The 72,089-nt window shown below is 38.3% G+C and overlaps 1 protein-coding gene across 2 annotated transcripts; it reads right to left on the minus strand.

Annotated features, from left to right (window-relative positions):
• Positions 1 to 14,707: 14,707 nt before the first annotated feature.
• Positions 14,708 to 16,916, minus strand: LOC145063192 (seipin-2-like). Of its 2 annotated transcripts, XM_079010778.1 has the most exons (3): positions 15,778 to 16,916; positions 15,198 to 15,687; positions 14,708 to 14,951 (listed from the first exon to the last, which is right to left on the minus strand). In XM_079010778.1, exons 1-2 carry the CDS (start codon positions 16,867 to 16,869, stop codon positions 15,223 to 15,225), a joined length of 1,557 nt encoding a protein of 518 aa, XP_078866904.1. In that variant the 5' UTR covers positions 16,870 to 16,916; the 3' UTR covers positions 14,708 to 14,951; positions 15,198 to 15,222. The 2 variants fall into 2 exon arrangements, with proteins under 2 accessions (XP_078866904.1, XP_078866903.1); XM_079010777.1 differs by lacking the exon at positions 14,708 to 14,951 and having other exon boundaries at positions 15,058 to 15,687.
• Positions 16,917 to 72,089: the final 55,173 nt, after the last annotated feature.

Below are 72,089 nucleotides of genomic sequence, written 5' to 3' on the forward strand. Positions count from 1 at the left end.
GTGTATTCGTATTTTGGAGGAACTCACTAAGCTTTGGGCTTATAATTTTGGATTATGTTTTAGGTACCTCAAAAAGGATCACGGGAAGGCGAAGGCATGATCGTGGACCTCCTTGAGTTTTGTTTACGATTTTGGGAAAACTCTGATATTAAACCTGGTTTGAAAACTATTTGTAAACAATGATGATTTATGGGTTGTTTTAAAAGTTTAAACTTTTCATGAATTTTATGGATGTTACACATGGAACGCGCACAGCCTGCACCATTTTTATTCGTAAAAATGAGGGATGTAGTGGCGCTTGGGCCGCCGGCCCAGGAACCATACCTCGACCAAGTGAAGATATAACTATGTTTTAGTTGTCACCAAAACATTAGGGTTAATAAAATTTCATGAGCCCTGAATAAATTAACATTTACCAACATTATAAACCAACATACGCACATATGGGTGTACAAAAAAATAGAGAGAAAAAGTTGTGCGTGTTTACCAAATGGCAATATGAGGAGGTCACCCATGTCATTTGAGCAAAACAAACGACTAACATGAAACCACAAATCTAAGAAGATTATAACCGCTGTCTGTAAACATGTTGATTCAAAGAGCAACAAATCCTCCAGGCTCTTGAACAAGATATACTTGAAGGGTTCGAAGGATCATAACCTTCCCGTTACAATTCAACGTACACAAGTCTAGGGAGTATCGAGGTGACGACCTCGAATTACTTTAAGCATCCACATAAGAGAAGCAATTGGCCACTTGACGAAAAGCCAAAAGCAAGGCCCGAAAAACAATCTTTAGGGAGTCACCTCTCGAAACAAAAATAAAAACTCACAAAACAGGTGAAGGATATGAAAGAACAATCATTCCTTAAACACACAACACTAAAGACCTCATAGGAAAAATATAAAAATACTTCAAGAAATACATATAAAAACAAAAGAAACAACAAACATATGAAAACATATGACAAAGATCAACTCTGGCGGGGACAAGCCAATGTAGCACCCTCGACACTACTGTCCGAAGGAAATTCCTCCTCAAAACATAATTGGCGAAGGTCAGCAAGACCGAGCTCACCCAAACGAAGATAGGACGTAAAGTTCATCACGACACAAGACCTGATAGCAACTTGCATCGATTTAACAGACTATGCAACAACATTCAGTTTAGACAAGCCGGGACCACCGCTAGCAGACCACCCTCATGCCACTTGCTTCCCACTCTCTATACTAGCAGCCACCCATGCGACCTTCACGCGTCAGATCCGAAGCACAAACTCATCGCTCTCAACAACACGGTCCACCAAAAAAACCACCCCCTTTTGAAAGACACAAGCCAAATCAGCCTCTAAGATCTTCCTCATCGAAACCTTAGCCACCAGCTGATTGTCCCGCAGTGCCAAGTGTTTTGCCAATGTTTCTTTCTTCGAGCTCAAACTTTGGACCTGCTAGGACAGTTGATTGACCTCCCTATCCAGAGTTTCCACCTGATCCTCAATTATAGATTTCTCCATGGACAATATAAGGAGGTTTTCATCGAACTTGCGCCGCTCCTCCTCGAGGAGCCAAAATTCCTCCGCAAGTTCGGCTCGTTCTGATTTGACGGTAGCTAACTCCACTTAATTGGCCCCCACATAAAAAAGACGACTGACAGCCGCCACCAAGTAAGGAGCAACCTGGGCAGCATGATACTAAAGATCGTTCGCCATATGAGAATAAGAAAGATGATGAAGGGACTCCAAGTTAGCTAGAGGAAATGCGTGCCGACACCACTCACGAGCTTGCCATGTTCTAATAGAAGGGAGTTGTGCGTAAGATTCCACTCAGGAAGATATACACCGGGAGCGCTCAAAGGAGAAGGATTAGACCCCATGGGGACATCACCCGAAACAAGAGGTGGGTCGGAACAAGCGCCCACACCATTCCCCCCCTGGGTGACGCAGATCTACCACCTCCGTTTGTTGTGGGATGTCACCATTAGCAATTTCAAAGACAATAGGTTACTTAGAGAGCAAAGAATTGATGCTGTGCCTTCGACGTAAATGTTTGATGATGGTGTTCTCGCTAATGTACTTTACAAGAGCAACATCCACAACAACTAACCGGCGCTTGAAAGACACTTGGTTGTTGGCTGCGTTCGGTTCTCCGACCGGGGGCTCATTGAAAATCCTATTAGAACAGGCTGGACCGGAGAAACGTGCCTCGCCCGAGTGTTAATAGTTGGGGCACTGGTCATGAAAAACCGACTGACTCCAGTAGGAGCCGGGAGCGTCTCCTCCAGAGGGACTTCAAGATATTAAAGATCCCCTTTAAAACTCCCTCACATCACTTGTTCAAGAGACAAAAGCTTCTCATTACCTGCAACAATAACAAAGCTAACCCCCTATGCTGCAGCAAAAAAATTTGAAAAAAAATAAAAAGGGGAAGAAGGGGGGGGGGGGTAGGAAGATAATGCTTATCGTCACTTTCTACGAAAAACTGAGGCATCATCCCACGTGACCGCCAAGCAGCACTCATTCCGGCTGCCGCCAATACACAATATGGCCAATCCTCGCCATTGAAACTAATCCCTCTTAATGCGCGAGTCACCGACAGACTGGATCCCGACAATGGGGGCGCCCGATCAGAAGATATGGGCACATGAGGATAACCAGGTCCGACCAACTGTTCATTAAATTACAACCATCGATCCTACCATTTCTTCTGAGGCGACTTTTAATTAACTATAAAAGCGTGCGTCCTGCGACGCTGAGAAAAAGTGTGAACACCCGAATGGGTAGATGAATTGAAGAAAGATTGGAATGCTCAAAGTTGGGGAAGGACACCCAACACCCGACACCCGACACCCCAACTCAAACCCATTTGTCTTATTCTCAACGTTTGGGTTCAAGTCGCGAATAGAAAAACCATATTCTCACATAACTTCATCGAAAAAGTCAAAAACAGGAAGATGAAACCCAACCTCGAAATTTGCCACCAGAATACCAACCTTCCCCGCTAGCGGTTGATAAATCGTAATAACGGGAGTTGAACCCCATGCTCAGGCATAAACCCAAACCGGAACTGAAGAAACTCGAACTCCTCAAGCGTAGGGGTAGTTCAAGATCTGGTGGGGGATATCGTGAACCGGAGAAGAAAGGCATAGGAGAAAGGAAAAGCGACAAAGAAAAACGAGATGGATGGTTGTGGCAACCCGATATTTCGAGACAATGTAATGTAAAACCAATCAAATCTAGGACAAAATATAACATTCCTAAAATCTTATTTGGGTTAAATAAAGTAGTAGGAATCGTATCAAGGTTTTCGTACATATAAAGAACCCTAAAATCCGAGTTATAACGAAGAAGTTATGACCAACCGAAGATTCTCGGCAAAACCGGCAACAGTGATTAAACGAAAAACGCGAAGTTTCAATACAATAGTTTTTAGCCTTAAGTATCTAAATGAAAGTTATAGATAACCTCAAACCGTGAGCGTACATAAAAAGAACGTCCAAAACCGACGTCGGATAAAGAAGTTATGAATTTTTGAAGAAAATTCCTTAATCACGTCATTTTAATAAATAAATAATAAAAATAATTTCATAATTTGCCAACGGAATCTAAACGAAAGTTGTAGATCTTAGTCTCACCTATGCGTGGATATAAAGAACGTCGAAAACGGAGTTCGTGTGAAGGAGATATGAAATTTAGAAGTTTATTTAAAATAAATATAAATTTAAATATAAAATCTTGGTAATATCCGAAGGGGAGTCAGCAGATAGGACCAGAGTACGCCCCGCGTACTCGAATCAAGGGCCTCGGATCGTCTACGTCGCCCTATGCGAAGCTACCGACCCGCCCCATCCGACCCGCCCCGTCCGACCCGTCCCATCCGATCCGTCCCATCCGAAGCCGAGGCAGTCGAGGACTCGCTCATGCATGACGTATGCGTACGCGCTGCGTACAAACGTACGCCCCGCGTACCGAGGCTTCTCAGACCCCCTATAAATAGAAATGCGAGGGTTCCGGGAAAATCACCCCATGTCTCTCCTTTCTCTCACGATCTTGCCTCGATTTCCGTGCCCGTTCAAACCCGAAGCGCTGGTCTTTTTGCTCAAGTCCTGAGGGTCGATTTTACTCCCGAGATTCTCGAGAATCTCGAGAAAAATCTGTTTCCCAAGACGAAACTCTGCCCGGTTTTCCATCTCGCTATCTTCAAACTTTCAAGTGAGTTCATACCCCTTTAATCAACCTTTGAAATGATTTTAAATGTTTTAAATACTTATGGGGGGGAATACAAGTTAAATACTTATATTTATTGCTTCAATCACATGTGATTAATAACTAGGGAAACCAGTGATTTTATCACTGTTCAAACTGTCTATCAAACTGTTTTACTTCAAAATGTTTTACAAACCCTTTTACTTTTCAAACTTATTTACAACTGTGATTCAAACAAATGTTCCTTATACTTAAACTGTTTTATCAAACCTATGCCTTCAAATTGTTTTATAGATTGACATCAAGTCGATCTCTTCTTAAAATAATACTTATGTTTCAAATGTCTTATAAAAACTTATTTATGCTTTTATATTATAAATTGCATGCCCATATATGTATAGATGTATAAATAACGTTTAAAGGGCTTAGGAAGGCCATCCGCCCTATTTCATTTTTCTCGATTTGGATGTGGTCTGGTGGGATTTCGGGTAACCATCCGAAGGTCGTTTCAATATTAATTATATATCAAATATACATATATAGACATAAAAGTACTTCCATATTCATATGTACTAGACACCCCATTAGTAAGTTACCATCGGGGTAACACAGGATCATACTATTACAACTGTTAGATCAATGAGTCAGTTCATTCATGAGTCCATATACAACTATACTATGAGAACATATACAACTATACTAGGAAGAGAACATATACAACTACACTAGAACGAGAAACATTACCCTTACATTAATACGTTAACAATTTTGATCCACTGTATCGGAGCATGCCTTAAATGTCATGGCCCGAGTTGTAGCCAGAATTCTCTTGGAGGGAGAGCGTTGAGTTTGCGTATAGATCTATACTGGATTGACTATCCTACACCTTGCTGCTAGCTACAGCCGGACCTGCAGGTCTGCGGGTGCCAAACGTCATTCCATTATTACGACCATTCGTATGTCGTTGTTACCAGTCGATAGCATGGTGCAATTATCACATTTTACCTTAATATAAATCCGGTTTAAGGTAGTTAGTACAACAGTAGTTACTATAAAACTAAGCTACAGTACTACAATGATTTACCCATTACATATTTTTAGTGATAACCTCACTTGAACTTTAATGTACAAACTATATTTTGTTAAAAGATAGCTGCACTTGGGAAATTACACACTTTTACAACAAACGAACATACAAAACAGTTAAGCCTTGGTAGAAGGCTACTTTATTAGAAAATATAGGTTTTTCTGAGAGATTCAAACTTTTACAAACACTTACATACATTTCACGAACTTATACTTGAGACACGTTCAAACGTTTTTGATAACAAACACCGACACTAAAATACTTATGAACTCACCAGCTTAATGCTGATAAACTCTTTCAAAATAACTTGTATTCTCAGGTCATCAGTAGACAGGTACCGATGCCAGCTTTTGAGGAGGTGGAGCGCATTCAAGACTCATCATATTATTATTTTGATTTACCTTATATTTTTGGTGTCTAAAACTGTACATAACACGCTTGTATTAAAATTATACATTTAATGCAATGGATGATGTCTTTTGCTTATTTACATTTACAGTGTTGTGATACTTTACATGACGTCCTCCGCCCCAGAACGTTTCCGCCGTTCTTGGTTTTGGGGTGTGACACTGGTATATGGAGAAATGAAGCATGTAACCATTCCTAAAAACAGGGGACCCCTAAATAAGTCGCGAAGCGATGGAACTGAATAGTTCTGATAGTGGAAACTGTTTGGTTAGAAAGGCTCTATTACATCAGAAATACGTCACGATCTGTTCTCACCAAACACGTGCCCAAATCCACGCTTGAATAACTCAGCTAGCCTGAGAAAATGCTAGCATTTACTAGCCTAGGGGAGTTGTTGACATATCCTACCAAGAATACATCAAAGGGTAAATAGAGCGTCAACCAGAGAGCAGCGTGATAAAGGAATGCCACAAAGGCGACCCCCATAAATGGGGCCCACGTCTCATACAAGATAGAAGAGTACTTCTGACTCCCATAGAGAGAAGGATAGTGCTCTGAATCCCACCTCCCGACAATACAGCACCAATAGCAAACAACCATGTGCGGGACATGTCTAACCAATGAAAAACCTCCATGACCTGATGGACCTGAAAAAGGTAAAAGATATTGTCGGGGATCTGTTCCCCTAAGGACATGTATAAAGATGTCCCTTATCATCCAAGAGAAGGGATAGATGATCTTCTATCTCTCTCCTCCTCTTGAATAAACAAAACCTCTCATCTCTTAACGAAGAAAACTAACTTGACTGTCGGAGCTTCGTTCTGGGAGCCCTCTGTGGATGATGTCTAATGATTTTCTTCTCTTGCACTATGATCCTCAGGCTTTCTTCTTCAGACATCAAAGAAGACGGTGTACATTCGGAGACATATCACAACAATATATATATATATATATATATATATATATATATATATATATATATATATATATAAGAGTTAAAATATTATATGTGTGAGATTAATAAATATTTTAGTCAAATGAAGACTAGGCCTCATTCATGAAATCATGTAATAAGAGAGGCATAAGGAAATGACCTATAAAATGATCGTTGAATGAGTGTCCTTTTCACCCACCACTTCTTTAAGTAGTGGATTATCGTTTGCCGAAAGGGTTATGATATGACATTAATCGCATTAAAAGTAAAATATAAAGTAATAGAACATTCTGCAAAATCCCATTCTATTTACGTTAGAAAAAATATGAAATTGTATGTTAATCCATGAAAACACACATTGTTTCTTTGTTAGTCATTAGTGGAGTGTGTGGTTAACCAACACACTAATTTAGGATACAAAGTTTAAATGGTGGTACAAATCGAAATTTTTGATTGTTGATAATTGGCATGCCAATGTGAGATGTTAAATGACATCAAGGGTGTTACACTATTTTGCATGGTTATTCACATCTTGTTTTTGATTATTGGTATCCCAGTCACAAATCGAAGAGCTCAATCCGAGATTAAGCATGCCAATGAAAAATTCAATGAATCTCGAAAGATCTAGGAATTTTATAGAGATTGAAATTGGTAAAGTGGCTTACCTACCTAAAATAAATTCGCAATTTGATTAAGACATACCTCTTCTTGTTATGAATTGTATTTATGGATCCTAGCCTTATATATTTATTTGGGTTAAAAAATTAAGGATTGAATCAACTAACTACAACTTTATCTATTATTATAGATGTCTAGAACTGGTGATCTTCCTCCTCCTCCACCACCCACTCAAACTTGAATTTCACTATATCGTCAATTCTATCAACAGACAAGCTTATTGGTCCAAACTACATGGATTGGATGTGAAATTTGAAGATGACACTTTGCTATGAGAACAAAGTGTATGTTATTGAAACTCTTGTTCCTGGAATTGATGTTGCAACTGCTACTCCCGAGGAAATTGTTGAACATAAACAACATGCTGATGATGTCATCAATGTCGCTTGCATTATGATTGATACAATGACACTTAATTTGCAAAAGTCCTATGAGGACTATTGGACCTATGAAATGAAATTCGCTCTTGCTCAAATGTTCCACAAGAAACAAAACAAGAGAGTTATAAGGTTGTCAAATCCCTAATGACTTGCAAACTGAAAGAAGAGTAATTTATATGTTCTCATGTGCAAAAGATGTAGAGACACGTGGAAAGACTAGAAAAGCTCAATGTGAATTCAATAAGGTGCAAACCATTTATATGGTATGTACTCTATAGAAATCAATAACACTTAAATTTCAAAATTCTTGGATCCTTGATATAGGATGTAGTTTCCATATTTGAGTAGATATGCAGGGACTAAGGGAAAGTTAAATGGTCGAGCATGGGAAGCTGAACCTGAACATGGTGAATAGGCGTACTTCAGCTATTAGCATGATTGGGACTTATAGGCTTGTGTTTGGTGATAATGTTAGGCTTTATTTAGACAATTGTTGTTATTTTTCAGAAATGACAAGAAACATAATTTCTTTTCACGCTTTATTTAGACATGGTTATCGTTATGTGTTTGAAAATAATAATTCTGCAACTTTGGTTTATAAAAAAATGGTGTTTTTATTTTTAAAGCTTATCCTTGTAATGGCATATATGAAACTGTTGTTTTTGTGAATGAACTTGGCAATAATGTATTTAATATTGATTCTTCGAGTGGTTTAGACAAGGCATGATTATGGCATTTTCATCTTAAGCATATAAGCAAGAAACACATTGCCCAACTCCAAAAGGATGGAGTGTTGGAATCGTTGACCTGAAGTCGGATGATGAATATAAATCTTGTCTATTAGGAAAAATGACTAAATCACCTTTCACAAAAACTTGTGAAAGAGATGAAAGAGTGTCAGTCCTCATCCATCCTAATGAATGTGGTCCTTCTAGGTCTGCCAAAAAGGATGCTAATCGTTACTACATGACACTTACTGATGATTATAGTAGATATGGCTATATTTATTTAATCAAGCATAAATTAGAAACCTTTGAAAAAGTTTAAGGAGTTTAAGCACGAAGTAGAGAATTAATTGGGCAAGAAGATAAAGATGATCTGATCTAATAAAGGTGGAGAATATCTTAATATCGAGTTCAAAGGCTATCTTAAGGAATGTGGAATAGTTTCATAATTGACACCTCTAAGACACCACAACTTAATGGTGTAGCTAAAAGGCGAAATCGAACATTGCTTGACATGGTTCATTCCATGATAAGCCAAGATTTAAAGCCAATATCATTCTGGGGGTATGCCTTAGAGATAGCCGCCCATATCCTCAATCTTGTTCCAACCAAGAAGGTTTCCAAAACGCCTCATGAAATGTGGAGCGGGAAACCACCCTTACTCGCATATATCAAGTTCTGGGTTGTGAGGCTCTCCTTAGATGCAAGACCCAAGACAAACTGGAACCTAAAGCCGAGAGGTGTATTTTCATTGGTTACCCATATAAGTCATTTGGATACTTGTTCTACAGACCCATTGATCGTGGTCTTTGTAGCTCGAAGTTAAGTCTCTAGTTAGAGAGAGCTCATATCCAAAGAGGACATAAGGAGTACTACGGATCTTGAGGAAATTTAGGAGTTATCATATGAGGAAATCTTAGATCACAATAGCACTTAACCTGAGGATGAAATTCCAGTCGAGCCCATTGACAATTCGTTACTTTTTCGTCGACCAGGTAGAGTTAGTATGCCACCCTCGTTTTATGGTTTTTATATAATTATGGACGGGGACATGTTTACCAGTGATAACACACTGGTAAATCTAGATGAGCCAACTACAAGGAAGCGATGGCAGGCCCTGAGGCTGCTAAATGGAAAGAGGCAATAGATAGCGAGATCCAATGCATGTATGGTAATCAAGTACGGACCTTGGTTGCTCATATACCTGATCGAAAGAAAATGGGTTGTAAATGGATATTCAAGACGAATACTGAAATAGATGGTAATGAAAAAATGTTGTAAGCTAGACTAGTTCTGAAGGGTTTTACTCAAACCCAATGGGTTAAATATGATGTGATTTTTTCGCTAGTTGCCAAGATCAAGTCGATTAGGGTGATGCTTTCCATAACAACTTTCCATGATTGTAAAGTATGGAAAATGGATGTTAAAACCACTTTCCTTAAATGGAAGTTGACTTAGGATGTTTACATGGCTCATCCAGAAGTTTTTGAACATGCCAAATACCATGAAAATGTGTGCACGCTTGAGAAGTCTATCTAGGACTTAAACAAGCATCTCGCAGTTGGAATATTTTCTTCCATTAAAAGGTCAATGAGTTTGGATTTTCTAGAAGTGAGGATGAGTCCTCTATGTATGTAAAGGCTAGTGGGAGTGTAGTGAAATTTCTAGTTTTGTATGCTGATGACATACTCCTTATAGGATACAATATTCCAACTTTGCAAGAAGTGAAGTCTTGGCTTGGAAAATGTTTCGTTATAAAGGATCTAGGAGAGAAAACTTACATTCTTGGAATAAGGACTTATAGGGATAGAAAAAGACGTTTGTTAAGGCTTATCCAGAGTACTTACTTGGATAAAATATTGTAACGACTCAATATGGAGAATTCCAAGAAAGGGGATTTACCCATGCATCATACTGTCAAGTTGAGCAAGGGTCAATGTGCTTCAGCTATAGGTCAATCATGTATGCTATGAATTGTACTTGTCCTGAGGTGGCTTATGCTTTAAGCATGGTTAGTCGATATCAATGAAATCTTGGTGCAACTCACTAGACAACAGCGAAGAACATACTTAAGTATTACGGAAAACCAAGGATAAGATCTTTGTTTTCGGTGTCAAACATGAAATTAAGGTGAGTGGTTATAGTGATGCCATCTTTTAAATAGATTGGGATAATAGTTATTCGCAACTTGGTTGGGTATTTCTATCGAATGGTGGAACATTAACTTGGAAACGTTCCAAGCAACAAACGATGGTTGATTCCACTTGTGAGTCAGAGTACATTGCAACGAGCGAGGTGACAAAGAAAGTAGTTTGGTTAAAGAATTTAATTAGAGATCTTGGAGTTGTTCTGTCAATCTAAGATCCCATGGAGATTTTCTGCAATAAAGAGGGTGTGGTTGCTTTGACAAAAGAACCAAAGGATCATGGGAGATCAAGACACATCGTAAGGAAATACCATTATATTTACATCAAGTTGAAGAGGGAAAGCTTGTGGTGAATCATTTATCTTCATATGATAATCTTGTTGATCCTCCCAGAAAGGGGTTAAGTAAGATCAAACACTTCAAACATGCCAGAAGCATCAGATTAAGAGGTGACTATAATATACCAAAGTAAATTGTAATTATTTTTGGTGATTAAATAATAAAGATTTATTTATGAGTTTTGACTACAATCTTCAATGTTTATTCTTTTGTTTCTCTTTGCATGTTTACTTCCTGAATAATATCTTATTTGAAATGCCACAGTCGGTCATACTTCTGGGAGTAGGTATTGATTTAAGACTGTCACGGAATATTTGTAGATTCTTCATGGTGATTAGACATTACATAGGGATTGCTACAATATTCATGAGTACTTGAAAATAAGGATTTTAAGTATTGGTTAAATTCACGCTTAAAGATTACTTCATGGATTCAATCACGAGTAATTCTAATACGACAATATATTTTATTCTAAAAAACAAAGATATAAAAGTCATAGTTTGCAAGTCTATAGTGTATTGGTTTTGCATCAACACATCCATAACTGGATGTAATAAAATGAAATTCCATGTATAGCATGACGAGTAAAAGTTATCGTTATATAGTCAAAGTTTATTTGTCCCTTTTGCTTATTAAGGAAAAAGAGATATTGTTGGTCCCTCAATGATTTGATATTGCCATTATAGTGTTGGGCCAATCCTAGACAAAATTAATGTATTCAATTCGTAGCTTGGTCACATCATCATAAATCGGAAATCGAGAAACAAAATCTTGGACTACGAGATTGATTTGTATCCCTATATCGTATCCATGTGATATCTTAAAGAATGAAAGAATAGCTTATCACTTATCTTAGGGCTAGCATCTGATCTATTTAGAGTTTGGAAAAGGCTTTAGAAAGCACTCTTTACTGGTTATTCAAAGACTATAGTTGGCGACTTATCAATGTGGGAGACTGTTGGATTAAAGTGTTTAAGGTCCTAATCAAATTGGTATAATCTTAGTAAATAAAAGTAAAGTTCTTTTGGGCTTCCCTCATAATCAGAAAATAGTTAGGATTGATATTGAGAGAGAGAGAGAAAATGATTTGTTAATGTATTATATGATGAATACATTAAATATAAATAGTTAATAATTAATTAAGAGTTAATCAAAATTAAGTAGAAATTAATCTTGGATTAATTATAATTAATTAAGAGCACAATAGTTTAATTGCAATGGTTCAATACAATTCTAGAACCTCCCATAGTAACTGTTTGGAGAGGTTCAAGATGTATTCTGGAGGCCTCCAATAATAGATAAGGAAACAAATTTAAGTCATGTTAATATATTATTATTTTAATATTCAAATCAATGTTTCTAGTAGCTATATATAGGGACATACCCTAGCCAAAATCGAACCTACACACAACACATAGAGAATTCATTTTCTTTTCCCTCATCTCTCCGTATTTTCGATCCTATGGTTGATCTAGAGTTTGTGTGTGAACTATTAGAGACATTCACATTATTTGTGCTTGCTTTCCAAGGAAGAATTCAAGAGGTTTATTTACATTATTCGAATTTTGCAATAGGTATGCATTCTAACTATGTGATTTTTGATTTTCATAGGTTAGAAGTTTTCTTCATAAGTATGTTGTTATAACTTGAGAAAAATCCATAATAATCTAGGTTGCATGTATCCATAATTTGATTAGGTTTCTGCTGTCCAATAGCTTGTTTGTAACCTTAGAAAACCCATCAACTTGAATATCACTAGGAGTCGAGGATTGCTTGGATTTCACTAAAACCAAAGTGAGTGCATGATTTTATGGGAAAATTAGATATATATCACTTTGACTCCATATGTTTTACATATCCACACATGTTAAGCTTCTCGCATATCTATTAACGTCAAAAATGCTTTTAAAAGATACTTAAAAAAGAAGATGTTGATATATCTTTTTATGTATCATGTTTTTGTTGCTTTATGAGTAATTCCTTACAAACGTTGATGATACATCCACAGTTGGGATGTAACTATTAATTCCTTAAAGTTTTATTATTAGGAATGCTTATGATTGTTGATTAATGTTGCAGCTTAGATATGTGAGGCATTACCATAACTTATAATACAAATGTATGCCGTTTGAGTTATTTATGTTACCTGATGAGTGCATGACTTAAGATGAAAATTAGATACAAATCACTTTGATTCCTTATGTTTACATATCCATACATGATGAGCTTCTTACATATCTATTAACTTCAAAAATTCTTTTAAAAGATACTTAAGAAGAAGATGTTGACATATCTTTTTATGTTATATAGTGTTGTTGCTTTATGAGTCATTCCTCATCAACGTTGTTGATACAGTCACAATTAGGATGTAACTATCAATTCCTTAAAGTTTTGTTGTTAGGACTACTTATGATTGTTGATTAATGTTGTAGCTTAGAAATATGAGCGCCTATTATCACTTATATTACAAATGTATGTCGTTGGATTTATTTGTATTAACCGATGAGTGCATGACTTTATGAGAAAATTAGATACAACTTACTTTAAATTCCTTATGTTTTCCATATATGTACATAATCTTCTTACATATCTATTAATGTCGATAATTCTTTTAAAATATACTCAAAAAGACATATCTTGTTATATACCATGTTGTTGCTTTATGAGTCATTCCTCATCAACTTTGTTGATGCATTCGTGATTGAAATGTAACTATCAATTCCATAAAGTTTCGTTGTTAGGATTGTTTATGATTGTTGAATGATGTTATTGCTTAAAAATGCGGGCCCCCATAATCGCTTATAATACAAATGTATATAGTTGGAATTATTTGTGTTAACTGCTGAGTACATCATTTTATAGAAAATTAGATATAAATCACTATGATTCCTTATGTTCTACATATCCGTACATGATGAGCTTCTTGCATATGCACTAACGTCAAGAGTGCTTTTAAAAGATACTTAAAAAGAAGATGTTAACATATCTTTTTATGTATCATGTTGTTGCTGCTTTATGAGTCATTCATCATAAACGTTCTTGATACGTTCACAGTTGGGATGTAACTATCAATTTCTTAAAGGTTCATTGTTAGGACTGCTTATGATCCCATCATCACGTATAATACAAATGTATGTCTTTGGAGTTATTTGTGTTAACATGTTATTTTCATTGTTGTTATTCTTGTTGGTTTTTATTTTTGACTTTAAAAGCATGACTAACTAGGTTTTAAAGTGTAACATTTTTATTTTGATGTGTATTCTAAGCAATTGAGAAACAAATATATTAAAGTTCCAATGACATTTTGAAGATTGAATTTCGTAAATGCTATGGAAATTCCTATGATGAACATTTATCGACATATTTTGATATCAATATGTGGTATTAAGTAAAATATGCTTTCAAATGTCCATTAAATCATATGATGGAAAAAAAATAAACTTTTTAAAAATGTAAATATATTTTATTAAAATTTTATAGAGTTTCATGCATTTTATAGATAGAACTAAAAATATTTTGATAGAGTTATATGGAAAATAAAATTTTGATTTGACAGTCGATTAAACTTTAAAACGTATTATGGATATTATTTCTGTATTATGGATATTCTTATTAGAAATATTATAATTTATTTTGGTTCCAATTTTTATTCTACGTACCAAACACTAGTTGGGATAGTGTTCCAATAGTGAAAGCTTTCATGTAATGAAACATTACAATAATATGAGAATATCTTGTTTGCTTACCAGGTAGGAACAGAATAAACCATTTCTCAACCAAAATTAATTATTCTATTGTGCTGATATGAATTTCACAATGCAAAACATTAATCATTTCTCAATAAAATGTATTGGAAGTTTACAAATGTAAATTTGCATTTATACATTCTTCAACAACACCCATAATTTTTAGAAAGTTTTACACTTCTGAGGTTCGGCAGTCTTTAATTGGTTATAACCGGTCCTATATATATTGGACCTTCGAACTAGAACGATCTTTTTTTTTTCAAGTTGAGACGGGTCTTTGTTCATCTCTATATGAAACTCACTGAATCTAGAAAGACGAAAGAAAGTAGTAGATTAATATATTTTTTTGTTATTTTAGAAAAAAAAAAAAACAATACGGGATATCGTATCACACGACAAAGTAATATCTATAATGTTCCAAACCATATTTCTGATCTAATAAAATTATCCACCTAATCATATAAGATACATGTATTACATTATATTACATTATATTTATCATCCAAATTCTATAAGATATATAGAGTAATTTAAAAGAAATCTAGTTGCGTACCACAATAAAACCCTAGCAGTCAACTTCAACTCAGTGGAGTATTCCGAGAGGCATCAGCCACAAGCCGTCGCCCTGAAAAAACGACCGGACAGCATAGTAGCATGAACAGCAACTCAACCGTAAACATCATACTTGTCATCCCCATGTATATCACACTCTTCCAATACCACAAAACCCTCTTCCAGTAAGGATGACGAGCTTCTAGCTTTAAAGTTGCTGTATATATCTCCGGAATACCACCTCCTCTTGCAAATTCTGCTCGTTGTTCAAGGACAACTCTTGAACAAGATGTACGGACGTCGTTCTTTTCAGTATACCCTTGAAATGTTATGTCCAGAGTTTGGGATTCAGATGAATAGCCAGCAAGAAGAGGAGCTAACTTGAAGAAGGTCGACAAGAGCCGAATAGGTTCACTTCTAAATGGAAACATGGAAGGCTGCCGGATAGTTGCGATGGGTTTTCCGTCATCGGAGAGGAAATCTACCCTCACCTTAAGTCAGAAATGAACGTTATGAGATGTATATAATCCAACAACAAAAGATGAATAGATGATCATGTTATGATCATGTTAGTCACGTACCTGAAAAACCCCAAGATTTCTGTTGTACTCGGATTCTGGTAATGTTAAGGAGACAGTGGCCTGAACTTCACGATCGAAATGGAGAACTTGTGATTCTGTAGCTCCGATGTTGGTCTTTTCGATGAGCCCTGGAGAAGACGAATTTGAACAGGAAATTATGGGAACAAACGCCATGGGAGTATCTCGTGTGTAATCAAAGATCAACTCCTCTGTCATATGTTCAGGCTCTGACACTATCCATTTCATCATTATGGCACTAAGAAGGAAAGATGAAGTTACCACACAAACTAAAATGAAAAAACAGTAAGCCAACCGCAACAATACGTAACTGATCTGGTAGATTGAGTTCCATGAAAACTTATGTTTTGCAATCCATTGGTATACAACCGATAAGGGATCAGACGCAAATATGTACGAAATTTGTAATAGCCATATCGGGAGTGTGAGATAGGTAGAAAACAGTTGTGTTTGAAACCCAAGAACTTTAAGGATAAGTTCAGATAAGGTAAGAAGAAGAATCGGAAAAGAATTTGTAGGCGAATTTACTGGGATAGACTCATAGTTGATCGATCTTCCATTGCTACCGACACTAGTAATCGCAGAACTCGCCTCCGCCATTCCGTGTAACGGACTTCCATCACCGACAGAACTCTGAGGCCGAGTAGAGTTTGATTTCTCGTAATTGTTCGCACTCCATGAACGATTATGCTTCTTCCGTTGAGAAAGAGGACTACCATGTCGATCAAAATCAATCAACCCATCGGGGTTGTTTCTAAAGAACTGAGAGTCGCACATATCTTCTGAACTCCGCTGAGAAACAGGTCGACGACGGCGGAGGCCGGAAGAGGAAAGAGATGATGGAGAGTCCGGCGTGTGGTCAGATAGTACATGAACTGTAGATTCTTCATCGTTGCTGCAAATGCTATGATCAGGCTCGGAACTAGAATGGGATTGATTGGAAGCAAAGGTATTTGTGGCATTGACATAAGGGAATTCTTCTTCAACGGTGTCGTGGAAATCGGCTTCCAGATTTCCGATTATCATGCTATTGTTGTTGTTTTCGGACATCGATTCAGAGCATTGTTGTTCCATTGAAGAGGAAATGGCAACATCATCAACAGTTAGGATTTAGGATTACAAAATATATAGTTTTAAATGGATGCTTATAACGAACTAAATTTACTTTTTGGGTTTTTCAATTTTCTCGTGTTTCATGAGGACTTGGAGTAATCGTGAAATAAGTGTATCATATTCTCATTTATTTTTTGGCTTTTAGGAATATCTGAAAACATTTTTTTTATGAAATATCTCAATATTTTCAACAAAATCATCTTTGATTGCATCATTCTACAAAATAGATGATTTTTCACATCAAGATGTAAGTAAAAGGGAGAATAAGTTGTGTGAGTCCTTTTAGTTAATTCTCTATTAAAAACTATGGCCATATATATTAAGGTTATAACACTATTATATATATTCTGTTGGATATTATTGAAGAGTTGCATGGGTTCTGTTGCTAAGAAACCAAAAATATTAAAAGAAAACATGTTGATTATCCGTTAGCTGGTGTTTTGCCATTTTATGATGCTTGAATTCTATAATGAGATCTTAATCCATTTTGATGAGAATCCCCTCTATGTCTCCACTTGCTACCGATTCTACAATTGATGTCCTAATAAAATAGTTTAAGACTTTTAGATAATGTTAAATACCTTTTGCAAGACTTGGACTATCTAATACATTCAAACTATTCTTGAAAGATGAGTACCAATTAGAATTTAATGTTTGTTACGATATTGACATTAGGAACAAGTCATGTATGGAATGCACCAAAAATATGCAAAAATTTTTGGTAAAGAATATGCAATAATGTTGTAATTAGATGATATAACTATAGATAAATAATAGTAATCATCTGTGTTTAACATTTTAAAATTTAAAACGCACAAGTTCAACCTTAAGGTGACCTATCATTAAGGACTTTTAAAAATTGAAAAAATCAAGTTGCATAATTATGGTTTAATAAAACATATTCTGTAATAAGCAATAAGTTGAAATTTATATATAATATTCTGGTATTACATTTTTAAAAGTAAATATTACATGATAGTGACATTTAGATGTATAAAAGTATAACTTATATTGATATTTTTAAGGAACAATGAATTAAAAAGGTAATATACTTTTTGATTTGTATACATTTAGTCATTGAGTTTTTTTTTTTTGTTCATATTTGCTCCTTCAACTTTTTTAACTATACACATTCAGTCTTTATGACCGACTAGTCCAGATAAACCGAAAAAAATGACTTAATAGAGTAATATACTTCTTATTTTGTACATATTTGGTCTTTATTTTTATTTTTTTGGTTGCAAAATAAGTCATTATTGTTTTTGTACACATTCAATACTTATAAACGGTTTCTTTAGGTTTTTTCAGTGTTGTAAAAAGCGGCCTACACGGTGGCTAGGCACTAGATAGCCTCTTACTGTCTATAATTAATGTTAGTCGGTCAAGTTAGGCGGAGTTCCAGAATTTATGCATTTGCATGGCTTAATAGAGCCCAAAACCAAACCCTAGGTTCATACCACCCTTTAATGACCTCAAATCCTTGCATGGGTGAAAGATAGCAACAAATATTTCATTTTTATGACATATGACTCTCAGAAACAACATAAAATGACAACCTTAAGCTCTAGAATAGCTTATATCCCCAAGAACCAAAACCTTGGGACCAAAAGCTTGCAAACCAAGAATCCAACCTAGATCTACACTATAGAACCATAAAGGTGAGAGCTTTCTACCTCCAGAAGTTTGAAAAAGAGATGAAAGCTCTAGCTCATCAAGCTTGAGCCATACCAATCTACAATTATAGACATCTCATTCTTCAATATGCACCAAGAAGAAATAAAAGGCCTCAAACAAGCTCACAACTCGAAATGATAGCTTGGGAGAGTGGAGGCCTCAAGGGACTTAAGGTCTTTAAATAGGGTCTCAACCCTAAAAGTTAGGGTTTGGGTTCTGATTAATTTCGTCTTGTATATGTATTGTACGCCCTGCGTAGAGCATAAATTCCCCGTGTCCATTTAATGACATACACTATGCGTAATTCAATACTTATGCCCTGTGTAAAGACCATTTTTGCAAGATAATTTATATTTAAGCTATGAATGAAGAGTACTTGAGAAACTGGTGTTACAACTCTCCCCCGTTTTGAATTAGAATTCGTCCTCAAAGTCTGCTGCTACAAATAACTATGGATAATGCTCCCTCATCTCCTCCTCGGGCTCCCACATCCACTCTGAGCCTTTACGGTGCTGCCGTTGCACCTTCACCAAACCCACCACCTTGTTTCACAGAGTCTTCGTCCTCCTATCGAGGATCGCAACCGGTCTTTCTGTATAGTTCAGACGCTCGTCCACCTGAATATCCTCCAAAGTTACTGTAACACCGTATTTATCACCAAAATTGTTTTATTTTTACAATATTTATTTAACATAATACGTTAGTAAAAGTCTTATTTCAAATTTTATAAAAACATCACCAATGTTACATTTATTACCAAAAACATCAATCATCAACATTAAATCTCATAAACCAAAACAAACCAAGTTCTTAAAACAAGTGCTATTAAAACTTAACGAAATGTCCAAAGGGTATCATCACTAAAATAATACTAGAAGTAACTACCTAAGAGACCCCATCCTCACCAGGTCATCATATTATGCTACCTATACCAATGCAAGGCAAACAATAAGCAAAGAAACAAATGTCAGCAAATATTATGTGAGCTAATCATAAGTACAATGTTATGGAATGCATATATCCCAAATGGGTCAAACAAAACACCATATAAACACGCATTCATACACTCACATAACATGGCATCGAAAAGATCACATAACTAACATAATTAAGCTCAATTATTATTATTCATCTTTAGAGGTTGTTCATTTAGTTACACTTCATTAATCAACTATGTATCTAATATTTATTACTTCATTCCTCACTAGAATATTGTAAAATAATATCATTCATCATGTTCATCATTTACAGTAACTATAATACTTCCTATTTATTGGTCTATATTCTCATCTGTAACCCCAAGGTAAGTATCCCATTCACTAGTAACCTCACCGAAACAATCCAATGAACTAAATGATACACGAATCTCACCCGTAACATTGCCCCATGTTTGCTGCGTTTGCTACTTTGACGTTGCATATACTAGTACATGCATTGTCGTTAAGTATCGGTACAAGCGGTTCCAATTCCATCAAGTTACACCTCCTAAATCCCACGTGGTGTTTGCGCATACATTCCATCAATCGTCAACACCACTCCAGTCCCAGTATACCAAGGTGCACCAGGACCATGACCCGAGTGGTTGTCTAGTTCGACATCAAAGTTGGGTTAAGCTCTTATTCTATAGGTATCTTTCACCCACAAGGCCATCATATTATCCGGATAGGACACACACCTAAGTGTAGGTTGCTACCCTTCACCTTCTAGTGTATTCCCCTTTTAATTAATTAATTATTAATTCATCTTTTAAGGAATCACACATGACATCCATAAGTAATCATGTGTATTGATTTTCATCTATTTCTAGCATACTACTTCCCACGTTACTTCTCATGTAAACTTGTAAACAAGTAAATACAAGTTAAAACATTTTACGTAACATACAAATTATGTATATATCATCATTATTCCTTGACAACATCACTAACATGATTTGTTCTAATCATCATAGACAAGTATTTCCAAGAAAACATGGCATGCATCCATCACATAGAATCATCATAAAACACTCTTTCTATCATGACCCAAACTCACCACTCACATCAAAAGAATAAGAATCTAGCATTTAAGCATCATAGACTCTCATACATAAAATAGAATATAGTAATATCACATACAATAGGGGAACATGAAACCTAAATAGCCTAGGTTCATATCAATCCATCTAAGATATGAAATTCCTTAACAAAGTGCTTTAAAAATCCACATGATTAACTCACCTTTGCCCAAAAACATGTCCTCTCTACTCTTTTACTCTTGTATAAACAGAGGTACCAAGCCTTCCCTTAATCAAACAAAAATAAATATATTACTAGAATTTTACATCAACAAATAATAGCATTTTGCTACCCAAACATGCAAATTAGTCAGTAGGCCAAAATTTTAGATTTTGACCTGAAATAGCAGTCTGTTCAAGGCCATGTTAGCACCACTTAAACCTGTAAAAAAATTCAACTTTATTCCATATTTGGGTAGTTCATACTTTTAGATTTAAAAGGACTACTCGCACAGGTCCACCCAATTTTTCTATAATTTGCTATCAATTTTACAAAACTGCATATTCGTGCAGCTAATTTCCGCCCAATCAGTGAAAACAATGATTTTCATCTTGGTTAGAGACATTATCAGGTCTTGAGAAAAATTTTGGACAAACTAGACTAAAATTTAAAACTTTGAGAGTTTACGGATCACGAATACGACTCATGATGATGTTGCTATATTTTTTTCAAAACCGGGGCAGAATGAGAATTTTTATGGATTTCCCAGCAATGCATTTTAAGGGTTAATTGACAACTTAACCCAATAAGCCATAACCAAAATTAACTTTAAAGATATAAATTGAGTTCTTAACAGTAGCAACATGACAAGACGTTAAACAAGTTCAGCCTCAAACCATGACTCAAAGTACATTGTTTTTATGGGAAAAACAATGTATGTTGCAAAAAGAGAAAACACAATTTGGGTTTGTTTTGAATACCTTTTCGATGGTTCAAAACATGGTCTTTTATAGAAAAAATACTCATTATAATTGAGGTTGAAATCAACATGAGTTTTTGCAACAATAAAGAAGTTAATGATTCCAAAACTTTGAACAGTTCATGAACTTGATTAATAACACTTTTGAGGGTGTTCATGGCAATATTTTGGCAGCCACTAAAAAAACAAAACACACTCAATAAGGCTGAAAAATTAACAACATATAGACACAAACAATCAAATAGAAAATAAGTCTACATTTCATATTTTGAAGTTTCACATCCCGACCCTTGTTCAGTATTTTAAACATAAAACAAAATCCACAACTCCGAAAAGGGTGTTATTGGACTTTCTGGAAGATAGCCTCAATTTAATATATTTTCATCTCTCTGGAGCATCATCTAATTCAGATCATATCGAGCTCTACATTCCTCATAAAACAAATCAAATTTTTTTTTCCAGATTTCTAACTTTGACAAACGTCACCAAATACTTCAAGGATTAAGAAAGAGATTCGAAAAAAAGAGATGGATGGTAAGAAATTCATTTATACCTCTAGAAATGTGATGAATTTATAGGAGAATAAGAAAGGAAGAAGTCTTCATGGTAAGAAATTCATTTATACCTCCTCACTAGTCACGTGATCATCACAACGCACAAATGATGGAAACGAACCCTAGAGTCCTCTCTTCACAAAGTAGACACAAACACCTTCCCTCGCTGCATGAACACCCCAAACCAAAATAGGATGGTGGTTCTTATTTTCCATCATCTTGATCTTTTTCAATCTTAGATAATTGATACCTATTAGCATTTATCGTCCTTCTTTTAACAAATTGGAGAGACGCTTCAAGAGATGAGGAACTTGATGGGTTTTAGCCATAATAACATCCTATGTGCTCATACAAACCCTAATGCTTGGATCTAGGTTTCTCTATTGTACATGCAATTCATCCAAGACTATAAACCCTAGATCTAGCATATGATAATCAATATAACATATAAAATAGGGTTTAGATCATACCTTGATTGTTATGTAGCAATAACAATCTCAAATCCTTCTTGTATAGACTTTAGAAAGCTTAGAGTCACAAATGTCAATCCTCTAATGGTTCACAAACACCAAGAGCAAGAGGATGAAGAGGAGAAGAGAAGGAGGCTGCCCAAAACGTGTGGAAACCCTAACTAATTAGTTTTGGGGCTTAAGGGTTCCTTAAATAGTGAGGCTATTAGGGTTATCTAACAAGGAAACCCTAATTTGGATGCTTAAGCCCTAAGCAACCCATGGACTCCTTCCTTAAAGGCCCTAGGACGATTTCTAATGGGTTTCCCCCGTAGAATTCGTCCACTCCTTTAATATGGAGTCCATTAGCTCAATATTCAACTATCACACAATTGGCAGTTCTAGTCCCTTAAGTTTAATTAATGTCTTTTAGCCACAAACTTAATTCTTATTAATTCTTGACTAATATTAATTAAACAATATGATTTCTACTTTAATATATTATTCTCATAATATATTAATAAATCATAATTAATCCTTTCTCTCCATAATTCATCCTATCAAGTTACTTTGGTGAAGGCAACCCAAAAGGACCATGCACCATCGGGTCAAGTACATACCAGAATAGTTATGGACTTAGACACTAATCCAACAGTCTCCCACTTGGATAAGTCTAATAACTATTCTGCGTATGACTTCAGATCCTGATATGCAATCGTAGCTTTCTAAAGCCGCTGTCAACTCTGATCTTATCAGACACGCGTGTCCTTTAGATAAGGGATCATATATTCCTCCATTCTAGATATCTTATAGACTGAGACATGGATCTAAATCATTCTCTCTGTCTATGTGCTGTTTCCCGAATTCAGATTTATGACGACTGACAACAGACTACAATTGAACATATCGATTTAGTCTCGGCTTGGCCAAGCGCTTAGGTGCCATCACTAAATCATCGAGGGGCCCATATATATCGCTTTTATCCTACTTTGGATAAAAGGAACGGATAAAATTTGACTCAATGCTCGCTTGCACTTACTCACCAAATCACACACAACAATATGTTTTATAACACCAAGTTACTGGTGCGTTTACATATTATCAATGTGTAACCGACTTGCAAGATACAACTCACACATCTCGGTTTCAAGAATATATCGCCTCACTAATCACTCATGATAAAATCCATGAAGTGATCCAAGTGAGCATGGGTTTAATCCAATGCTCAAATCATATTCATAAGTAGGGATGAGCAAAAGGACCGAACCGGCCGGAACCGGCCGGAACCGGACCGGACCGGGGAACCGGCTTCGGCCAAAATCAAGAACCGAACCGGCCCGGCGGTTCTACCGGTTCCGGTTCTTCCGGTTCCCGGTTCCTACCGGTTCTTGTCGTGTCTTCAAATGTTGGAACCGCTCCTTGAAAAATAGCATCATACGGTTCCGGTTTTTGCCGGTTCTACCGGTTTTTGCCGGTTCTACCGGTTCCGGTTAAATCGGTTCCGGTTCCTACCGGTTCCCGGTTCCAAAAATCCACAAAAATAACGTCCCGGTCCCGGCCCGACCGGTTCCATCGGGTTCCGGTTCCGGTGCCGGTTCCGGTTCCGGTACCGGTTCCGGCCGGTTCCCCGGTCCATATGCTCATCCCTATTCATAAGCACTCATCAACGTTGCAGCAAACATTTGCTTATGTCTAATGCTCTTTAGACAATCCACACACCAATTCACGACAGTCTTCATTCATACCTACTTCCAACATATGAACGAATGTGGCCCGTTCGAATAATTTGACTGTTCTTAACCAATTAAATTATTCAGGAAGTCAAAACATGCAAAGTGAATCACAAGAATAATACTAATCCCATATGGCCTCAAACCTTTGAGTATAAATAAAACACATTTTATTTATCACCATATCGATTACTCATTATTTGTTGTTTCGGGTAATCAACTTCTTACTTGAATTATTACACTTGTCCCATGCTCTTAGCATGCACACAATGTTTACCTATGGTTCTTACTTTGTGAAATAGATCAAATGAATACATTTCCAATCCTATTCATTCCACAACTCCCAATCCTTTTCACAAGTGAAAGAATATCAAATTCTTGCCACTTATAGAATATGTTAGATTCTAACATTTTATGCGATGATCCTTTCGTAATGTCATTACACTAAAGTCACAATGACTATTACTAATGATATTAAATAGTCCTCTATCGGAGATTGTTACAATACAATTCCTTAGATGTGATGTCTCTCACTCAAAGTACATTCCTTTGAACATCCTTTTGCATAAAAGTTTCTAATCTAGACATTGATTCTTAATATCCAACTCCTAACATGGAAACATTTCCATATTTTCCATATGACAACTCATTCTTAATAGAATCTTATCTATTCATAATAAAGTCGATATGGTCCATCCAATATCATACTTCCAAGTACTCACAAGCGACCAATCCTCGGCGAACATTGGATTGTCCTTTGATAGTTGTTTAATTATCTTAGTCAAAACCGATTCTTGTCCTTTACCCTTTAAATGCGCTAGACATTTGGAAAGTTTTAGAATGGTCAAATATTATAGCATTTGCAATCAATCTTATACCCGAAGCGTATGGGACACGATGCATAATGTCTTACATGAAGATTTAATACTTTATCAATCTTCTGCCATAATATTTTATGTGCTACGTTCTCACATTTCGAACTATGAAGAGGAATGCCATAATCATAATCAAAATTTAAGAACACACTATGTATCTTTGACTAAAAATATTAACATTCCACAACCTAAGCCTTTAGATTTGAAATGAAGCATAATATTCTCTCCCTTAATTATAGCGAAACAACTATTCAATCCTTACGACTTTGTAAAGTATGACTCTTGTTTTCTATAATTAATATTGCTAACTTGCAACACTTGCCTTAATAATCATACAATCATAACATTTATGCTCCCACTATCATGATGATTATTATAAACATAACACTTATGCTCCTACTAGCTTTGACATGTATTCAGAAACAGCTTAACTTTCAGAAAAATAATGCCTATTGAATTTGTTTAAGTTCATATTTCTAATACCCAATGCTTTGATAATCTTTTATCAAGGCTTCTTGAACTTATACACTTTTCTTTTAGATAGCTCATATGTGTGTCTAAATAATTAAGACTAATTGCCAAATCTCACAATTCGAATCATGGAAAGGGATACCGTAACCATAATCGAATTCGAGAATACAATTTAACAATCACTATCTTCTTAAAATCTTTCTTAGTGAAAGCATTTCCTCACAGTCATTTTCATGAAGGAGGAAATCTTATGACACTTCGATTTTAATGGTGTATGTGTTCCTATCCATGTGAATTTGTTAAAACCAAAGTTTATGACAAATTCAAACTCTTATGGACCGAGCCTTCTCAATCTTGATTTCTTGCCTTATGGTAACACGGCTGCCCACCATGTCTTCCAAGTAGTTAAGCAGCTCACCCTTTCCCATCAATGTACTTTTCATTGATTAAGGTCCTTGCCTTTTATGCAATCAAATGAGAACTCATAGAACTCATATGCATAATTAACTCGATTGGAACGGCACAGAAACAAGATAACGTCAACACGATAGGTGGTAAACCTCTACTCGTGTGCTAGTGATGATCGATAAGGTTTATTCTTGATTTGTTCTTGAAACCTTTCAAGACCATTGAGACTCCCACTGACTCCTTAACATATAAGATTCTCTTATCAATAAAAATTTCTTGACAACCAATTATTTAAGAGTTAGTGTAGCTTTTATCAAGGCAAAAACATTTCATAAAATTGGTCCTAGTTGGTCTTTGTCTTATCCAAGACATCACAACTTTCCAATTTCAAATGTATGAAAATAAGAAAATCCTTTTCCAAATTATACACTTGATGAATGTTATAAACCTTCTTAAGACTTGTCACTCAATGTTACAATCTTAACTTTAAGACTTGTATTGGAACGAAGTATGATTAACTTCTTGATTTAACTATTTCTTCAATTCTCGATTCCTCTTCTTAGACATACAATTGCACAAAGATTCACTTAGAGGATCAATTCGGATATGGTTCTTAATCATTAAGTCATATCATAAAGCATAAAAGGTACTCTCCCTTCTTCTTAGAATAGATAAACTTTTATCTTTCTGCCAACTTGATTCTTCTTATTCGTTCTGCTATTGATTTAAACCTTTTTCAATCAATTCAGAATTACACTTAATCTTATAAGCACAATCATATTTACTAATCCTTTAGTAAATCATGACGAATATCTTTGTTACCCTTGTGGTGGACTTGATCAACACACAACTTTGTGTACTCAATCTCCTAGTCTTTCACTTGACACTTTGTCAATGACTTAGTCTAATTTCCAAATATGAAATTTCTCATTCATCGTGCAACCAAGTTGCATGATTCCAAGTTTCTGTCCAATTGAAACTTGGGCGATGAGAAACTCTCCCTATTTGGTAAATTCTCGACATTTCCACAAACAACATAATTAAGAATCACATCCATTTGTTGTAGAAATATGCAAACAACAATTTTTTTTCATAACGATTTTATTGCAAGGAAATAAATAAATAAATAAATGAGTCAAATCAAAATTTATTTTATTCATAAAGCAGCGGAAAACATTTTGTCCTTACAATGCAAAATCAACTGAAAAACTATGTAATAAATATTCCTAACAACTCTATCATAACTTTCTAAGCTCAAAATCTAATCTTCAAGTCCATGCGATCGAGATCCATTTCTTTGTGATTAGACTCATCTTGCTTTCTCATCAAGCTTCCTCTCTTTTCACTGATCCTGCAAAACATTCAAATGCAATCTTATCACATCATATATTAAGAATCAATGAATAGGAACTTAATGGAGTTAGATAGTGGATTTTACCTGAAGCACAACCATACTCTTTGAATCTCCCATCTTCTGGACTCTTCAGGCTCTTAGGGCAGACTTGTATCCAACGCCCTTTCTCTTGGCAGCAAACGTAGGTCGGTTCTCCTAGAACGTCCTCGGAAGCATGGTTGGTTGACTTTCCCACCAAATACGCTCCATTGCCTTGCCAAATCATTTCTAATTCAGCAGCAATGAGCATGTAAGTTAGGTCAATGAGGTTTTCGTCATGATCCATCATATAATACTTTCTCTTGAACTCATTATATGATTCAGGAAGTGACTACAGAACCTAGTTCACAGCCAACTTATCTGGGAATGACGCACCCAACATTATCAACCTATCGATGTGTGATTTCATTCCTAGAACGTGGGCACACACGGTTTTACCATCTTCATGTTTCATTTCCAATAGGGATTTAGTGACATTGAACCTTTCAATTCTTCGATCTTGTGGGTTAGGGGGAATAACGGGAGGAGGAGGAGGAAGTGAAGCATGATCTCTTGTTCCTCGATCGAATCGTGGAATATCATCTTCATGTGGAATGCTTGTTCCACGGGATTTGGGAAGACCATAATTGTCGAACTTTGACATCTACAAAACGGGAGAAAACAAATTCAAGTTAGTTGATTGATTGAGTCCTTAATAAATCACCCAAATGAGATATTAAGGCTAGGACTCAACACAATATTCCACAACTCGGGAGAGGGATGTCGTAACCTAATTGCAGAACATTTGAAGGTAAGTGAATGACGATTCACTAATTTTCCACCATCAAAACGAAAAAAAGAAATTTAAGTTTCAAATCTATGAAAAACTCCTAGATCCTTTGAGATTCATTGAACATTTCAATGGCATGTTTAAATCTCGATATGCCCCTCTAGTTTGTGACTGGGATGTCGAGGATCACAAAGCGGGTGTGAATAACCATGCAAACTTACATGGTGCCCTCACATGTTAAGGTCACCTATTCGATGTGCTGGTAAACCACACACGCTCCACCGAACTATGACAAACATTGAGTCACCCTTTGCTACCTTTTCTTAGAACCATTTAGTGTGCCGGTTAACCACACACGCTCCACTAATGTCTTCGCAAGGGTACAAAGTGTAATGTCATGGAATTGCATCAATTCACTTTTGCCTAAAGTAACTAAGATTGGGAATTTGATGAAAACATTTAGTTACTTTTGTACTTCATTATACTTATAATGGAAAGTTCTGTCCTATCCTACCCGTTCGGCTAACGACCATCCACTAGTCAAGAGTGCGGTGGGTAAGAGTGGATACCCATTCAATCGCCATTTTATAGGCAATTTCCTTAAACACCCCTTATAGACCAGCTTCGTGAATGAGGCCTACTAACGGTAAGACTGACTTTTACTCATACATATATATAATGTTAGACTTATAATGTTATATATAGTATAGGGTGTATTTTATACCTTTTAAAATACTAGGTGGTCAAATTTAACAATTATACTTTTAATTCAATTAAATTGTAAACCAAAACTTTATGGATTTATTCAACCTCTTTTAATTATACACCTTAATTAATTAATAAAACCATAAGGGTGTGATATGAACTTTTCAAAACAATACTAGGGTTTTAGAATTTAACATTCCTAAATTAAACCTTTTAATCAACTTTTAAATTCCAAAACTTGAGGGCAAGTTTTGAAACATTTCAAAACATTAGGGTTTAGAATTTAAATATTTCAAAATCAAACTTTTTAATCAAAAATTTAAATTCCAAAACTTGAGGGCAAGTTTTGAAACTTTTCAAAACATTAGGGTTTTAACTATTTAATTTCAAAACAAAACTATTAAGTTCAAATTTAAACTATAAAACCTAAAGGGGAAAAAATTAAAACTTTTTCACAAGATAATTCAAATCTAAATTACAAATAATCACACTTTATCTAATAAAACAAATGATTATCTAAAATTTGACAATTATCTTCTATTTAGGTAAGGATAATCACCAAATATTGATAAAATTCGGATTTTATAACAAAAACATATTTATGGTAATTATCCAAAGCCAAAACAGGAAGAAAATCGTGAAAACGAGCTGTCAGACGTTTCGACTCGTCGAGTCTGGACCTGGACTCGTCGAGTACACCTGACTCGGCGAGTGCACCAAGTGACTCGGCGAGTCAAACACTCAGAATCAAAATTTTTCAATTTTTAGTGTTGATTTCGATCAAATATGCATCAATACAATAGAAACCAATCTAGGCTCTGATACCACTGATGGGTTTTAGCCATAAGAACTTTCCTATGTGCCCATACAATCCCTAATGCTTGGATCTACGTTTCTCTATTGTACATGCAATTCATCCAAGACTATAAACCCTAGATCTAGCATATGATAACCAATATAACATATAAAATAGGGTTTAGATCATACCTTGATTGTTATGTAGCAATAACAATCTCAAATCCTTCTTGTATAGACTTTAGAAAGCTTAGAGTCACAAATGTCACTCCTCTAATGGTTCACAAACACCAAGAGCAAGAGGATGAAGAGGAGAAGAGAAGGAGGCTTCCCAAAACGTGTGGAAACCCTAACTAATTAGTTCTCCTCGTTTTTGGGGCTTAAGGGTTCCTTAAATAGTGAGGCTATTAGGGTTATCTAACAAGGAAACCCTAATTTGGATGCTTAAGCCCTAAGCAACCCATGAACTCCTTCCTTAAAGGCCCTAGGACGATTTCTAATGGGTTTCCCCCATAGAATTCGTCCACTCCTTTAATATGGAGTCCATTAGCTCAATATTCAACTATCACACAATTTGCAGTTCTAGTCCCTTAAGTTTAATTAATGTCTTTTAGCCACAAACTTAATTCTTATTAATTCTTGACTAATATTAATTAAACAATATGATTTCTCCTTTAATATATTATTCTCATAATATATTAATAAATCATAATTAATCCTTTTTCTCCATAATTCATCCTATCAAGTTGCTTTGGTGAAGGCAACCCAAAAGGACCATGCACCATCGGGTCAAGTACATACCAAAATAGTTATGGACTTAGACACTAATCCAACAGAACTGTGGTCGAATAACCCACAATCAAACAGCTTGTGAAGCTATGACATAATTACCAAATGAACCAACTTAAGAGATGCTTTGGCTTTTGAGCCATACCAGAAATATGGTCAAACTAGAGCTCTACTTTATATGGTGTTTATACACTCGACAACTCATCAGGGAAAAACGTCGCTATATTCCCTAGAAAACTCCACATCGAAGAGACTCATTATCTTCCTTGAATTCTCAATCATAGTGTAACACCGTAAATTTCAAAACAATTTTTCGCATTGTATAAAAACATAATTCATTTAATATTCATAAAAACATCAATGTTTGAAACTCAATCCATGACATATAAAAATCCCAAGATCTCATAACATAAAAATCCCGTGTGTGTACTGATCAAGCCGGCGCCTTCCCATGGTCATCACTAGTACCTGAAAAAAATAACACCAAACACTATAAGCACAAAGATTAGTGAGTTCCCCAAAATACCACACATAGAACATATTAGCCACTTGAGGCTATAACTCTGTGGGTCCGTGGACCCTACTCTGTGAACCCTCTAGTTCTAACTCTGTGAACCTTCCGGTTCCAACTCTATAAGCATGCACAACATAAATCACATAGAAATAATGCAGTACAACACATAACATGCATATAGCATACAAATACTCTGTCACATAACTCTGATTACCTACTCAAGGTAAAGTATAGTGAGAAGACTCACCTTGCGTATCTCGATAACTCGCAAATCCCTGAAATCACTAGCGCTCGATCTCCCGAGCTATAGTCCTCCTATAACACAATATATCTCTAATTAACACTTTCACAACTAAGGTTGACTAACCCTATCAAGTCAACACTGGTCAACTCTGTCAATGGTCAACGGTCAACTTTGACCGGACTCGGCGAGTGCACTAGAGCGACTCGGCGAGTCTATACGTGTTCACTGACTCCCTCGGATCCTCTCTTGACACGTCGAGTACTTCCCTAACTCGACGAGTTCCACCTGACATGAATCGCGGGGCCACCACGACTCAACTCGCCGAGTCTCAAGAACAACTCGGCGAGTTCCGGCTTGACTCAGCCCCCCTTTGACTCTCCCTGACTCACTGGGTCATCCCCCAACCCAGCGAGTCTACTCGCTGAACAATTTACGTGAAACCCAAACCATACTCGACGAATCTCAAGAACAACTCGGCGAGTTCATGCCACGCACAAACTCTATTCGGGAGTAGCGATTTCCGGGTTGACCTTCTCGAGCTTTTCTTCGAGGACATACTCTTTGTCCTTGTAGCGTGCAATGGTGCGAATGTATCTTATCCATTCGCTAAAGTTCGTACCATCGAAGGTCACCTTTTGGCAAAGACTTATTAACGTGAATGAGTTAGCAGCAGCGTTGTTTGCGTTTGACATCTGCAATTAGAAAGGACAAAGTTTGATTAGAATTGGATCCCTAATTAAACACTCAAAATGAAAAATTAGGGCTAGGACCCAACAACCTTATTTACATATTAGAAAGGGGATGCCGTAATCCAACATGCAAATAATTTGGAGGTAAGTGAATGACGATTCACTAATTCTTCACCTTGAAAACATAACCTTAAGTTTTTATTGAGAATTCCTAGATTTTCTTTGAGATTCATTGAACCTTTCAATGGCATGTTTAAATCTTGATATGCCCCTCTATTTTGTGACTGGGATACCGAGGATCGCAAAGCGGGTGTGAATAACCATGAAAATCTACACGGTGCCTTCATTGTTACAATCACCCATTCGATGTGCCGGTAAACCACACACGCTCCATCGAACTATGATAAACAATGAATCACCCTTTGCCACCTTTGCTTAGAACCAATTAGTGTGCCGGTAAACCACACACGCTCCACTAACTTCCCAGCAAGGGTGCAACGTGCAATTTCATGGGATTGCATCAATTCACTTTCCTAAAGCAGCTAAGATTGGGAATTTTTATAAAATAGTTTAGTTACTTTATAGATTCATTATACTTATTAATGAGAAGAGAGAGTTGCCCTATCCTACCCGTTCGGCTAACGACCCTCCACCAGTCAAGCAAGCGGTGGGTGTGAGTGTACACCCATTAAGTGCCATTTTATAGGCAACAACCTTATACCCACCTTATAGACTGGCTTCGTGAATGAGGCCTACTAATGGTAAGACTAGCATTTTAATTTTACTTATATATTAATTAAGCCTTTAATTGTATAATAGTATAGGGTTGAATTTTAAACTTATAAAATTCTAGGGGTTGAAATTTAAATTCTTCTAAATTAAACTATTAATCACAAAATTCAAATTTCAAAACTTCGGGATAAATTTTGAACTTTTTTAAAACAATAGGGATCAAATAACAAATAATTCAAATTAAATAATTAATTTCATAATTATCTATATTTGACCTAATCCAATTTTAGTCACTAGATAATTACCAAATAATCTTAAATAGTCCAATATTTATCATATAAATAATCAATATTTAAAAGATTTGAAATTATCTATTATTATGTCAAGGATAATCATTAAATTAGGTTAAAATTCGGATTTTACATAATAAAACAATTTAGGTATCAATCGAAGACAAAACAGCAACAAAATCCCCAATTATCCTCTGTCTGACGCTCGGAATCGCCGAGTCAAGTTTTGGACTCGCCGAGTAGGGCCCACTCGCCGAGTCCAAACATTGACTCGCCGAGTTGGGTCGGACAGAGGGTAATAAAAACGATTTTCAGCAAGCAAAACAGTTAAGCATCATATTCAATTGAAACCAATCATGGCTCTGATACCACTGATGGGTTTTAGACATAAGAACTTTCCTATGTGCACATACAACCCTATAGCTTGGATCTAGGTTTCTCTAATTGAACATGCAATATATCCAAGACTTTCATGGCTAGATCTAATGTAGAATAACCATCAAAACATATGAAAACAGATCTAGAATAATACCTTGAGTTACTTGCTTGAAAACCTTCTTCTTCTTGGAGCTTAGAGTCACAAATGTCACTCCTCTAATAGCTTACAGACACCAACTAGCAAGAAGATGATTTGAGAGAGGTAAGGAAGAGGGAAATCGGCTCTAGGGTTACTCCAATAACAAAGGTGCCGATTTCCTCAACCCCAAGGGGCTATTTATACTGTGAGCTCCTAGGGTTTCACCCTAAAACCCTAATTGGATGACTTAGCCTCAAAGCAATCCAATATCCTTTCTAGATAAGACCTTGGACGATTTCTAGGTGATCCACATCCCTAAAATCGTCCACCCTATATCCATAAGGATTCCTAGCTCAAAATACAGCTATCACACATTTGACAGTTTATACCCCTTTCTTCAATTAATCTCCTTAAGTCACCAAATTAATTCCTAATTAATTTATGACTTATATTAATCAAATAATATTATTATTCCTTTAACATATTATTCTTATAGTACATTAATAATAATATCTCTTCTCTCTCTATATAAATCACCCTGTCAAGTTGCTATGGTGAAGGCAACCCAAAAGGACCATGCACAACCGGGTCAAGTACTTACCAAATATAGTTACAGCCTTAGACACTAATCCAACAGTCTACCATTTGGATAAGTCTAGTAACTATAAATACAAACACAATCCGATTAGCAATTGTAGCTCTCAAAGACGTTGTCAACTCTGATCTTATCAGTAACCTGTCCTTTAGATAAGGGATCGTACAGTCCTCTGTTTTGATATCGTGCAGACGATTTCATGAAACATTGTCACACTTATTGTCCAGCAACTATTTTCTCGATCTCATATTTATTTGACATAGAACTTAATTGAACACATCAATTCAGTCCTGACCGGGCCCGACACATAAGTCAAATCAAATCATCGAGCGGCCGTGATATCGCTTTTAACCTCTTAGAATACAAGTAACAGATAAACTTCGACTTATATGCATTTACTTATCGACTAATAAACTATACAAAACAATGCGTTTTATGACATCAATTTACTGATGCGGTTTCGCATTATCAATGTACAACCAATTAGTAAATAATAAACCATATATCTAGGTTTTAAGACCATATGATATTATCGTCTTGCGATCACTCCACTGTGATTCCAGCAAGCGCGGGTTTATTTCAATGCTCAAAACTTGTTCATAAGCACTCATGAACGTTGCAGCAAACCTTTGCTATGTCTAATACCATTTAGACAATCTACACACCAGTTCATGAAAATCTTCATTCATACCTATTTCCAACACATGAACGATTGTGGACAGTTTGAATAATTCGATTATTCTTAATAAACTTAATTATTTTGGAAGTCAAAACATGCAAAGTGAAACAATAGCCAAACAATTAACATAAGACAGTAACTTGACTTATAAATAATACTCCTTTATTTAATCATCAAATGTTAATTACATTTATCTATTACATGTTTCTAAAACTATCTAATATAAACTAATATCATCCTTCAGCCCAATACTCCTAGCATGCTGCAAGTGCTTAACCCTACTCAGTCCCTGTGTAAGCGAATCTGCTGGGTTATCTTCTGATGATATTCTCTTAATCACGAGGTGTCCTTCTTCCACTCGATGTCTAATAAAGTGATATTTTCTGTCGATATGCCGAGATCTACCATGATCCCTCGGTTCCTTGGTCAAGGCAACCGCTCCTTCATTATCACAAAAAATTTCCATGGGCTCCTTTATAGCAAGAACAACTCCAAGATCACCAATGAAGTTCTTCAACCATATTGCCTCCTTTGACGCTTCGCTCGCAGCAATGTACTCTGATTCACACGTTGAATCAGCTACAGTTTCCTGTTTGGAACTTTTCCAAGTTACCGCTCCTCCATTAAGGGTAAAGACCCAGCCCGACTGCGAACGGTAGTTGTCCCCGTCGGTCTGGAAACTGGCGTCACTATACCCTCACACTTTTAAGTCATCACTCCCTCTGAAGACTAGAAACCATTCCTTGGTCCTCCGAAGGTACTTAAGGATGCTCTTGACTACAATCCAATGCGCTCTACCAGGATTCCCTTGATATCTACTGACCTTGCTCAAAGCCAAGGCCACATCAGGATGAGTACAAGTCATAGCATACATGATTGAGCCAACTGCGGAAGCGTAGGGTACTCGGCTCATCTCAGCTATCTCGGCTTCGGTACTCAGACTTTGAGTCTTACTCAACTTGGCATTACTTTGTATCGGTAGTTCTCCCTTCTTCGAGTTTTCCATACTAAAATGTTTTAGTACCTTATCTAAGTAAGTATTCTGACTAAGTGCTATTAGTCTCTTACTTCTTTCTCTCACTATACTTATTCGCAAAATATAGGAAGCCTCTCCAAGGTCCTTCATAGCGAAGCACTTCCCGAGCCAGGAATTTACCTCCTACAGAGTCGGGATGTCGTTTCCTATGAGTAGAATGTCATCGACATACAAAACGAGAAAGCTAACTATGTTCCCACTGGCTTTGACATATACACATGATTCATCTTTGCTTCGTACAAATCCAAACTCTTTGACTTTCTCATCAAAGCAAAGATTCCATCTGTAAGATGCTTGCTTAAGTCCATAAATAGACTTCTCAAGCTTGCACACTCAATTTGGATGCTTCGGATCGACAAAACCCTCTGGCTGAGCCATGTAAACATCCTCAGCCAACTTCCCATTAAGGAAAGCGGTCTTGACATCCATTTGCCATATCTCATAATCATGAAATGCAGCAATGGCTAGCATCACCCTAATAGATTTTATCTTAGCAACTGGTGAGAAGGTCTCATCATAGTCAACTCCGGGAGTTTGAGTAAAGCCCTTCGCCACCAGTCGTGCCTTATATCTGTGCATATTCCCATCCACGTCGGTCTTCTTCTTGAAGATCCATTTGCACCCAACCGTCTTACGTCCGGGCACATTGTCAACCAAAATCCAAACTTGGTTGTCATACATGGACTGAATCTCGCTGTCCATCGCCTCTTTCCATTTTGCAGACTTCGGGCTTGCCATGGCTTCCTTATAGAAATTAGGATCATCTAGATTTATTAGTGTACTATCACTAATATACGTGTCCCCTTCTGTAGTAATATGAAAACCATATAACTGGGGTTGAACTCTAACTCTTTCGGAACGTCTAAGAGGTAAGGACTCATCAGTTGGTTCAACTAGAGTTTCCTCCTCGGGTTGAGCGCCAGTGGTAGAGGTTCCTTCATCACTCGACTCTTGAACCTCTTCAAGATCGATCTGCCTCCCACTGTCTCCTTGGTTTATAAGTTCTCGTTCTTGGAAAACCCCTCTTCTTGCTACGAAGACAACATTGTCACTCGGTCTATAGAAGAGATATCTAAAGGATTTCTGTGGGTAGCCGATGAAAATACATCGCTCACTACGAGGCTCGAGCTTGTCATGAGTTTCTCGTCTTAAGAAAACTTCACAACCCCAAACCTTGATATGTTCCAACGAGGGAGCTTTCCCTGTCCACATCTCGTGAGGTGTTTTGACAACCTTCTTTGTAGGGACTCGGTTAAGGACATGGGCGGTAGTCTCTAAGGCATACCCCCAAAATGAGATAGGTAGTGAAGCACGACTCATCATAGAACGAACCATGTCTAACAAGTTTCGATTGCGCCCTTCCGCCACACCATTTAACTGCGGTGTCCTAGGTGGCGTCAATTGCGAAACTATTCCGCATTCCTTGAGATAGTCGTGGAATTCAAGACTTAGGTACTCTCCTCCTCGATCAGATCAAAGCATCTTGATTTTCCTGCCATATTGATTCTACACTTCATTCTTGAACTCTTTTAACTTTTCAAACGTTTCAGACTTGTGCTTGATTATGTAAATATACCCATATCTACTATAATCATCGGTGAAAGTCACGTAGAAGCGGTTTCCATCCTTTGTGGCGGATCTAAAGGGCCCATATACATCGGGATGTATGAGATCCTATAAACACTCACCCCTCTCACAAGTGCCAGATTCCAAGTGAACAAGATTCGCACGTGTCATCTCCCCTAAGGTCGAATGACTCCAACACTCCATACTTTTGGAGTTGGGCTATGCGTTTCTTGTTGACATGTCCAAGACAATAATGCCACAAAGATGCTTTATCCACACTATTGGAAGAATCCATACACAACACATCATTTCCTAGGTTATCAACAACCATAACAGTTTTATAAATTCCATTACAAGGCATTGCTTCAAAGTATAAAACACCATTTAGATAAGCATAAATAGAACCATTCATATTATTAAACGAATATCTAAATCCTTGTCTAAACAAACCATGAAATGAAATGATGTTTCTTGCCATATCTGGCGAGTAGCAATAATTTTTTAAATCTAAACCTAATCCATTACTAAGCACTAAAGAATATACTCCAATCTTGGTGGCAGGCGACGATCTTCTGTTTCCCATGATTAGATTTATTCTTCCTTGCTCCACATCTCTATCTCTTCTTAGTCCCTGCAAATCAGAACAAATGTGGTAACCACATCCTGTATCAAGAACCCAAGAAATAGTATGAGATGAGTCATTAGATTAATTGTGTATATACCTACAAAAGATGGCTTGATCTTTCAATACTTGATGGCTTGCAGATATTCCGGGCAACTTCTCTTCCAATGCCCTACTTTGTGGAAATGATGGCACTCTGCCTCCTTCGGGTTAGGGTTTGGCTTAGCAGGATCAACCTTGGTCCCAGTATAAGAGGAACCATCTTGGGACTTTCCCTTACGGTGGCTCTTTGACGGAGCCTTCCTCTTCTTGCCCCTTCCCTGCCCTATAGCCAAAACAGGAGCAGCGGTTGGTGCGGGAGTTGGTGCAACAGACTTGTCCTTTAGGTTGCTCTCAGCAGTCCTTAGGAGTCGTTGGAGTTTGCTTAGGGTGACCTCTTCCTTGTTCATGTGGTAGGTCATCCTAAATTGGTTGTAGCATGAAGGCAAGGAGTGAAGAACAATGTCGATGGCCAAATCCTCCCCAAAGTTAACATTTAACTTGCGAAGACGATCAACATATCTTTGCATCTTTTGCTAGTGCATGGTTAACGATTCTCCACTTCCCATCTTGGCGGTGATCATGTTGGTGATGATCTCGTAGCACTCTTGCCTTGCGCTTTGGTGGTACCTCTCCATCAAGTCTTGATGCATTTCATAGGGATACATGTCCTCAAAGGACTTTTGGAATTCTTGGTTCATAATGGCTATCATGATGCAATGGACTTTCGTTGCATCACGTTCGTGTGTCTCAAAGACAACCATCTCTTCAGGAGTAGCGATTTCCGGGTTGACCTTCTCGAGCTTTTCGTCGAGGACATACTCTTTGTCCTCGTAGCGTGCAATGGTGCGAATGTATCTTATCCATTCGCTAATGTTCGTACCATCGAAGGTCACCTTTTGGCAAAGACTCATTAACGTGAATGAGTTAGCAGCAACGTTGTTTGCGTTTGACATCTGCAATTAGAAAGGACAAAGTTTGATTAGAATTGGATCCCTAATTAAACACCCAAAATGAAAAATTAGGGCTAGGACCCAACAACCTTATTTACATATTAGAAAAGGGATGCCGTAATCCAACACGCAAATAATTTGGAGGTAAGTGAATGACGATTCACTAATTCTTCACCTTGAAAACATAACCTTAAGTTTTTATTGAGAATTCCTAGATTTTCTTTGAGATTCATTGAACCTTTCAATGGCATGTTTAAATCTTGATATGCCCCTCTATTTTGTGACTGGGATACCGAGGATCGCAAAGCGGGTGTGAATAACCATGAAAATCTACACGGTGCCTTCATTGTTACAATCACCCATTCGATGTGCCGGTAAACCACACACGCTCCATCGAACTATGATAAACAATGAATCACCCTTTGCCACCTTTGCTTAGAACCAATTAGTGTGCCGGTAAACCACACACGCTCCACTAACTTCCCAGCAAGGGTGCAACGTGCAATTTCATGGGATTGCATCAATTCACTTTCCTAAAGCAGCTAAGATTGGGAATTTTTATAAAATAGTTTAGTTACTTTATAGATTCATTATACTTATTAATGAGAAGAGAGAGTTGCCCTATCCTACCCGTTCGGCTAACGACCCTCCACCAGTCAAGCAAGCGGTGGGTGTGAGTGTACACCCATTAAGTGCCATTTTATAGGCAACAACCTTATACCCACCTTATAGATTGGCTTCGTGAATGAGGCCTACTAATGGTAAGACTAGCATTTTAATTTTACTTATATATTAATTAAGCCTTTAATTGTATAATAGTATAGGGTTGAATTTTAAACTTATAAAATTCTAGGGGTTGAAATTTAAATTCTTCTAAATTAAACTATTAATCACAAAATTCAAATTTCAAAACTTCGGGATAAATTTTGAACTTTTTCAAAACAATAGGGATCAAATAACAAATAATTCAAATTAAATAATTAATTTCATAATTATCTATATTTGAACTAATCCAATTTTAGTCACTAGATAATTACCAAATAATCTTAAATAGTCCAATATTTATCATATAAATAATCAATATTTAAAAGATTTGAAATTATCTATTATTATGTCAAGGATAATCATTAAATTAGGTTAAAATTCGGATTTTACATAATAAAACGATTTAGGTATCAATCGAATACAAAACAACAACAAAATCCCCAATTATCCTCTGTCTGACGCTCGGACTCGCCGAGTCAAGCTTTGGACTCGCCGAGTAGAGCGTACTCGGCGAGTCCAAACATTGACTCGCCGAGTTGGGTCGGACAGAGGGTAAGAAAAATGATTTTCAGCAAGCAAAACAGTTAAGCATCATATTCAATTGAAACCAATCATGGCTCTGATACCACTGATGGGTTTTAGACATAAGAACTTTCCTATGTGCACATACAACCCTATAGCTTGGATCTAGTTTTTTCTAATTGAACATGAAATATATCCAAGACTTTCATGGCTAGATCTAATGTAGAATAACCATCAAAACATATGAAAACAGATCTAGAATAATACCTTGAGTTACTTGCTTGAAAACCTTCTTTTTCTTGGAGCTTAGAGTCACAAATGTCACTCCTTTAATGGCTTACAAACACCAACTAGCAAGAAGATGATTTGAGAGAGGTAAGGAAGAGGGAAATCGGCTCTAGGGTTACTCCAATAACAAAGGTGCCGATTTCCTCAACCCCAAGGGGCTATTTATACTGTGAGCTCCTAGGGTTTCACCCTAAAACCCTAATTGGATAACTTATCCTCAAAGCAATCCAATATCCCTTCTAGATATGGCCTTGGACGATTTCTAGGTGATCGACATCCCTAAAATCATCCAGCCTATATCCATAAGGATTCCTAGCTCAAAATACAACTATCACACATTTGACAGTTTATACCCCTTTCTTCAATTAATCTCTTTAAGTCACCAAATTAATTCCTAATTAATTTATGACTTATATTAATCAAATAATATTATTATTCCTTTAACATATTATTCTTATAGTACATTAATAATAATAATATCTCTTCTCTCTCTATATAAATCACCCTGTCAAGTTGCTATGGTGAAGGCAACCCAAAAGGACCATGCACAACCGGGTCAAGTACTTACCAAATATAGTTACAGCCTTAGACACTAATCCAACAATATTTGCTTCTGGTATTACCATGAATTTACCTTCCTCCTAGGTTTAGGATATATATTTTTAGACCTATTTTGCCTTCTAAATTCCATGACCTGCTACCATCCTTAGGCCATATAAAGGTTCTCTTCATAATCCGTCGTCGACTATGATAAACCAACAACTTGCAAGGCGTGTCGAAATTGTGCAAACAAATCATCAGTCTAAGATGATCTTCCATTTCCTTAATATGTGCAACATTATCCAAACTATGAACACTTTGGGATAGCTAAGCTTATAGTTTACGAGCAATTCCCCAAACATCAAGTGATATTAATGATTACAAGATCCCGAGAAAGAAGAGTGAATGCTTTGAAATCGAAAAGAAATAAGAGTCCTAAATGCAGATAGAAAATAACGTATCCTTAACACCCCCCTCTTAAGAATCTACATAAACCTAATCGAGCCGGTCTACACTATGAGTTAGAACACCGGCCTCTGTATTTAGTTCGCTCATAGCATTGCTCTGATACCAACTTGTAACACCTTGATTTTTCACAAAGATGTTTTTATTTTTAAAGGAAGTCTTATTTCAAATTTTGTAAAAACATCAAAAATGTTACTTGTTAAATGTTACTCGAGAATTTGGAGAACTTAGATCATGCATGAAGCATTTGAAGCACTTGGACCTCAATCGAGCACTTGGGGTTCATGGAGCATGTGAAAAAGGAACGGATCTTCTAAGAGAGGAATGGATCATCAGACAAAGGAATTGGTCAAGTGCCAAAGGAATGGATCGTGTACAAGGGGGTTTAGCACACCTAGAAGGAGTTTGGAGCACTTGGAAGAGGTTTGGAGCACTTGGAAGGGATATGGAGCAACAAGGAGTCCTTGTTGCTCCACATAATGAAGAGATGGGTCAAGAGGGATGCTCTTGCACCACCTTGTTCTCCTCTTGCACCATCTGGTTTTCGTGTTGAGCCATACATGGCCTTGTTGAGTTATGCATGTGCCTGTTGCTCATGGTGATGTTGTTGCTCCAAGATTGATGTTGTGCACCATTCTTTATGCTCTTGCGCCATGTAGATCCCTGTTGAGTCAACTAGGGTTGCTGTTATGCCAAGAAGAAGCCATTGCGCCATCATGGACCATCTTGGTACATAATGCGCGATATTGATTCCTTTGTTGTGCCATGTTGATCCAAGTATGCCTAGAAGATGATAATGCTCAAGAATGTTCCAGAAGATGCTGCATGGTGGATTGTGATTGGTTGACACCCTTCATTGGCCTATGGGCCAATAGGCTTGGCTGATTAGGGTTTTAAGTCTGATCCCTCAAGTATAAATAAGGATGCATGCTAGGTCATTTGGTATCTTGAATTCTAGAGTGATAGGCGAATCTATGTGTAATTGTACTTGTAACCTTTGTGTTGAGAGCTCTGAAATAAAGAATACTCCCCTCCTGTCCGTGGACGTAGGTCTCCTTAAACGAACCACATAAATATTGTGTCTTGTGTGCTTTTGGTTTTGCTAGTTATCCGCTTTACTTCCTAACAAGCAGTATAAGAGTTGCAGTTTGTATTCCTGTGATTGAAGATGTCTACTCACAAGTTCAATTTGGAGAAGTTCAATGGCTCAAATGACTTCACTTTGTGGAAGGTGAAGATGAGGGATATTTTGGTTTAACAAGGATGTGCGACGGCACTGGAAGGAGAAGCAAAACTGCCAAAGGACATGGTGGCTAATAAGAAAGTGGATATTCTAACAAAGGTAGATTGTGCCATTCTATTGAGCTTGACATATGAAGTATTGAAGGAGGTTGTGGATCAAAAAACTGCTTCTGGTATTTGGGATAAACTTTGTGACATGTACCAAAACAACTCACTAACGAACAGGTTGTATCAGAAGCAAAGGTTGTACACTCTCAAAATGTCTGAAAGTGCCCAAGTGAAAGATCATATGGATAACATCAATCGCATCATCTTGGATCTACATGGTGTTGATGTGAATATTGAAAATGAATATCAGGTGCTCATTCTCTTATGTTCTCTTCCTAACTCAAATGATAATTTCGTTGATACCATACTTATGGTAGAACAACGATCACTGTGAATGATGTGAAGGACTCAATGATGTCCAAGGAACTGAAAAAAAAAAGTTTCAGGTGGAGAGGAGGTGTCCAGTTCTGGTTTTTTTGCAGGGAGGGGGAGGATAGAAGAGAGGAAAGGGGGAAACAAAGGGAGGTCTCGTTCAAAATCAAAGTCCAAAGGCTCATGTAACGCCCGTAGATCCGGGCTAGTTAATTTAGAGGCAATAGGGGTCGAAAACGACTTTTCGACAAAAGATTATTAATAATAAATAATCTCAACCAAGTTTTAGTATATGTTACAAGGTTTCTGTACATATAAAGAGCGTCGAAATCCGAGTTATAACGAAGAAGTTATGACCCGTCGAAGTTTTACGGCAAAACCGACATGGCACAGGGAGACATAAATAGCGAATTTACGATGGAGGAATTTTTAGCCTTAGTGATCTAAAATAAAGTTTTAGTCTATGTTAAATCGAGAACATCCATAAAATGAACGCCCAAATCCGACTTTGTATGAGGAAGTTATGATTTTTCTAATATTCGGCTTAGCAGTGCACGACCCGAAACTCGAATTTTAGTTCGAGCGGTTTTCGACTTACGCGACCTAAATGAGAGTTAAAGATCTCATTAATAGGAACTCAACGGTAAAAATACAGAAGAAAACAGAGTCCGTATGTAGAAGTTATGAATTTTACGCGGACGTTTAACAGTATAATCTCCTTGTACTATTAAATTTAAGATCGGTCGAGAATAAGCCGACAGAGTAAAAATGAAAGTTGTAGATATTATTTTTACCTACGCGTGGATATAAAGAACGTCAAAAACGGAGGTCGTATGTGAAAGTTACGGATTTTAGAAGTCGGAAGTGTTGGGCGAAAATGGATTATGTGACACAATCTTGGCCATTGCTTTCTCTCCAAGTCTTGCCAATAGATGGTGACATGTGGCACCAAGTTCAGCCATTTTCACCATATAAATAGAACCTCTTCCACCCTCATTTTCTTCACACCTTTCCCATTCTTTCTTCTTTTTACTCTCTCTCTAGAACCTCTCTCTAGCCCCGAAACCCCCCAAAAAGCCTAAGGAATCTCCCTAGCACGAGGCGGAAGCCCCGGAGTGCTCGAAGGCTCCGAGAAGAAGAGCTTTTCGGCTCAGGAACGCTGCTCCAAACAAAGCCTGATTTTCTATAAAACCCGATGTAAGTGAGCTACGCCTACGCTATTTTTAATATATCGTTTATTTAATTATAGTAACGTTATAAGGAACTTATAATAAGTACTTGGGCTATTATTATGGGATATATAAGTATTGTTTGATGCTTATATAATAGTAATAATAGCTAGACTATTAATTAGTCTCGGCGAATAATAGACTAAACTCTAGTGGTAATAATACTAGGTTTCATCGAAGGAAATTAGTTTTTAAGAAGCGAAGCGCTGTCTGAGTTCGGATTCACCACCTTTTCAATTGAGTGCATAGTTACTTTCAGCTTACACATAGATATGAAGTATTTTATATAAGTTACGTGCTATGTGTGCATATTATCTCAATACTTGCTATCTATGCTGGATGAACGTTTTATACATGTTTTCAATGATTTAAACTGTATATGTATTTTATATCTACAAAATGTGTTGGGTAAAACATGGGTAGATGTAATAGTTGTTGTGTGACAAAATAAAATAATGAGAGGCCTCATTATAGATGTTATTGATGATCCAGTCATCTAGCGGAGTATAGATGACGACCACGGACTATTCTAGACAGTCCAGTGGAACACTAGCTGGCTCGCAATCTGTAGGTGTTTATTTGAACTGTGTGCTCACCAAATGTACTCCATCCCCCACATGGTTGCCTTAAGGACATTTATTGCTGAGGAATCCCCTTAGCAGTAGTGTCCGTCCCGATGATAATCCTTAGGATAGGTCCCTTATGATAGATGCTTAGGGACGTAATGTGAGGATAACGGGAACGGGTAATCGGGTTATTGTTGGTTGAGGAAATTAATAAACTTATTTATTGTGGGTTGAAAACCCTATGTGCTCACCAGACTCCCAAGCCTGACCCACTTAGTTTCTTGTATTACAAGTAGTGGCGCATGAGCATAGATGTGATATCTTGGGATGAGAGATTAATGGATTTTAGGCCTGTAAATACGGAATGATGTAGTAAGGCCTATATTGTATTGTTTATGCTTATGATCTGTATCGAACATGACATCCCAAGTCTTTTTAATGAAATACATTTCTACGGAAATGCTTTTGATAAATCTCTATCATATTTTGTTTTGGGAAAAATTCCACAACACTTTTTATTTAAAATGTTACTCTAATTTTTAAACAAAGCATAAACAAAATCGGTCTTTTCTGGCCGTAATTTTTGGGGATGTCACAGTTGGTATCAGAGCATTAGTTTAAGCAAACTAGGAATTTGTAGGATTTCTAGACTTAAACTTAGAATGTTTAGTGATGATTGTGAGGTGTGAGCACTAGCTTATTTTAGGAATTATGCCTAAAATGCTTTTATGTGCTAAATGCTTTGAGCCTGACATGCTATTATTTCTTCGGATCTATGGTCTGTTGCCGACCAGATCTGAAAACCTTATGTGTTTAGGATTCTAAGCGTTTAACTACGATATTAGAACTAGCATATAAACATTTCGGAGTAATAAGGATGATTAAAACGTCAATCCTAAATAAAGATCTAGATTCACCTTATTCGGTGTATAGATCAAGATGGCAAGGACCCGTAGCGGAAACGTGAATGCAAATGGGAACCGAGATCAGCCCCCAGTGCTACAACAAATACTAGTCGTAGTAGAAGTTGCACCCGAGCCAATCACGATGGCCGGAGTGCAAGCATTGATCCAGATGATGTTGGATCGTCAAATGGAGGAAACAAGGCGTTTACTTCAACAAGCTCGAGAGGAAATTACGATGCCTATTGAACAGCCCGAGCTGAATGACAGGCAGTCTGAGGAAGGGAACGACAGCAGGACCGTTGGTCAAGCTGATCCCCCAGTGATTAGGAGGAACAATCATGATGAAGGAGTCGAGAGGAATGGATGTAAGTACAAAGATTTTCTAACTTGCAAGCCATCGACTTTCACTGGGAAGGAAGATCCGATCGGGGTCATGGATTGGATCTCAGAGATGGAATTGGCCTTCATGACATGTGGTTGCAAAGGCAAGCTACAAACCACGTTTTCAGTACGTCAATTCAGAGGAGGCGTTGTTCGCTAGTGGAATACCCTAGGGAAGACTTTGAGCCCCAATGATCCCCTGCAACTTGCATGGGCAGAGTTTCTGGTGCAATTTAAACGAAAGTACTGCCCAACTCAAAACTTACTCGAGCTAGAGAACCAGTTCATGACCTTGAAGAAAGGAAGCTTGTCAATTGATGAATACACCAACAAATTCACAGAGAAGATGGAGTTCGCCTTGCACCTTGTTCCGGATGATCTGACGAAAGTCGACAAGTACGCAAGGGGACTTCCATGGGAGTACGCGGTGCCAGTGCATCAGACACCTACTCTGGAGGCAGCTATCTGGGCTGCCAAGTCCGTGGAAGATATGATTAAGGGAAGCGCTGCCAACAAGATTGAGGTTGGCGAAAAGAGGAAGTTTGAGGGGTCCACGAGGCCCAATAAGAAGATCAAGTCTGGTTCAAAGGATTTTAGCGGAGGAGGAAACAAAGGGAAATGGTGCGAGAAGTGCAAGAAGAATCACTTTGGGAAATGTAGAGAAGAAGTGACTTGATACAAGTGTGGGAAGACCGGACATTACACCAACGAGTGCACCGCCAGCAAAGGTTGTGTTATGAATGCCGTGAAGAAGGGCATGTTGCTAAGGATTGCCCGAAAAAGAAAGAGGCAGCAAGACCAAACATTCCGCCAAAACCAAAGGCAAGAGCATTCCATATGATCCTAGACGAAGCAGCTGACGATGCAAGGAATCAGGAGTGAGGATGGATACATGGAGATCAAGTTATGAAGAAGCCATGTAGATAGTGTCATATGGTGTAGCCTATTAGAGGCATAATCTAGGGTGAACTTGAACACCCATGTAATCGTTTCAAGGAATAATATAAAACCTTCGTTTTGATATTTTATGTGTTAAGTTTCTATATGATTTTCTTGTATGGTGACTTGGAAAACTACGGGACAATACTTGGGACGAGCATGAGTAGGTGTGAAAGGTAGTAGAGGCCTATACTATCGGAAGCACAGGACTCACACTTGGATCAAGGAAAGTCATAAGGTTACCAAGAAACAAGTAATTGATTTTGTTTTATTCAAGTATGTTGTTACCATTGTTTCGGTAATGACTAAGAAGATAGTTGTTATCCCGACCCTAGTGGTCATATCACATTGAGTCCGACTACGATGAGTAGGTTACGTGGTTTAGAGAACCAAGTTTGATGTAGCGTCCGACTTAAACAAACCATTGAAATCAAAGCGATCAATAGAAGTATCACGCTCGTTGTTAAAGAAGTTGGTAGCTAGAAATTCTACATGTTAAAATGTGATTATATCACATTAGACGATGAAGGAAGGCATATTCCATTCCGGAATTTGACTCTAAGAGACCTAAGTCTAAGCATTGCTACATACGATGATAGGTCATTAGAATATGACACATCGGTCAATTGTAGTAATCAAATTAACTTATCCTAAGTTTGTTAAGAAGAAGAAGGAGTCTCTGATAAAGAATAAGGTTTTGACATGAAGGTCATGATTGAAATTCTAACGAGCAGGTGCAAGACCGAGCACCGCCTGTAGTCAAGGAGACCAAGAGTTAGATACTCGTTCGAAGCAACATAGAAGTTACAGTTATTACCTAGGATAAATAGATAACGTATGGAGTCATTATACCATCCTATTTCGTTGATGATTCCGGGACGTAATCATCCTAAGGGGGAGAAAATTGTAACGCCTGTAGATCCGGTTTAGTGATAAAGAACATGGTTTGGCATGCGGAATTAAAGCTTGCACAATTGAACATGGTGATTTGGGTGTTTAAGAGATATATTGAATGTATATGGTGTTACAAAAAAGATCTAGATCTAGACTACATAATTAACACACACTTACACACTCACTTCTACATCTCTCAAACACACCTCTATAAGTGGACAAACCCACCTTATATAGAGGTGTTTACATGTCTCTCTCTCTCACTCTCACTAACAAATGGGTCTAAAGGCTAAAGCACCACATGCAAGTGGGTTGTACAAAAGTCAAACATTTACAAAGTCATGAATGAAGAACTTTGCACCCCAACATTCTCCCCCTCAAAGTTAGGAATGAATGAACCACTTCAAATCTTCCAAAATCAAGCACTACGCGGTTCGAGCCTCAAAGGTGACACATGTCGAAACGAACTTCAATCTTCAATTCTTCCATGACTCTTCAATTTGGGCTCTAGGATGTGAGACCATACAATCCGACCAGCAACGAATGATTAAGAGTATTCCAAACTCCAAATAATCATCCAAAAGTTGCGCATAAAAACACACCCCAAAAATCTTCAATAAAACCAAACCCATTTCGAATACTTCATTTCCGAACTTCCAATTGCATCATCTCGTAGGCTTCAAAACTTCAAGATCACTTCGGTCTTCAAATCTGCGTAATATGAAAAATTCAAGTTCGAATTTCCATATAAAACTTCTCCCCCTTTTTATAATCAAAATTTGATTGTAAAACTTGAAAGGAAAAAGAACGTGCTCTATTCAGATTTTTCGTGTCAAAACTCCCCCTTAACATGTGGCATAAACTTTGTGCTTCAATCCGGAAAATCCAAAAAATAATGAATTTTTATCTTCGTTCACGGATCGCCTTTGACAAATTTTCTCAAAAATGGGTAGAAATTGTCCATTCCAAAATTTTGCAGTGACCCGTTGCGCCCAAAACAGCAAAATATGCAAAACTCTCCCCCTTTTCCAAAGTTGGGTAGAAAGCGTCAATTTGCACAAACTGCAGGGGCTTGAAATGCATTTTCTTTAATTTTCAGCAAAAAATAGTCCTTTTTCAAATTTGGGTGAAAACTGCCAAAAATTCGAAGTCTCAGGGACCATCTTCGTAAAGTCTGCCCTTTTTGTTCAAACATACGAAGCCCATGCCCAAAACATTCGAAGCTTCCAAAAAATTTCGGATTTAGGTGAAAAGTGTCAAACATTCGAAACTTGTGTTAATTTTCGAAGTGACAAAAATTCGAAGGTTCAGGGGCTGTTTTCGAAAATTTTTCTTTTTCTTAATTCATTCGAAGCACGAAGCATACGAAGACTCATTAATGAACAGTAAAAGTCTTCGTATAAATTTCCAAAATACCCCCTTCGAAAATTCAGAATATGTTGGGTTAAAGATTCGTTTGAAGATTGCGTCACTTGGGCTCGGCTGATAGTCTATTTATTTTGTACTCCGGTTTTGGGCCTGTCCATACCGTGAGCTTGCTAGTTTATTATATAAGTATATGCTTGCATGCATATTAGGTTAATGATTGAACGATCTAGAGAATAACGATAGCATTACAGATTTCTTTATCGTTCTTGTAAACCTCCAACCCTCTACAGTTGATGTTCTTTATCGAGCTCCTCTGAGGGTTATTTTATAATCATTCGACACGTTTGATTCATTCTTGACTTGTTCTTTACTTTCGTGTTCTTGCTGTTTAATCATTAATTACCTGTTTGAGATCTAATCGATCTTTAAGATTAAGTTTTAATCTCATCAATTGGTATCAGAGCAGGAGGCTGTGTAATCGATACACTTCTTTTCTGTGAAAAGGTTTCAATTAGGGTTTTTCCGCAATTACTGATATTTATTGAGCCGTCATCTCATTATTGACGTATCTTGATATTTATTGTTTTGCCCTAATTTGATTTATTACAAGTCTGATCTTTGAACAGGTTTTTCGATCATAATGGACGAGTCGCAATCAAACCCCATCAATACTTCCAACATCATCGGTTCAACCACGAAGATTCCAATCCTATATACCCATGATTATGAAGTCTGGGCGCATCACTTCGAAGACTACGTTATAGGATCTGAGGATAATGGATACCTCATATGGGAAGCAATCATTAATGGACCTTTTTCTCATTCTGCAACGTCAAGAATTGTTAAAACTCAAAAGGAGTATAACGATCTGTTGAAGGATGTCAAAGATATTGCACAAGATGAAAAGGATAAATTTCAGTGTAATATCAAGGCGTTAAGATTGATAAGATTCGCCCTTAAGTCCGACACCTTCAGGTTGGTCAGCTCATGCACGACGGCAAAGGAAGTTTGGGATGGACTTCACGAACTGTACTCTACAGACGAGGATCTTGAACATTCTATCCAAACCTTGCTCTTATCTGAGTTTGCAGAATTCAGGCAAGGAGCCGAAGAAACTGTGACCCAGACGTTCGATCGCTTCAATCATCTTCTCAGCAGGATGATCAAACATGACATCGAAAGGAAGCTTATCGAGCAGAAGGTTACGTTCTTAAATGGTCTAAGGTCAGAATGGAGAGCAGTGGTGTCAACAGTTAAAGCCCATGAGCAGTTTAAATCATACTCTTTGGCGAAACTGGTGGGTATTCTCAAGTCTCAGGAGAAGATTGTGCTGCAGGAAAAGAATGTGGTTTCAAGCCAAGGTTCACTGGCCCTCCTGTCAAAAAGTAAAGCTGTGATGGAGGATGAAGACTTCAACTTGGAGGAGTATGACCTCACGTCTGAGGATTATGCTATGATGGTGTCTAACCCCAATAGGTTCATTAAGAAGAGATTTCCCAGCAACAAAAACCGAAACTGGCAGGGGAGTTATAGTTCAGAAAAGGTTAATAATGAACCGAAGGTTGAAGAGCCCAAGAAGGAACCGAAAGCAGATGGTGATTCTGGAGTAAGCTGTTACTACTGTGGAGGGAAAAATCACTACGCTAAGGATTGTGTCCTCAAAAAGATGGCTGAAAAAGATGAGGAAAAGGATGAGGAAGCTTTGCTACAGAAAAAGCTTGATGAGATGAGGAAGAAGAAATCTACCGCCAACCCTTCCATGAATGCTCTTATTGTGCAGGGTTCGGTTGCTGATGACGAGTTTGGTGGAGTGGAAGTTTGGTCAACCGACTCTGAAGACGATGAAGTGAGGAAGCCTTCTCATGGAAAGGCTTGTGTGGCAAAGGAGGAGAGCAGTGGAGGAAGGTGCTTCATGGTGTCTGATGTATCTCAGATGAGGGGATACAACACTGATGGTGGAAGTGATGAACCGAAGGAGCAGGAGGATATGTGCTTTACGGCCAAACCGCTCAGCGTGCAGTTCAACGAGCTCGATGAACTGATCAAGAAGGTACAATCGGTTTCCGTTTCATTTAAAGTACCACAATCCTCATATGAGAAAGAACTAAAAAATTTTAATACAAGAATTTCTCATCTAGATAGTAGTTTAACTCAAACTCGAGTCACCAATTCTAACCTAACTGATCAATTAAGCAGGGTGTCGTCGAAGAGTGAGGAGCGGCGCATGTGGATCGAGTTGAAGGAGTCTGAATTAGTTAAAATAAAAGACGGAAATATTTATTTACAAAGAGACAATTTAAAGTTGTTAAAACAGTGGAATGTTTTTTGTTTAATTGCAAAACGTCTTTATTCTAATATTACTCAGCTTCACTTGGACTGTGAAATAGGCCAAAAGATCCATCGCATGATTTTGCCCTTCCTTGAGTTTAAGGAGGATGAAATCGATGCCGAAGCTTATAATTGTGAGAGTGTGATATCATCTGATGATGTCAATCCGACCTACATGTATGGACTGGACAAAATAGAATCTTTCATTAAATCCAAGGACCACAAGAACATGCTTAAAAACATTTTGGATGAAAATGATAGACTTAAACTGAGAACCGAAACCATACAAAAATTTGACTCTTTAAACGCCAACTTGAGCTCAGAAAACAAAATTGATGTTGAAAATGCATCTGAGCTTAATGAGGACGACAACATGAGTGAAATTTCTGTAGAGGACACAGTTGACTGCTCAGAATTTGTAAAAAACGAACCTGAAAACCACAAGAATCTAATTTCTGAAAATTCAGTGGAGTTCGCTCGATTGTCTCAACAAAAGTCCCCGATCTTAGTAGAGAAAGCGGTTGTATATCAAAAGGTCCAGACCACTCCAAATCAAGTGTACAAGGTCACTGGAGTAACCGAACATCAGACCGCTGAACTCACAGCTATTGTAAACGAAGACAATGCTGATGGCTGTGATGAGTTCTTCTGGTCAGTTCCAATCGATAATGCAGATGAAACGGTGGGCTTGTCAGAAAGGACTTCATGGATTAGTAAAGGTAGATACATACCAGAACCTCTGAACAAGCCGGATAATTTCGATGTGCCAAGTACTAGTGGTACGAAAGACATTCCTCAAGAGAATGGAAGTTCGGAAAAAGAAGACATTCCCACTAGTTCCTCAGTTCAAAGTGAAACTCCCACAGTTCAAAATGAACCAGCTAAGAAGAAACAGAAAACGAAAACCAATATCCATCATCAACCGAAGCAGATGAGGAATAAGAAACGTGAAAGGAACCAGAGATACAGGAAGAATCTCTCTGAAAGGACACAATTCTGGCAATCCCAGAATGCATATTTCTCACATCAAGACAAGAATCTGAAGTTTGAGAACAATCCTGTCAAAAGGCATGAGAGCCACAACAACCGAAAGCCAAGGTTCGGTTCAGAAGAAAATACCAACCGAAAGCAAAGGTTCGGTTCTGAGAATGACTCCAACCGAAAGCATAGGTTCGGTTCAGAGAACTGCTCCAACCGAAAGCAAAGGTTCGGTTCCGAAGTCAAAAGAGATCAAAACTCTAAGGTTAGTCCCACCAATGATCAAAAGCAAAAGGGTCACCTAGAGTCTCCAGCCAAGAAGTCATCTCAATCTAAGCCCACTCCTTCTCATTCTTCTAATTCTTCCAATTCATCTCCATCTTGCTCTAAAGCTCATTCTGTTCGTTCTCAAAAATCTCACTCGTCAGCTGAACAAAAAGGCAAACAGAAGGTTAATGCATCCAAACCAGAGTCTAAACCGAACACACCTAATCCTAATAAAATAAAAGTTTTCACCATCAAAAAGAAAGATGAAACAACACTTATAAAACGAACATATCTTGTTGACATCTCTCTTACTATTCCTGTTCCTATGAAAAGCTCACGAGGACCCAAGAAACTTTGGGTTCCTAAATCTGCTTAACTTTTGCAGGTTATAAGTGACGAGCAGTTCGACGAAGAATGGTACATCGATAGTGGCTGCTCACGTCACATGACAGGGAGGAAAGAAGAGCTCAGGGAATACAAATCTCTTTCAAATGGTGGCAACGTCAAGTTTGGAAACAATTCTTTCGGCACCATAAAGGGATACGGAATGATAACTAACGGTGATTTTACTATAAGGAAGGTGGCATATGTGGAAGGACTACAACACAACCTCATCAGTGTATCTCAGCTTGTTGGAGGTACAGGTCTCAAAGTCTCATTCGATGATGAAGGTTCTGAAATTATTTAGAAGAAGACAAAGAAAGTAATTCTCAAGTCGGAGCGTAAGGGTAAAATGTTTCCTCTAAATCTTAAACCCATCAAAGGAAACCCAGCTATATGCCTATTATCAAAAGCTCAATCTGACGAAAGCTGGTTGTGGCACCGAAGACTCTCTCATCTCAACTTTAAAGATATTAACAAACTTGTCACTAGAGGTCATGTTCGAGGCCTTCCACTGCTCAAGTTCGACAGAGATCATTTGTGTGCTGCATGCGAAATGGGGAAGCAGAGTCGTCAAAGTCATCCATCTATAATTAACACAAAAGTTGTTGAACCACTCGAATTACTTCATATTGATTTGTGTGGTCCATCGTCTATCGAAAGCATCGGTGGTAGCAAGTATATTCTTGTTATTGTTGATGACTTTTCACTATTTACATGGGTGTTCTTTCTAAAGCTCAAATCTGAAGCGACTCATAAGCTGAAAGTGTTCATCAAGCAGATTAAAGTACAGCTCAAGAAGGTCGTTCGCAACATCAGGAGCGACAATGGTCTGGAATTCAAGAACAGGGAATTTGAAGAATTTCTAGCAGAAAAGGGAATAAGTCACAACTTCTCAGCTCCCTACACACCTCAACAGAACGGAATTGTCGAAAGACGAAACCGATCTTTGTGTGAAGCTGCCCGAACTATGCTAAGTTTCGCTTCCTTACCTCTTTATTTTTGGGCTGATGCTATTTCTGCTGCTTGTTTTACACAGAACAGGTCCTATCTCAACAAGCGATTCACGCTCACACCTTATGAGATTCTCAACAACAGGAAGCCCAATGTGAAATTTTTCCACGTATTCGGCTCACTGTGTTTCATCTTTAACTCTAAAGAACACCGCAACAAGTTCGATGTCAAAGCCGACGAGGGAATCTTTCTGGGCTACTCTCTCACATCCAAAGCATACAGAGTCCTAAACAAGCGTTCGAGAAAAATCGAAGAAACCTATTACGTGACTTTTGATGATAGCTATGTCAAAAAGCTACAGGCCAAAGAAGATACCGCGGGGGAAATCTTTCCTCAAACTGGCCAGGTCACAGTCTTGATCGCTAATCTATTCGAGAAGTTTATGGAGCTATTTGACGAACCAGAGAAAGCTACACTCTCAGAAGCAGGCGCAGCAGACAACAAGGTAGACCATATGAAGCAAATTGTCGAAGAAGCTGCCAGGAGAATGAACGAAGGAGGATCGAATTCTGATGAACCTCCATCCAACGATGCTTCAGTTGAGGGGGAGCCAAGCTCAAATATCGAGGGGGAGCCAAGCTCACATGTTGAGGGGGAGCCAAGCTCTACAACTACAACCGAAAGCACTTCCCCAACCGAAAGTGCTTCACCAACCGAAGGTGCATCAACGCCTGAATACCAAGCACCACAAGAAACCTCTAGACCTCAAGTTTCTCCAAACATTCCAGAAAGCTCATCTATCGAGAGGGAGCAAGCTGATATGACGCTCGACTACGAAAGCCAATCCGAGCCAGAAGAAATGGTCAACGCTGAACTAGACCCCACCTTTGATCCAAACTACCCTCCTCTTGTCAAATGGACCAGAGATCATCCTATCTCTCAAGTGGTTGGTGACGTCTCTGAAAAGGTCCTGACCCGATCACAACTCAAGGCAAAACAGACATCCTTATTTTCCAAAGTTGAGTTTTGTATGTTTAACTCATTCGTATCAAAAGTTGAACCGAAGACAGTTAACACTGCTCTCGATCACTCCAATTGGGTTCAAGCAATGCAAGACGAACTGAACGAATTTGAAAGGAACAAAGTCTGGCGCCTCATTCCAACTCCTCCAGATGCCTCGGTTGTTGGTCTCAAATGGGTCTTTAGGAATAAAATGGACAAGGAAGGGAATGTTATAAGGAACAAGGCTCGTCTGGTGGTAAAGGGATATTGTCAGGAGGAAGGAATTGATTATGAAGAGACTTTCGCTCCTGTAGCTAGGCTGGAATCTGTAAGAATCTTTCTTGCTTACGCTGCCCACAAAAACTTTGAAGTTTTCCAAATGGACGTCAAGTGTGCATTTCTTAATGGAGAACTCGAAGAAATTGTGTATGTGGAGCAACCTCCTGGGTTCGTGAACGAAAAATATCCAAATCATTGCTACATTCTGGATAAAGCTGTGTATGGCCTCAAACAAGCTCCGAGAGCCTGGTATGAAACGCTAACTAAATTCTTAAAGATGTCTAAATTCAAACAAGGTTCGGTTGACCCAACCTTCTTTCGCAAAAAGGAAGGTAACCACCTTATGATAGGTCAAATTTATGTCGATGACATCATCTTTGGCTCAATGAATCCCAGCCTAACAGCTGAATTCAAAAAGCTGATGGAGACTAAATTTGAAATGAGCTCAATGGGTCCTATTAACTTTTTCCTTGGTTTAAATATTAGACAGGGACCCGAAGGCATCTTTATCAATCAGGAAGCTTACACGAAGACTCTCCTAGCAATGTTTGGTATGATGGGAGACTCCAAAGTCAAAGTCCCAATGGCATTCGGCACCAAGCTAACTCCATCCTTAGACAAACCAGCTGTTGATATCACGCTCTATCGTCAAATGATAGGTTCACTAATGTATCTTACTGCTAGCAGGCCTGACATCATGTTTTCTGTGTGTTATTGTGCTCGATTTCAGGCAAACCCACGCGAACCTCACATGCTTGCAGTGAAGAACATTCTACGCTATCTCAAGCGAACTGCCTCCTTAGGTCTATGGTATCCTTCCAACTCAAGCTTTTTCGTTCAAGCCTATTCAGATGCAGACCTTGGAGGATGTGGACTCGACAGAAAAAGCACCACTGGCGGCTGTCAATTCCTTGACGGGAAGTTGGTTAGCTGGCAATCCAAGAAACAAACGTGCGTGTCGTTGTCTACTGCCGAAGCGGAATACATAGCCGCTGCATCCTGCACCTCTCAAGTGATTTGGATCCAGAGTCAACTTCGAGACTATGGACTCAATATGAAGAAGATCCCACTATATTGTGACTCTGAAAGTGCAATTAGGATCTGTCATAACCCAGTGCAACACTCTAAAACCAAACACATAGCACTGAGGTATCACTTCATCAAAGATCACGTGGAAGATGGAAACGTCGAAGTTCACTTCGTAAGAACCACTGATCAACTGGCTGACGTCTTTACCAAAGCTCTTCCTGACGTGTCATTCAACAGAATATAGCAAGGGCTAGGTATGATGGAATCAGAGTCAGTACCTCAAACTACCTCTCAACCTCAAACGTAAGAAGCAAATTTGACCGAACGTTCAGGTTCGGTTAAATCATCTGACTTGCTCATCACCACAAAGGTAGTTTTCTTGGTTGTATATTTCTTGTACAAAGTTGTTTATTTTATTGTTAAAAGTATTTTCTGATTGCATGCCTAAATTCCTTGGTTTTCTAAAGTTTTCCAAAACCGAAACCTACCGAAGGTTCGGGTTCGGTTTTTCAAAATTTTCTTGAACCGAAACCAACCGAACGCTCGGGTTCGGTTTTTCAAAATTTTCTTGAACCGAAACCAACCGAACGCTCGGGTTCGGTTTTTCAACTTTTTCCCAACCGCAACCAACCGAACGTTCGGGTTCGGTTACCAAATTTTTCCAAAGTTTTTTTTTACTCTTTCTAAGTCTATTTTTTTTTCTTGCTTAATTTTTTTTATTGTTATTATTTTATTTTATTTTTTTTTCTTCTCTTTTTATTTTTTTTTATCTATTTCAAAAACTTCAAAAATATTTTCTTACTTGTTTATGTTCGTTCGTTTATGGGGATATAATTGTTGGATTACTTAAGTGTCCCTAGAAGCATGCTGCTGTATGTGTCCCAAGCCTCATAAGATTTTGAATAATAGCCTTCATGACCTGGTATAAACAAACCTTGTCTTCCCAATAAGGCTACTACATTTATTCTAATCGTGAGCTACCTCACTCTCTTCTCACATGAGTTAAGGGTTTTTCTGCTTGGTCCTTATTTTCGCAGCAGAGATACTTTAATTTCTTACACCATCTCCATTACATTTCTCCATTACATTCGTTTCATCAACGTAACCCTTGAGACTCTCAGAAATTACCACTGAGGTTTATGGTTACACAACATCTGTGTTTATGATCTTAGTTTCGTGCCACTACGAGCTGAGTGAAACCCAAAATTCAACACCTAAAGAATTGACGGTGAACAATTAATTTGCTCAAGTTTTCACCAACGAATTGACGGATGTATCCTACTGAAATCTCAAATTTTATTTTTTTTGTGATTCCTATGAAATTGTTAAACACCATAACATTTCTTCCCTTGGGATCCAGTTTTTAATTTTTTTTGAGATTTTATATTTTCCAAGCCAAGTTAAAATTAATTCCTACCTACTTGTTCAACAGACTACACCGGTCTCACAAGTACTTTGTTCACTTTCTTTCTTATTTCAAGATTAGAATTGCTGAATCAAAGCGAAAGCCACCCTTACTTAGCCTAATTAAAAGAAGCCTTTCAACATTTATTAATAAATGTTTGATCGTCATTCAACGGGAATCCACATAAACACTTTAAGGTCTCTCTTGATCTTGAAGGAAGAGATTCGTGCCCGGGATCACTTGTTTCGTGTCATTATTGACATCACATTTATTCCTAAAAAGAGTTGCTTTATTTCTTTTTTTTTTACACTCTTAGCACGAAAATCTTTGATTTTCCAAAATTCCGTTACTAATTATTATAGGCTGTATTATTGCTTTGGTGGTTAATTATGAAGCTGTGGTCAAAAATCATCCACGTGGGTATTTAATTCAAAAGATGCCATTTAAAAGATAAGACGAAAGGTTGCTGACTCAGGCGGGAGTTAAAAGGATTGAATTTCAAACGACGGTAAAAAGGGGCGCGTGTGAATTTGAAACGCACACTCTTTTACTAACATAATGGACGCGTGTGCGAATTTTAAGCAACTCCTCTCTGGCACTTAAAGGCGCATGAGGATTTGAAACGGTTTGTTCTGAAACGGCGCTTGTTGGGTGGCATGATCCTAGGAATCTGACACTCTCTCTCCTACGTGATCATCGCATAGAAGATTTGCAACGATTTTTCTCTCTCCTTTCACCCACTATAAAAGGCAGTCTATACTCTCATTTACCTTTTTACTGCTTCCGGATTTTCTAGAGAGCAAAAACTCCCAAAAGCTTTACTGTTCATCTTCTTCTTTCAACCATCAACAATGGCGGAATCATCCTCAGTCCATGCTACCTCACACATCCTTCCCATTCGTCCTCAACAATGCTTGGTGATCGACCTCAACCCTCTGGCGTACGACTCTTATATGTCGCCGATCATCGAGTGTCTGAAGTACTCCCAAATCGCTCCGGCTCTCTCCAGGATTGAGTCTGTGCCCATGGCGATTCTCTCGCAGGTGTATGCGACTGCCTATTACGACAAAGCAGTCGAGCGGGTGTTCTTTGAGGTTGCTGATCACAAGACATCCATTTCTCGACAACGTTTCTGCACACTGCTAGGGTTGGCTACTGACCCATCGAGAATTAATCCGGAGACGATTCCGGTTGGGCATCTGTACAACATGTTCTATAATATGGGGTACACGGAGGTGCTCACCTCCGTTGCGAAGTTCAAGAAATCCTGCTTGCCGCCACAGTGGAACGACATGTTCACAGTCCTCTTCAAGGGCTTATCTGAACGGAGCTCAGGATCCGACAGTTCTAGTCGACTGTTCTTGTCGATTATGTATGCTATCTACAACGGAATCAACCTAGACTTTGGGTTGGTCCTCTGGCAACAGCTCATCCAGAGCCTTTCTTCTTCATCACGACATTCTGAGGTGTCGTTTGCCCGGTTCTGGATTCTTATCACCAAATGGGCGATGGATAAGCATGATGTCCCAACTGCTGCTGGTGCATCGATGTCTTCGATCGGTACATTTCATACCACGAAGATCATCGTCTCTGATGCATCTAAATTTTCCTTCATTGGCTCTATTCCGGAGACAATGTATGGCGATGTTCCCTCTGACAGCAGAATCATTCGGACGATTAAGGAGTTCAGGGCAACTGGACCTAGGGAACTTACACCGGAAATGCTAAAGTCCATCCACAATGCTGACAAACCGGTTAACAGGGGCAAAAAGGCGGAAAAAGGGAAGCAAGTGACCAAGGCTCCTAAAGGTCCTTCTCCCAGGAAGAGGAAACAAACGAAACCTGCCCAGTCACCGCAGCCGAAGAGAAGGAAGACTCAACCGAAGCGAAAACTTCTTATCCCTTCTTCTTCAAGTGACTCAGAAAACGAGCGTTCGGGTTTGGACGGCTCTCAAGGAGGCGAAACCCCTCAAAGAGGCAACACCCCACCCCGATCACCTACCCCAGACATGGAAATTCATGTCTCGCCAGTTCCTTCACCTCCTCAAACCATCCCTACTTCCATTCCCACCATAACCCCCACTATCACTATTCCTCAAACCTCTTTCCCTATACCACCACCCATTTTCACAGATACAACAAAAACCACTGCAAAGGTTACAACCAACGTATCTGATACGGGGGTTCATACCACTGCAACCGAAACACCACCCGTAACCGAACCACCTCAAACCGAAACCTAGCATACAACCGAACCTACCCACACTCAACCACCACCCGAAACTACCCCCACAACCACTCAACCTGAACCTACCCAAACCACCACACCCCCAGCTTCACCACCCCCACCATCTCCAGATCATGCCTCTAATGGAGATAACCCGTTCCTTGGCGGTGAAAACATGACCTTCGATTCGGTCTACTTTAGTCCGTTTCAGGTTCAAAGTGACGAAGAGGATGATGCTCCAGTGACAAAGAAACATCTAAAGGAGCTAAACGAGAAGGTTGATCTGCTTCTTGCGTCATCCACAAACACTCAATCCTCTCTCTCTGAAGCCGCTCTTCAGAAGATTGTCGATGGCTTCTCCAGGGCTCAGCATGATTCTGTAGCTTCAGCCACTGCCGCCATAGACGCCTCCACAAAAGCCTGTGAGGCTACGACCGCAAAAGTCGATAAACTATTCTCAGACGCTTCTTCCCTGTTGAAGTCCTTACAGGAGAGCGCTGATGCAACCAAGACAACTTTGGAACCAATCGTTCAGCAGTTGGCCAAGTTCATCTCAACGGAGTTACAGTCATTCGCTACACTTCGCCAATCCATCAGCGATGACAACTCGGCCCTTCGTGCCTCCATTGATGAGCGCCTCGCTAAGCTACAGGAGGATCTCGCAACTGAAAACTCATTAATGGACATTCTGGCAAGCAAAACCACCGCCCTCAAGGTCAAGAGCACTCAGCTTTCAAACTCACAGCAACAGCTTGAAGCTCTTCGATCCGAACGGGAGGTTATAAAAACTTGTGTTTCGGATGTACACGCTGCCCTATCTAACATCCTAGAAGCACACGATCCGATTCTCAATCATTCGGTGAGGCGAACCCTTGCTGAAAAACTTGCTCCTGCCATGGACCTTCTCAGCAAAATTGAAGGCTTACCTAGTTTCGTGTCCGATCCGAAACAAGGGGGAGAAGTGAAGTCCGGATCGAAACCACCTCCTTCCTCCAAAGCTACTCACACAACCGAACCACCTCCGACTGGTCAAGCTTCGGGTTCGGGTGTGAAGGATAAAGGGAAGAACTTAGCCGAGGAAGAAGATGAAGATGAAGATGATGAAACCATTGCGGACTTGTTGAAACGCAAAAACAGTCGCAATGTTGATGATGATATCAATCGTGTGGCGCGAGAGGCTGAAGAAGCCGAACGCAAGCAGAAAGAAGCCCACGATCTCCTCGAGAGCAGGAAGACTCTCTTCCCTGCCTGGACTCGGGAGCGAATGATTAAGGAGGCCATAGATACTCCTAGCATCCTATGGCTCGAGCCGGTGATCTCATCCGACTGCTATAATTCTGTCGATTCGCAGTTCGACATGTCGTTGACTCGAAAGGCGTTTATCTTCCACGCCTTCTCAAATATTTTTGAAGTCCCTCATCCGAACCCTGAGGTTGATAGGGAGTTGATCGAATTCTATCTGAAGGCTGCTCGTCCTCAATATCAAACATGGAGCGCCCAAAAGATAGTGAACGTTCGGGTCTTAAAGCCTTACAACGAAGGAAGATTCATCAACGTTCGATTCAAGGTGATTCGAGGGTCTGCAAGAACCGAACACCTTATGTCTTTGGCAGACTTACCGAACTTAAATCCTCATGATTGGATTGTCTTGCATAATATCCTTTTGACTGATGAAGCCGAATATGGTCCAATCATAGACCATCTCAAAAGGATGTTAGTCTGTTACATCATGGAGGTTGCCCTAATGGATCAGGAGGTTGCCACAGTCTTCAAGAAGAAACCGAAGATAGCTCCTGTGGGATCGACCAGTGATCTCAATCAAATTCAAATGGGCAAGATCGACCCGAGACGCAATTCGGTTATGTTCACTAGAGCAGAAGGACAGAAATGTCTCTTTGCTTTAGCTGACAAACATATTTACACCACTGCTTGTCTAGAGCATGTGTTATCGATCATCCGAAGGTGTAAAGAGAATGCAGCGAATGATGTCAAGTACTTCAACGACATGATCCAGTGGTATATCAGGTTTAGACAGACAATACTTGCTCTCATCACGCGTCTGTTTAACACTGTGAAGAAGAAGGTACCTGCCTCCGCTGCTGGCCCAAGTAACAAGTAAAGATCTCGCTCCAATTGACGCAAATGGGAGATTGTTGGGTTAAATATTCGTTTGAAGATTGCGTCATTTGGGCTCGGCTGATAGTCTATTTATTTTGTACTCCGGTTTTGGGCCTATCCATACCGTGGGCTTGCTAGTTTATTATATAAGTATATGCTTGCATTCATATTAGGTTAATGATTGAACGATCTAGAGAACAACGATAGCATTACAGATTTCTTTATCGTTCTTGTAAACCTCGAACCCTCTACAGTTGATGTTCTTTATCGAGCTCCTCTGAGGGTTATTTTATAATCATTCGACACGTTTGATTCATTCTTGACTTGTTCTTTACTTTCGTGTTCTTGCTGTTTAATCATTAATTACCTGTTTGAGATCTAATCGATCTTTAAGATTAAGTTTTAATCTCATCAGAATATACCCTTCGAATATTCAACTTCTAAACACCCCTTCGTATGTTTCCATGATACCCCTTCGAATTAAATATTTTTTATCCCCTTCGTATCAATCCATTCCCTTCATCTATAACACTTTGACCATTCATCCTTCGTTAATCCACATCCCTTCGAAAATTGATTATCCGATCACCCTCAATACCCTTCGTATATTCATCAAAAACAAATATGCCTTCGTTCCAATCAAAATTTCAATTTTTCCTTTGTCTTCAAATCTTAACCCAAAACGATACTTATAAACGAACAAACACTTATCCTTCGTTCTTCATTACCCATTCGAAATCCAATCGACACCAAGAATTAAGCTTTGTTTCACTTTTCACAGTTTGAAACAAAGTGAATAACAAATCAATCTGGTCAAATCGATTTCAATTTTTCGAAATTAAAATCCCACTTTCAAATCGATAATCCAAACACAAAGACCTTTCGTTATCAAAATCCAAAGGCATCGACATCACATCAACCTTTCAATTCTTAATCAAAGTGAGAAATCAAATTATAGAACTGATGAAGTTTTGTCTTGAGAGTTTATCAATTCAATCAAGAATATCACCAACTATCGACTCCAAAAATCAAAAACTTAGTCAAAATTGAAATCATAATTGATTGGAATCAAACATCAATAATCGATTGGAGAATCGATTTAATCAAAATCGATTCCGAACGTGAACAATAACAGATTAGTTCGACTACGATTTCAATTTCAAACAAGTAAGTATGACGCCAACTTCAACCAACTTGAATCGATTATCAATTAGGTCACAATCTCACAAACAAAAGTTGAGTTGCTCATGGAATAAGCTAAATATCGATATTAGACTCCGATTCACATCTGAATCGAAAAGGGAAGAAAAAAATGATGCCTCGTTTTGAGATAATTCTTTTTCGATTGATCAGATAAGGAATAAAATTTGGGCTTAATGAAATGATATCGAACCTAAAAACTGTTGGGCTCAGTTAAATGATTCATGAACAGTAATGAGATTTGGATAATTTGATCTTGGGCTCAGTTGAATTGAACAGTAAGGACTTCGTAATTTTTAAAAAAATTGAGCATAAATTTCAATTCAAACGAACAAATGCAATTTGAAAATTGAATCGAACAAACAAATAGGATTGGATCGGACTTTGATCAACGAAAAATTATTGGATCACAACAAATGGGTTTTTCAAGAAAAATTTGATCCAATGAATCAAAACGATCAAAATTCAAAAACGTTACGCACGATTTAAACAAGATTAAGAGAGATCATAGAGAGAGACTCACCAATATTGATCAAATTGCGACAAAAATTGCCAAACCGAGAATCGTTCTTCAAATATCACATTGATCTTGAAGACCCGCTCTGATACGAATTGTAGTGATAAAGAACATGGTTTGGCATGCGGAATTAAAGCTTGCACAATTGAACATGGTGATTTGGGTGTTTAAGAGATATATTGAATGTATATGGTGTTACAAAAAAGATCTAGATCTTGACTACATAATTAACACACACTTACACACTCACTTCTAAATCTCTCAAGCACACCTATATAAGTGGACAAACCCACCTTATATAGAGGTGTTTACATGTCTCTCTCTCACTCTCACTAACAAATGGGTCTAAAGGCGAAAGCACCACATGCAAGTGGGTTGTACAAAAGTCAAACATTTACAAAGTCATGAATGAAGAACTTTGCACCCCAACATTCTCCCCCTCAAAGTTAGGAATGAATGAACCACTTCAAATCTACCAAAATCAACCACTACGCGGTTCAAGCCTCAAAGGTGACACATGTCGAAACGAACTTCAATCTTCAATTCTTCCATGACTCTTTAATTTGGGCTCTAGGATGTGAGACCATACAATCCGAGCAGCAACGAATGATTAAGAGTATTCCAAACTCCAAATACTCATCCAAAAGTTGCGCATAAATGAGAGTTGAAGATCTCATTAATAGGAACTCAACGGTAAAAAGACAGAAGAAAACAGAGTCCGTATGTAGAAGTTCTGAATTTTACGCGGACGTTTAACAGTATAAGCTCCTTATACTGTTCAATTTAAGATCGGTTGAGAATTAGCCAACGGAGTAAAAATGAAGGTTGTAGATATTATTTTTACCTACGCGTGGATATAAAGAACGTCGAAAACGGAGGTCGTATGTGAAAGTTACGGATTTTAGAAGTCGGAAGTGTGCTGTGTGAAAATGAGTGATGTGGCTCAATCTTGGCCATTGCTTTCTCTCCAAGTCTCGCCACTAGATGGTGACATGTGGCACCAAGTTCAGCCATTTCCACCCTATAAATAGAACCTCTCCCACCCTCATTTTCTTCACACCTTTCCCATTCTTTCTTCTTTTTACTCTCTCTTTAGAACCTCTCTCTAGCCCCGAAACCCCCCGAAAATCCTAAGGAACCTCCCTAGCACGAGGCGGAAGCCCCGGAGTGCTCGAAGGCTTCGAGAAGAAGAGCTTTTCGGCTCGGGAACGCTGCTCCAAGCAAATCCCGGTTTTCTATAAAACCCGCTGTAAATGAGCTACGCCTACGCTATTTTTAATATATTGTTTATTTAATTATAGTAACGTTATTAGGAACTTATAATAAGTACTTGGGCTATTATTATTGGCTATATAAGTATTGTTTGAGGCTTATATAATAGTAATAATAGCTAGACTATTAATTAGTCTCGGCGAATAATAGACTAAACTCTAGTGGTAATAATACTAGGTTTCGTCGAAGGAAATTAGTTTTTAAGAAGCGAAGCGCTGTCTGAGTTCGGATTCACCACCTTTTCAAGTGAGTGCATAGTTACTTTCAGCTTACACATAGATATGAAGTATTTTATATAAATTACGTGCTATGTGTGCATATTATTTGAATACTTGCTATCTATGCTGGATGAAGGTTTTATACATGTTTTCAATGATTTAAACTGTATATGTATTTTATATCTACAAAATGTGTTGGGTAAAACATGGGTAGATGTAATAGTTGTTGTGTGACAAAATAAAATAATGAGAGGCCTCGTTATAGATGTTATTGATGATCCAGTCATCTACTGGAGTATAGATGACGACCACGGACTACTCTAGACAGTCTAGTGGAACACTAGCAGGCTTGCAACCTGTAGGTGTTTATTTGAACTGTGTGCTCACCAGATGTACTCCATCCCCCACATGGTTTCCTTAAGGACATTTATTGCTGAGGAATCCCCTTAGCAGTAGTGTCCATCCCGATGATAATCCTTAGGATAGGTCCCTTATGATAGATGCTTAGAGACGTAATGTGAGGATAACGGGAACGGGTAATCGGGTTATTGTTCGTTTAAGTTAGTTCAAGCGGTTTTTGACTTATGTGACCTAAACGAGAGTTGAAGATCTCATTAATAGGAACTCAACGGTAAAAAGACAGAAGAAAACAGAGTCCGTATGTAGAAGTTATGAATTTTACGCGGACGTTTAACAGTATATTCTCCTTATACTGTTCAATTTAAGATCGGTTGAGAATTAGCCAACGGAGTAAAAATGAAGGTTGTAGATATTATTTTTACCTACGCGTGGATATAAAGAACGTCAAAAACGGAGGTCGTATGTGAAAGTTACGTATTTTAGAAGTCGGAAGTGTGCTGTGCGAAAATGAGTGATGTGGCTCAATCTTGGCCATTGCTTTCTCTCCAAATCTCGCCACTAGATGGTGACATGTGGCACCAAGTTCAGCCATTTCCACCCTATAAATAGAACCTCTCCCACCCTCATTTTCTTCACACCTTTCCCATTCTTTCTTCTTTTTACTCTCTCTTTAGAACCTCTCTCTAGCCCCGAAACCCCCCGAAAAGCCTAAGGAACCTCCCTAGCACGAGGCGGAAGCCCCGGAGTGCTTGAAGGCTTCGAGAAGAAGAGCTTTTCGGCTCGGGAACGCTGCTCCAAGCAACTCCCGGTTTTCTATAAAACCCGCTGTAAATGAGCTATGCCTACGCTATTTTTAATATATTGTTTATTTAATTATAGTAACGTTATTAGGAACTTATAATAAGTACTTGGGCTATTATTATCGGCTATATAAGTATTGTTTGAGGCTTATATAATAGTAATAATAGCTACACTATTAATTAGTCTCGGCGAATAATAGACTAAACTCTAGTGGTAATAATACTAGGTTTCGTCGAAGGAAATTAGTTTTTAAGAAGCGAAGCGCTGTCTGAGTTCGGATTCACCACCTTTTCAATTGAGTGCATAGTTACTTTCATCTTACACATAGATATGACAAAATAAAATAATGAGAGGCCTCGTTATAGATGTTATTGATGATCCAGTCATCTAGCGGAGTATAGATGACGACCACGGACTATTCTAGACAGTCCAGTGGAACACTAGCAGGCTCGCAACCTGTAGGTGTTTATTTGAACTGTGTGTTTATTTGAACTGTGTGCTCACCAGATGTACTCCATCCCCCACATGGTTGCCTTAAGGACATTTATTGCTGAGGAATCCCCTTAGCAGTAGTGTCCATCCCGATGATAATCCTTAGGATAGGTCCCTTATGATAGATGCTTAGAGACGTAATGTGAGGATAATGGGAACGGGTAATCGGGTTATTGTTGGTTGAGGAAATTAATAAACTTATTTATTGTGGGTTGAAAACCCTATGTGCTCACCAGGCTCCCAAGCCTGACCCACGTAGTTTCTTGTATTACAGGTAGTGGCGCATGAGCATAGATGTGATATCTTGGGATGAGAGATTAATGGATTTTAGGCCTGTAAATACGGAATAATGTAGTAAGGCCTATGTTGTATTGTTTATGCTTATGATCTGTATCGAACATGACATCCCGATTCTTTTTAATGAAATACATTTCTACGGAAATGCCTTTGATAAATCTCTATCATATTTTGTTTTGGGACAAATTCCGCAACACTTTTATTTAAAATGTTACTCTGATTTTTAAACAAAGCATAAACAAAATCGGTCTTTTCTGGCTGTAATTTTTGGGGATGTCACAGTTCATCAAACATGAAATGTTATAATTGTAAGGAACATGAAGTCCAAGAGTGAATCAAGCAGCACTAACACTGCTGTTGTGGTTCAGGTAAGTTCTGATGAAGGGGGCGATGGTGATGCACTGATTGTGTATACATCAATTTATGTTGATGCTTGGGTCTTGGATTCTGGAGCATCCTATCACATGACGTATAATCATGACTGGTGCGACTCCTTCAAAGAGTGGGATGGCACCATCAAGATGGGTGATGATTGGGTGAGCAGTATCAAAGGTAGTGGCATAGTGCAGATCAAGATGCATGATGGCATGGTCAGGAAGCTAGATTGTTGGTACATTCCAGAACCTCAGAAGAATCTAATTTCTCTTGGCACATTGGCTAAGAATGGTATGAGGTATGCTTGTGAAGGTGACTGTGTCAAACTGACCAAAGGCTCTCTGGTTATAATGAAAGGGAAGATGAATCGTGGAGGGATCTATATCCTAGAAGGCAGTACAGTTATGGGAACGGTGGCTATCTACCAATCCTTGAATGAAGATGATGACAAGAAAGAGTTGTGGCATCATAGGTTGGGGGACATGAGTGAGAAGGGCATGTTGGTTCTAAGTAAACAAGGAATTCTTGGTGGAGAGGCTACTGGAAAGATAAAGTTTTGTGAAGCTTGCGTCAAGGGAAACCATCGCAATGTAAAGTTCGGTAACGGTCAACACACAAGAAAATAAATCCTGGAGTATGTTCACTCAGATATGTGGGGTCCTGCACCAGTGAAGTCTCAAGGAGGATGCTCATACTTTGTGACGTTCATTGATGACTATTCAGGAAAGGTTTGGTTGTACTTTATGAAGACGAAGGATGAGGTGTTTGGGAAGTTAGAGGAATGGAAAACCATGGTTGAGAAAAGGACTGGAAAATAGGTGAAGACTCTGAGGACTGATAATGGGTTGGAGTTCTACAATGCTCCATTTTGATAATTTCTGCAAGGAAGAAGGTATAGTGACGCACCGCACTATACAACACACACCACATCAAAATAGAGTGGCAGAATGTATGAACCAAACACTCATGCAGCTTGCTAGGTGCATGCAGATATTTGCAAACTTGTCTAAGAAATTCTGGGTGGAAGCAGTTAAGAATTATGCTATCTGGTGAGCAGTTCACCATCATCAACTGCAATAGACTTGATGACTTCTCAAGAGGTATGGTCCGAGAAACCCTCTGACTATTCTGGTTTACATATATTTGGATGCCCTACATATGCTCATGTAAATGATGGTAAACTTGAGCCAAGGGCACTGAAGTGCATATTTCTAGGATATGCGACAGGAGTAAAAGGTTATCAACTATGGTGTACAAAATAAGGTAGAACTCCTAAATTTATCATCAGCAGAGATGTGACATTTTAAGAATCTGCCATGGGTAACCAGGGATGAGGTGAAACATGTCAAACAGGGAACAAAGATCAGGGTGCTAGCCAGAAGGTGGAGGTTACATCTCAAAATCCAATCAAATTTGTGATAAGTGACAAAGAGCACGGCGGTATTGAACAACCTGGACAAGATGAAACCCAAGAGCAACACATGTGATCTTCGTCCAGTGGTGTTGATGCCAGGAAAGATGATGAGTCTGAATCTATAGCAATGATAATATTGAAGATGGTTATTCGACAACCTGACAGATATGTGAGATGTGTGAATTCAAGTGAACTTGACTCCATTGCTTTTGCTTTAGCAACTAGAGAAGACATTGACATCGAGGAGCCTCAATCGTATAAAGAGGCTGTGGTGAGTAAAGAAGCAAATGATTGGTTGATGTCCATGAATGAAGAAATGCAATTGTTAGAGAAGAATGAAACTTGGGATCTTGTTCCATTACCAAAGGGAACAAATCCAGTGGGATGCAAGTGGATCTCTAAGAAGAAGGAAGGGATAACAAGAGTTGAACCTACTAGGTTCAAGGCAAGGTTGGTGGCAAAAGGGTTCTCTTAGAAAGAAGGAATGTATTATCAAGAGGTGTTCTCACTGGTCGTGAAGCACAAGACAATTCGGGTTCTTTTGGCCATGGTGAGTGCATTTGATCTGGAGCTTGAACAGCTTGATGTGAAAACTGCATTTCTTCATGGAAATTTAGAAGATAAGTTTTATATTTCCCAACCAGAAGGGTTACTTGATGCTAAGAAGGACCATGTATGTTTGCTGAAGAAATCCCTATATGGTTTGAAGTAGTCTGCACGACAATGGTACAAGAGATTTGATTCATTCATGATCTCGAATGGCTACACTTGAAACCAGTTTGACAATTGTGTTTACTCAAAGGAATTGTCACCAGATTCCTACATATATCTAGTGTTGTATGTTGATGATATGCTCATCGCAGCCAAATACATGGTTGGAATAAATTACTTGAAGGCAACCCTGAAGAATGAGTTTGAGATGAAGGATTTGGGAGCAGCAAAGAAGATACTGAGGATGTAGATACAAATGGATAGAAAAACAGGAGGTTGTGTATTTCTCAACAGAAGTACATTGTGAAAGTTTTCTAATCCTTTAACTGTGGTCAGTCTAAGCCAGTTGAAACTCCTTTGGCTGCTCACTTTAAAATTTGTCCAAGCACTATACCCACTACTAATGAAGAAAAGACGTATATGAGCAGGGTTCCATACTCTAGTGCTTTTGCAAGTGTCTTGTATGTTACGGTTTGTACCAAACCTGATTTGGCTCATACAGTTAGTGTGGTTTAGCAGGTTAATGAGTAATTCAGGGAAGACTCATTGGAAGCTGTAAAGTGGATCATCCGATACTTAAAGGGAATGACAGATGTTTGCCTAGTGTATGGAGAAAATACAAAGAGTGACTTGGTGGGATATACCGACTCTGATTATGGTGGTGACGTGTTGAAGCGTAGTTCGCGGACGTGCTACATATTCACTTTATTTGGATGTGTCATCAGTTGGAAGTCAGCGTTACAAGATATCGTTGCTTTGTCTACAACTGAATTCAAGTACATGTCCATGACCGAAGGAATAAAGGAGGAGATATGGTTGCTAGGGCTTATTCAGAGTCTTGCTCAAAAGGTGGAGAAACTTGTCTTGTATTGTGACAGTCAAAGTGCTTTGAGCCTTGCAAAGAATCCTATGTATCATGAGAAGATGAAGCACATTGATGTCATGCTGAATTTTATTCGGGATATTCTGGAAGGAGACAAGTTTTCAATATTGAAGATTGATACCAAGGTCAACCCAGCAGATATGTTGACAAAGTCGTTGCCCACTGAGAAGTTCAAGCTTTTATTGGAATTGGTTGATGTTTGTAGGAGGTAGGTCCCTTCGAAGACAAATGGCAGGGAGGGAGAGGAAGTTCTTGTTTGAGGTGGAGTTCAGAGAATGCTCAAGTCAACGTGGAGATTGTTAAATGTGACTCGAGCATTTAGATCATTTTCATGAAGCATTTGGAGCACTTGGACCTCAATGGAGCACTTGGGGTTCATGGAGAATGTGACAAAGGAACATATCTTCTAAGAGAGGAATGAATCATCATACAAAGGAACAGGTCAAGTGCCAAAGGAATGGATCATGTACAAGGGGGTTTGGAGCACCTAGAAGGCGTTTGGAGCACTTGGAAGAGGTTTGGAGCACTTGGAAGGGATACGGAGCAATAAATGGTCCTTGTTGCACCACATGATGAAGAGATGGTTCAAGAGGGATGCTCTTGCAACATCTTGTTTTCCTTTTGTACCATACATGGCCTTATAGAGCCATGCATGTTCTTGTTGCTCGTGGTGATGCTATTGCTCCAAGATTGATGTTGTGCACCATTCCTGATGCTCTTGTGCCATTTAGATCCCTGTTGAGCCAACTAGGGTTGCTATTGTGCCATGAAGAAGCTATTGCGCCTTCATGGACCATCTTGGTACATAATGCGCCATATTGATTCCTTTGTTGTGCCATGTTGATCCAAGTATTCCTAGAAGATGATAATTCTCAAGAATGTTCCAAAAGATGTTGCATGGTAGATTGTGATTGGTTGACACCTTTCATGGGCCTATGGGCCAATGGGCTTGGTCCATTAGGGTTTTAGGTCTGATCCCTTAAGTATAAATAGGGATGCATGCTAGGTCATTTTGTATCTTGAATTTTAGAGTAATAGGAGAATCTCTGTGTAATTGTACTTGTAACCTCTGTGTTGAGAACTCT

The sequence above is a fragment of the Lactuca serriola genome, chromosome 7 (genome assembly GCF_051521515.1).
Source record: "Lactuca serriola cultivar US96UC23 chromosome 7, Lser_US96UC23_V15, whole genome shotgun sequence".
Taxonomy (NCBI): domain Eukaryota; kingdom Viridiplantae; phylum Streptophyta; class Magnoliopsida; order Asterales; family Asteraceae; genus Lactuca; species Lactuca serriola.

What these genes read in the sequence shown, in the direction of transcription:
- LOC145063192 (XM_079010778.1), bottom strand. Translation starts at nt 16,869, where the DNA reads ATGGAACAACAATGCTCTGAATCGATGTCCGAAAACAACAACAATAGC. An exon ending in GAAATCTTGGGGTTTTTCAG is followed by an intron (nt 15,688 to 15,777) that starts GTACGTGACTAA and finishes TTCTGACTTAAG; the next exon opens with GTGAGGGTAGATTTCCTCTC.